Here is a 72,089-nt window from a genome sequence, read left to right on the forward strand (position 1 = left end):
CGACCTTGGGTCATCAGGCTTGCATGGTTAAGTGTAGTCGTTGTTACCTGCTGCGCCACCTCCCTGGGCTCTTATATTTCTTTTTAATCTACTTATTTATAATCAGTTCTGGTCAGCCACAAGACAAAGAAAAGGCAGCAAGATATTTTGCATCATCTAGTTTCTTTTGCTATTAAAGAAAAAGAACCTGGAACTAGGCAACAATGACAACAACAACAGCAACAACAACAACCTAACATGTTCCCTGAGCATAAAGGCATCTTATGAAAATCCAAATTTCTTTGATTCCTCTAAGACTCTATAGACATTCTTGCTACCACTTCTGCTTCTAAAGTTTAGGTCAAACAGTAAGTTTGAGTTATCTTTCTCTAAGCCATTCATTCTAGAAAAAAGTAAAAAAAAAAAAAAAAAAACAAAACAAAACAAAACAAAACAAAACAAAAAAAAACAAAAAAAAAAACCACTTGGAAATGACTGATAACAAAATTGTGCCTGTTTTCCCAAGGGCCTTAGTGGCTGGTTCGATCTCATGGCTGGTGGTTAGAGACCCCATCTACCCTGAGGGTCACTACCTTGGTTACTGACTCTGCTCAGGAACATGTGTGGGCTGCCTTTTCCTTCTCTGCCTTTCTATTTATAGCTTCCCTCATTCCAAGAAGAAAATCAGTTTCTTTGTCACACATGTGACACCCTGGGGACATGCTACAGCTGTAGTGAACTCTAAGGAATAAGGAGTCTGTCAAGGACTAAGATGGTTTGAGCTGAGAACTTTTGCTATTATTTTTATTATTTATGTTTATTATTATTATATTTTATTAAGAAATAATTATTTTTAAATGGATATGGGCAAGATTTCTTCTTCAAGGAATTACCATACTTTATTGTCTTTTATCCCAAAAGTCTTGTTCCCGAAGAACCTAAATGTTCTTCAAATAGCATACCTGTGCTTTCAGTTTTGAAGAACACTGTATTTAAAAGTGAAAGGATAAATAGTATTAAATATCATTCACTCAATCCTCTGCCACAGTTGGAGTTCTGTATCAACAGTGTCTCAGGGAGAGGCAGGTATTTTCATCAGCCTGCCTCACACATAACTTGTTTTCTCTTTTCCACACTTTGCCTACATGTCAGTGGGAGAAAGCAAAACTTAAGCTTATGTAAAAACTCAAAATGCAGTACCTCGGGAGTAAGTCTGAGAACAAGTAGGGTGAATGAGTTCTCTCTAAGGGAGAGAGAAATGGAAAATATAAATAGAGACAGGAAGCCGGGCATGGTAGCACACTCCTTTAATCCCAGCACTCGGGAGGCAGAGGCAGGCGGATTTCTGAGTTCGAGGCCAGCCTGGTCTACAAAGTGAGTTCCAGGACAGCCAGGGCTATACAGAGAAACCCTGTCTCGAAAAACCAAAACAGAGACAGGAAATCAAAAGTGAGAAGCCTTAAAGTAACTCTTCCAGGACATTTTAGTTTAGAATTAGGCATTATAGTTAGAAACTGGGTGACAGACAGCATAGAGTAAAACAGAAAGCAACAGAAGCACAAACCCACTATAACCCCAAAGACAAAAGCCAACACCTCACAGTCTCTTTGGCATTCCAGATACTTCTTTTCATGAGGTTATTTATTGAGCTCTACTTGGTCAAGGCCTGCAGGCAGCTATGAGGAGCACGCTGAAGGTCCACACACATGGGGCCCTGGATTGTGAGACTCTAGCCCTCACAGGACAGGAGCTTTGACTGAACCATGTCACTCTCAACTCATGTTGGAAAATTCTGTGTAATTTTCCCACATCTTCAAGGAATTTAATTATTTTGAAACTGGCACTGCACTTGTGCCTTATAGAAGCACCCCGACCATTGGCCTCCCAGGTCAGCTACTCCCATCCCACCCCTCCATCCTCTATGAAAGACTCAGGCTGTGTGAGCTAGTCTTGTCTTACAGCACACACACCTTGTACATTCTCCTTCCTGAAGACTGGCACCTATGCACCTTCTACATTCTCTTTTCTGGAAGCATCTCCTCCTTCCCTGCCACATCAGCTATTTCTTGGACAGTCCCTCTCTCTGGCTTCAGTTTCTCCTTTTCATTTGTTTCTCTTTATGGCTCAGAGGGTGTATTAGTCAGGGTTTTACTGCTGTGAACAGACACCATGTCCAAGGCAAGTCTTATTAAAAAAACAACATTTAATTGGTGCTAGCTTACAGGCTCAGAGGTTCAGTCCATTATCATCAAGGAGGGAGCATGGCAGTATCCAGGCAGGCATGATGCAGGCAGAGCTGGGATTTCTACATCTTCATCCAAAGGCTGCTAGTGGAAGACTGACATCCAGGCAGGCATGGTGCAGGCAGAGCTGAGAGTTCTACATCTTCATCCAAAGGCTGCTAGTGGAAGACTGACTTCCAGGCACCGTATTGAGCCCACACCCACAGTGACACACCTACTGCAACCAGGTCACACCTATTCCAACAAGGCCACACCTCCAAATGGTGCCACTCTCTGGTCCAAGAATATACAAACAATTACATTCCACTCCCTGCCCCCCATAGACTTGTTCAAACACATGAGTCTATGGGGGGCCATTCTTAAACATAGCATAATGCAAAATGAAGTTAGTCCAACTTTTGAAGTCCTCATAGTAGATAGTAGTCTCAACAATGTTAAAAGTCCAAAGTTCAAGGTCTTTTCTGAGATTCATTCATTCACTTAACTGTAATCTCCAAAGAAGGACAGGAAACCAGCTGGGCAAACTCCAAACTCTGCATCTCCATGGTTGATATCAAAGCGGTCTTCAGATCTCCACTCCTTTTTCATCTTTGTTGACAACAACAAACTGCTTTCTCCTGAGCTGGTTCCATTCCCTGTTGGCAGCTTTCCTCAGCATGTATCCCATGACTTTGGCATAAAGAACATCTTTGGGTCTCCAAGGCAACTTCAATGTTACAGCTTCTTGTTTCAGTGTCTGGGATTCTACTTGATCTTTTGGACTCCTCCTAAGGGCTGGCATCACTTCTCCAGCTCTGCCCTCTGCAGCACTCTAAGCTCAGGTTGATCCACTCCACTACAGCTGCTGTTCTTGGTGATCATCCCATGGTACTGACATCTCCAATACACTGGGGTGTTCCACTCTAACTAGACTTCACCCATAGCCTCTCATAGGCTCTCTTCATGGTGCCAAGCCTCAAATCCTTTGCATGACCCCTTCAGTCCTGGGCCATTAAGTACAGCTGAAGCTACACCTTCTCCAGTGGGCTCCATGACCTCTCACAGTGCCAAGCCTCAGCTGTTCTTCATTACACCTTCATGCCTTCAAAACCAGTACCATCTGGGTGACTCTTACACATTACCAAGTCCAGCAGCAGCAAGAGGTACAACCTTGGCTATCTCTGGAACACAGCTTCTTTGTACTCCCAGAAAATAATTCCCAGAAGATTTCACCTCAGTGATGCTGGTCTCTTCTTAATCATTGCTAATTTCTTAGCTCCAGCTAACCAGCATCAATTGTCCCAGTGATTCCTTGCATTCTTAACTCTAGAGCCAGAGCCACATGGCTGAAGCTGCCGAGTTCTGCTGCTTGCAGGACGTAGAACATGACACCCTTGTACTATTATATTATTACTGGCTTGATGTTTTCCAAATCCTTCACTGCCTAAGCTTGGCTATCCTGTATCTTTCTCTATAGATTGACCTTGAACGCAGAGATCAGCATGCCTGTCTCCGGGGATTAAAGGTATACCACCAAGCCACAATCTAAATTTAGCTGGGTAGGATCTTGCCCCAAGGTCCCACTCCCTTAATCTGTTATCTCCTAGAACACAGGATTTTGCTCCATTTCACTTCCTGGTATCCATTTAATACTCGAAATTGTATATTTTTCCTTTCTAAGCTTGCTTTGCTGTTCAAACTTCTCTTCATAAGACTTAACCAGAGAACAAAGTCTCTGCTGGGTTTTTTTTTTTTTTTTTTTTTTGAAACTTCCTTTGTCAATGCAATTAATCGGAGTCTCTTCACCTTAGCCTTGGGCAGACTTTTCAGACAAGGGCAAAAAGTAGCCACATTCTTCACCAAAACACCACAAAAACAGTCTTTATGCCACAATCTGAAATTCTCCTTTGAAATCTCTTGGGCAAGGTCAACAGGGTTCAAATTACTCCCAGCAACAAAGTCTTCCACATTCCTACTGGGATGACCCATTAAGCCCCATTTAAAGCATTCCACTGTGTTCCAAATCCAAAGTTCCAAAATCCACATTCTTTCAAATAAAAGCGTGGTTAGGCCTATCACAGCAATACCCCAGTCCCTGGTACCAACTTGTCTGTCAGGGTTTCTTTCCTTTTCTCTTCTCTTCTCTTCTCTTCTCTTCTCTTCTCTTCTCTTCTCTTCTCTCTTTCTTTCTTTCTTTCTTTCCCCTTCTCCCTCCCCCCCCCCCCCTTGTGACACGGTTTCTCTGTTCTCTGTATAGCCCTGGCTGTCCTGGAACTCACTTTGTAGACTAGGCTGGCCTCAAACTCAGAAATCCGCCTGCCTCTGCCTCCCAAGTGCTGGGATTAAAGGCGATTGCCACCACTGCCTGGCTTAGTCAGGGTTTCTATTCCTGCACAAAAATCATGACCAAGAAGCAAGTTGGGGAGGAAATGGTTTATTCAGCTCTCACTTCCATACTGCTGTTCATCACCAAGGAAGTTAGGACTGGAGCTGATGCAGAGGTCATGGATGGATGTTTCTTACTGGCTTGCTTCCTCTGGCTTGCTCAGCCTGCTCTCTTACAGAACCCAATACTACCAGCCCAGGGATGGCATCACCCACACTGGGCCCTCCCACCCTTGATCACTAATTGAGAAAATGCCCCACAGCTGGATCTTGTGGAGGCATATCCCCAACTGAAGCTTTCTTTGTGATAACTCCAACCTGTGTCAATTGACACAGAACCAGCCAGTACAGAGGGTCTTGCCTTAGTGGCGAGTCAGCAAATACTTGACTCCATAGCCTCCTCCCCACCATTCCAAAATTCAAATCTGGAATTCATACATCCAGGGAGGGAAAAGGTAAGGGGAGGAAAAGGTAGTTACTCTGTATCTCAGTTACTCTGCCTTCCTGAGGTCAAGCCAAAACATAAGGCAAGGCTGACACCTAGTGGCTACCAGGAACCCTTTCTCTATGATCCAATGCACTGCACTTCCTAACTAAAACTGTTTCCAGGGGCTAGAGAGATGGCTCAGTGCTTAAGATGGCTCTTATTCCAGAGAACTTGGGTTTGATTCCCAGGACCCACAAGGAGGCTCACAACCCTCTGCAAAGTCAGTTCCAGGCAATTCAGTACCCCCGAGTCTTCTCCAGGCACACACGTGATGCACAGACATACATACAGGCAGAGGAGACACCCACACACATGAAATAAACTGCTTCCAAACTCACTCCATACATCCCCTTTTCCCACTCCACTTTCCACTGGCACCAGTGTGCTAACATAACTGCATTCACCCCGAATTTTCTTTGCAGGTCTTCTCAAGCCCTTTACATATTGATGTAGATATCAATAGAGTGAAAATTAGCTCCCCAAGGTTTGGTCATGGAACGCTTTTACCACAAGTATCCTGAGATGTGAGTGCTTCAGGGTGAGAGACCTGTGACACAATTTACCATTTCATTATACACTGGGGAACAAGGGCTGAAAAGCCAAAGTTAAACCCATGGCTGAGCTATCAAACAAAATCATTTTCACACTTTTCTTAGGCTAGAAGATACTCAGAATGCAGGATTTGTCACAAAGATTATTTACTGTTCCAACAGTTTGTGCACAGTATACGCTTCCTGGTACGTTCCAACTCTTTTCCTATTCATGCCTCAATCTTTACTGTCTCCTAGGAAGGCAGTACACTGGCACTATACTCTCTCTCTGCTGTGACTACTCCCTCTCCCAGATTCCTTTCCAGTCCCTGTCCTTTCCCTATCTCATATCGGATTCCATTTCCCAGGCTGACACATGCACTCAGTCTTTCTGGAAGGAATTCAGGTCAAGCAAGGTAAATCCTTGTGGTCTTTTCCTTTTCACAACCCATCTGCTGAGACCTTCAACAGGTACCTAATTGGATCTTTAAATAGTCTGAGCTCACCAGACTATTATAATAGTCACCATTGTTGTAATCTCAGAAAAGACCAGTTTCTGACTGTGTATATGCCTAGACCCAGTAAACACATGTTGCTTGATATATTATTTTAGCAACAATGCCAAGTTCTACACTACCTGTCACACTGTGGGAGCAGGCCAGCTTCTTTGGGACTATTTGCTTAATGGTAGCTATGCCACATTGCATCGTCCTGTCCTTCCATGGTATAAGGTCCAGCCCAGCTCAGCACATACTGTGGCATCTGCTTTTTTGAAATCTGCAAGTATCATGATTCCAATTGCCTGTCTGGTGCACACAGTGGTTACCAAGTACTATGGCATCCTTGGTGCAGCCTGTACTCATGCTGTGCTCTGGAGCTGCTTCAGGGTGTGTGGCCTGACGTTGTGCATCATGCAGCTGTAGCCATGGGGGTTCTTGTCCTCTAGTTGTTCCGCACTCATTGCCAGCCAATCCTGGCAGCTGGACTCCAGGAGGAAAACATCTGTCTCCAACTCGCTCTGCAAGGTCACCTGAGTCTGCTTTAGCCCATTTTCCAGGAGTCAGAACTAGCTGCTAATGCTGAAATCACCTTGGTAGCAAGAACTCCATAGGGCCTTGTATATACTTTAAAGCCTCACATTAATAAAACAAAAAAAAAACAAACAACCCCTAAAATTGACCAACCAAAAGCCCCAGAGCAAGTCTTTGAACTTTAACTTCAGGTGAACAGTTTTGATAAAATTCTCAAAATGCCTTTAGCTGCACATGGATGGATACCTAGGACTGGCAGGGCTCAGCTGTGCGGTGCCTCATCGGCAAAGCATGCCCCAATTCAATAAAGATGGCCAAGTCCTATGAACCTAATTATTACTTTATCCAAAGTTATTAACATTAATTATTTTATTATTATGATCTTTCCTTGCAACTTCTAAAAGTTATCCTATAAAAGTGAACCACTAAATAAATAACCTCCAGCCCAACTCCCAATTCCAAACTGCGATCGACTGGACTGACAGACCAAAAAGAGGATGGACTGACAGACCAAAAAGAGCATGGTGTGTTCATGCACTGGTAGGATTAACATAGTAAAAATGGACATCCTACCAAAAGCAATCGCCATCAAGATTCTAACACAGTTTTTCACAGACATGGAAAGAGCAGTTCTGTTTCATATGGAAAAACAAGACAAGAGAAAACAAAAGCCCTAAGATAGTAAGAATAATACTTAATAATAAAAGAACTTCAGAGGGAATCACCATCCCTGACTTCAAGTTGTACTACAGAGCAATAGTGATAAAAACCACATGGTATTGGTATACAGCCAGACAGATCCATCAAAGGAACAGAATTGAAGACCCAGAAATAAGCCCACACACTTATGGATACTTGATCTTTGACAAAGAAGCAAAAAACATAAAATGGAAAATAATAAATGGTGTTGGTCTAACTGGCCATCTGTATGTAGAAAAATGAGAATAGACCCACATTTGTTGCCACAGACTGGACTCAGTCAATCCTTCAACCCGCAGGGAAACAGGATTTCGGTACTCAAGTGGACAAGGCGTCAGTGGGATCACAAAAAGACACAGACACCAGAGAGTGCTGTATCTGAATGTAATTTCTCAAAACGAGCATCAGACTTATATATTATAGAAGAAAACAAAGAAGTTAGGTGACACATCAGCCAAGGTACATTGAAGTTATCTGACACAAAACAAAAAATGCATACAAAAAGACTGGCAGGAACCAGGCAATATTTACAACTGAGATAAGATCAGCTATCTAAAGTCAGCTATTGACAGGAGCCAAGTGAGGATTTCACACCCTAGTCACAATGTATGCTATTCCTCTGAGCCTTGTGAAAGCTTCCACCAGGGGGTTCTGCTCTTCCTGATCTTTTCATGAATAATGCAATACTGTAGTTCCATCTTAAACCACAACCCTCCTTCTTCTTAGACCATTATAAATTCTTGCATATGGGAGTAACTTGGCTGCTCTTTTAAGTGTCTGTAGGGAATCTCCATTTGTCAGAAGAACTCACCAACATTCTTCTAATATACAATGTAGTCTGTCATGTAATGAGGATTGTAATGAGGATTCTAAGTTTACTATTTTGAACTAGCCCTGAGATTACTAGCTCCTATCAGGCAAACTGTGAGATGCCTGATTACTGTCAACACTGGGGCATTTCGTCTGAATGAGTAAAATTCTTATGAAATTCCAAGCCCAGGGTCAGCTCCAGGACACTGTTGAAGGCCAGGAAGCAAAGGTTCAACCTGATTTAGATATTTGACAACTTATTTCTCGGAGGCACCAATAATAAAACAATACTGAAAGAAAGCACAGAGATCCATTCACTGCAAAGACAGGTCTGGAACATTCATGCTACAAGATGCCAAGGTTCGGGGAGACTAAATTTCCATGAAACTCTTTGCCTCAGGGCTGCGTACAAGCTTTTGGGCCTGCCATGCAGTCTTCACTGGAGTGGGTGTGGCAATTTGTCACTGTCACAAAGGTCAAGTCCAAGTGGGTCAAGGACCTCAACTTAAAAACAGATACACTGAATTGAATAGAAGAGAAAGTGGAAAAGAATCTCAAACTCATTGGCACAGGGGAAATTTTCCTAAATAGAACTTCAATGGCTCATGCTCTAAAATAAACAGTTGGAACCTCATGAAACCAAAAAGCTTCTGTGAGGCAAAAGACTTAGTCAATAGGTCAAATCGGCAACCTACAAAATGGAAAAGATCTTCACTAACCCCACATCCAGTATCTATCTATCTATCTATCTATCTATCTACCTCCAATATAAATAAAGAACTCAAAAAACTAACCTTCTAAAACCAATCAAAAAATGGGATACAGAGCTAAACAGAGAATTCACAAAGAGGAATCTCGAATGGCTGAGAAGCACTTAAAGAAATGTTCAGCTGGGCATGGTGGCGCACACCTTTGATCCACACTTGGGAGGCAGAGGCAGGTGGATTTCTGAGTTCGAGGCCAGTCTGGTCTACAGAGTGAGATCCAGGACAGTCACAGATACACAGAGAAACCCTGTCTCGAAAAAAACAAAACAAAACAAACAAACAAAAAACCAAAAAACAAACAAAATGTTCAAAGTCCTTAGTCATCAGGGAAATGCAAATCAAAATAACCCTGAGATTCCACCTCATACCAGTCAGAATGGCTAAGATCAAAAACTCAGGTGACAGCAGATGCTGGAGAGGATGTGGAGAAAAAGGAGCGCTACCCCATTATTGTTGGGATTGGAAACTGGTACAACCACTCTGGAACTCAATCTGGCAGTCCATCGGAAAATTAAAAATAAGAACCACCTGAAGACCCAGCTGGTTAAATAGAATACTCTGTTATCTATCCTAACTTAAGAAAGGCTTATAAATCCATATGTTATGTCCTAGTTAGCTTGTATATTATCTGAAAAGTACCCTCTTACTATATTCTCTCAATGCTAAATAGCCTGGGTTGGCTATGGGACTATAACTAGTCTTTCAAGACCAACCAATATTTGAAAATATAGGAAGCCCAAGTGCTGAGATTACAAATGAGCAGCTACATCCAGCAGGAGATTTCAAGTTTTTTGCTGTCTGGATGTTTTACCCTGATATCAATGACTTATTTGAACTTAATAAACTTGCTTTGCATAAATATCTCCTGAAAATTCATAGTAAAAAGTCCAGTATTGAGGGAGGAGCACTTGGGGACAGAGCCATGAGGCCTCAAGTTCCAGTTCAGCCTCTGCTTCATAGTGAATTCGATCCCAGCACTGGCTAAAATCTAAAACCCAAGCCAATTCAACAAAAGCCACTGGTTATAAACAAAATGACAAGTATTTTCTGGAGTAACAAGGTTAATTCCAACTTATCATTTAAAACAATGTGTTCATTTGGACAACATCAGTTCTACTGTGCTCTCCATACTGTACTTTGCACTAAATAAACTTCTGAGTTTTCCTAATACAAGTGACTTACCTGTAACCATTTTCTTTCTTTCTTTTTAAGCACACAATATATTGGTACCCAGGTCACTGGCTTCAAGTTCAACAACTTCTACCTACAGTAAAAGTTAAAATTAACACCAGGTATCAGCATATCTTTTATAATACGCGCAAATCACATAGTTTTCCCCATTCTCCCTCCTTTGATACATACACAAGCTGTTACAAAAATAATGCGAAAATGTTGAGACCAAGCTACTATACTTCAGAAATCTCATCAACCCAATATACAAAGTCAAGATAAAAAAGCAGGCTGTTAAGTTATTCCTGGTTCTGACCATATTATTTCTACAAATCTCATGTTCTCAAATTAGAGCTATAAGTTCCAGCCAATGTCTCTGTTGTGGGAAAAGCATAGTCCAGCACTGACTTGAAGGGAGGCAAACCTGTCCCTTCAATGTCAAGCTCAACGAGGGCGGCGGCCACCTCCTGCACCAGTCTGCAGCTTGAATAACTTAACCTTTAGTACAAACAGTCCTAGCTTGGCAGAACAGGATCAGTGGGAGAACACTGCTTCCTCCTCTTCCCACCTTGGTACAACTCTCCTTTCTTCTTGTCACCTAGAGCAGGCTGCCTGGAATGCCTTTTTTTTTTTTTTTTTTTTTTTTTTAAGATTTATTATTTAGCCACCATGTGGTTGCTGGGAATTGAACTCAGGACCTCTGGAAGGGAAGTCAGTGCTCTTAACCGCTCAGCCATCTCTCCAGCCCCTGCTCTTACTTTTGCTGGATCCCCTTTCTCTTTGCCTTTCTGGCTCATTTGCCTCTTCTCTCATTTGCTTGTTGATGCGCCCCCTCACATCCTGCTAAGGCTTCTTGCTGTTCTTGACTTTCAGTAGCCCCAACTGGTCATTTTCTCGGTTACAAAGTCCTCAAAGAGGGACTAAAACTTCCTCTTCTTCCCGGACTTTCAGGGCATCTTCTCCTTGGAGAGGTGCTCCTGGAAGCGTCCCACTGCGGCGGTGGAGTCACTGGCCACTTGCAGTGCGCAGATCAGCTCCTCCTTACTCAGGTGTCTCTTAGGGTGCAGGCCGACTGAGTTGGGCATCTGCATCTTGTGCACTCGGGCCAGGTTCCTCGGTCGTTTTAGCTCGTTCTTGGCCACTCGTTCCTTCTTGGCCTAAATCTGCTTGGCGAATCTGCTTCCATGGGGTCGGTGCCCCCAAGCACGTTTATCAGCCATTCCATGCTGTGGTTCCGGGCGAGCTTGCAGTCCCATCAGCACCGCCACTGGCCACTCACCTCGTCCCACATGAAGGTGGTCTTCTTGGGCGGATGCTCTTAGGATGCGCGACTGCTGCCAGGGGGTGAGCAGCTGTGGCCGGGACAACAGGTTCCCGTGGGGCAGGCGAGTGGAGGGCACCGGCAAGCGCGCTACCACCGCCTCCTCCAGCGCACTGTCGGCAGCAGCTCGGTGATGAGCAGCTGCGTGCTGTCCCGCGCCAGGGCCGGCAGCTCGGCCTGTCCGGGAGTGCGGTCCGGAGCTGGTAGGGTGCCAAGGTCGAATTCTTGCTCCAGCTCTTTGTGCACCGGGAGGCGCTGCAACTTCTCCGCCTCCACCTGGCCTGCAGCATCTCCGCGCTCTGGCCCTCCATGACTCCCGCTGCGGCTCGGTCCCCTCACTTCAGTGCAACATACTTCAGAACGTACTTTATTCTAGGGGCACCCAAAAAAAACCCCCAAAACCACAGACGGACCTCTGGACTCTTAATCCGGAAAGAAGAGTTTATTTCCGGGGTACGTGGAGCCGGTTAGCAATGTGCGGTAAGGGAAAGGCCAGCAGAGGGCGGCATTGGAGAGCTGATGGGCTTAGAGGCCGGCCCCGGATTCGCATCCGAATGTGGCCTTACGGGCGCTGAGGGTTGCCTGTATGAAGACTCAAAGGCTCAGGGACTGGCTAGGACTATGTTTCCCAGAGTGCAGCGGGGCGGGGAGTGGTTGCGGTAGGGGCTTCCCAAACTTCTGGGGCTGCTAGCTTTGTTGTTTACACAAGTAGTATGCAAACACACTGCGGGTAAATCAGTTACAAAAGTGCTTGGGGCGAGACAAATTATCTCCCCAGAGTTATAGCCAGGTCTTTGTGCCCCAGGAGTGAGCGATTCCACGGATACACTTAAAGATGGATTGTTTTGCGACTTAGGGCAGGCTTCTTGGCTGTGCTGGGTGGTTGCATGGCTTAGGTTCCAGTTACCGCTGTGCCACTATTTGATCCTGAGATATTTATTTAAGATTGAAAAATCGTGTAAGGTGGTGACTCTTATAGTACTTCCCATCCAGGACTGTTTTAAATTTGTGTGTTAAGGAAGGCTAAGATACCAGTGAAAACTAGCTATCCGTTTTTATTCATACTTGTGGTGGCTTGGGAATCTAAGGCCGCATTATACCCGTCTCAATTTACTGTTTTTACTGTCATTTACTTTGATAGGTGTTTTACCCTAGTTCTGTTAATACATTGGTAAATTATTAGTTACTTAATTAGTAACTGGTACAGAGAAAGTTCTCAGTAGATGAGATCTACTGTCATTTCCACTGATGAAAAGGCAGACCTAGGACGTGAATTGACTTAATAAGGTTAGACACCAAGGGAATATGAGTGCTATAGGCATTAGGACCCTGGTGTTACAATGGGCGCATTTTCAGTGTGATGTCATGCAAACATTTTTTGTTGTTGTTGTTTGAATCATATTAGTAGACTTTTATTTTACTGAAGTTTTCTAATCTAGATCACATGAGGTTGAAGCAGAACTCAAACTTTGAATGCATCTGATGAGGCCTTGAATTCTTGATCTTCTACCGCCCTCTCTCCCAAGGACTAGCGTTATAGACATGCAACACTGTACCCACAATTCTAAAGCCAAGTTTTCAGTTAGAATACAATGTAACAGTTTTTAGTATGGTGCTTTCATACATGTACTGGGTATGGCATATGCCTATAACCCCAGCACTCTAGAGATAGAGTCAGAGGGTCAGGTGTTCACGGCCAGCCTTAGTTGCATAGGGAGTCATTCAAATTATTTTTGTTTCTTACATCTCTCTAAATTTGCTCTATGGCTAAGGATGGTCTTGGAACTGATCCCCCTGCCTCTTCTTTCCAAATTCTGGGATTACAGGAAGGAGCCACTATATTTCTTTAACTGTATCCTCTTGATGCTAGACCAGATGTTTAAAACTACACAGCACAAAGCTTCCCCCAAAGTTGTTCCTCCTTCTGTCATCCTCTCATTGTCTTCCTCATGGCCTTGGCTGCCCGAGGAACCCTGCCATTGGGAATACCGCATCGACAATAGTCCCAGGTTATGTCATAATCATACTGTCTAGTAACCTGCTCTGATGATGGCAAGTTCATCTTTAACTTTTCCTATCTCCATATCTAACCAGTTTAAAAGCCTGTTGGCTCTCTGCTGGCAGGTCCAGGCGAGAGGAGAGAACCCACTTCATCCTCTCTGAGGCTGAGTGGGATGGTGAGTGTTGATGGCCCCAAACAAACACACCTGGGCCAGGAGTGTTGTCAAAGCAGAAACTCACTTTATTAAACTAGACACTTGCTTATATAGAGAAGGCAAGGAGGTGGGGGGTAGGGGTATGGGGTGAGATGACATATGTGGTGGAATGGGATGACGAGGGGTGCGGGGTTATCTCACGGGGCCTACATCAGCAGTAGCTAGGCAGAGGCAGTCTCAATCAGGTTGGTAGGTCGTGCTGAGTCATTCTCGAGTGGAGGAGAATGACGGGTCTCGAAAATTGAGCCCAAACCAAGGCCAAAAAGGGCCCAACAAAAGACTCGGTAGCTTGTCTCTGTATATTATGTCCTTCCCATTCCCACTGCCATGGCCTTACCTGATCCTAGTCTGGATCTCTTCTATCGCCTTCTCTAGATCATCCTTCTACTTTGCAAGCAACACCAGTTTCTAGCTGATTTTGACACACCCCTAGGCCTCTGTAGACATCATATGACCTTTGTGGCTATCAAAACCCAACAGCTTGCCTCAGAGAGCTGTCTTCCGGTTCCACAAGCTCCCTTGGTTCTATTGAGAACCTCAAAAGGCTTCCTGAAGCTTCCCCATGGAATTCCATGAGTGTGGCCAAAGCACATGCTTCTTTTGTACATGGCAGACTCATGACTAAGCTGGGTCCTGTTTGGTTATCACCTGGCTTCAAGTCACTGGTAGTTATAAGTCAGAGTAGCTCTCTTCACTTGTTCTACACACTTTTACTTTTCATTTTACCTGTCTCTAGATCTCTGAGGGGGAATGTAATGAAGAGTGACAGCTTTGTGACCTCTCTCATCAAATGAGTTTTTTTTAAAAAAGATTTATTTATTGTTATATGTAAGTAGACTGTAGCTGTCTTCAGATACATGGGAAGAGGGTGTCAGATCTCATTATGGATGGTTGTGATCCACCATGTGGTTGCTGGGATTTGAACTCGGGACCTTTGGAATAACAGTTAGTGCTCTTAACCTCTTGAGCCATCTCTCCAGCCCATCAAATGAGGTTTTCTGTTTCTTGTTCCCACTTCACCATGAAAAGGGGTAAGCCGTTCAAGGACATCAAGTTAGTACTTTTCACCATCTCAACACACGGTTACTTTGATTAGTACAGCGAGTTCTCAAAACAACTTTATCAGTCTTTAAAGTGGCATCAATGTGGTTTTACGTTTTTTCCCCTAAGAAATGAAACAAATTTATTTGTTATGTATATGGGTATACCTGTACTGTTGCACATATATGGAGATCAGAGGACAATTTTGGGGGGTTCTGGGAATTGAACTCAGGTTGGACCTCTCTTTCTCAATGCTGTTCAATTTCCTCCCTTTTTGATGGTGGGAATTATTAAGAATGGTCCTGGCAGTTTTTGAATCTGCAGTGAATTTTTTTTTTTTTTTTTTTTTTGTCCCCAAAATCTAGTATACCAGTTAAGTTGATAAAATTAGCTAAGGGCTCTTATACTACTTAAATTATTTGCACATGGTTCAATTTTGCTGATTCATAGTTTTATCTTGGAAGTACTTGAATGAAGAATTTTTAAAGTTAATTGCTGTGTGTATGTGGTGTGTGTGTTTGTGTGTGTGTATTTATGTGTAGGTCTATGATGGTTTAAGTAGGGCTGGCCCTCATAGACTCATGTGTTTGGATGTGGTATTATTAAGAGGTATGGCCTTGTTGGAGTAAGTGTGGTCTTGTTGGAGGAAGTGTGTCACTGTCAGGGGGAATTTGTGGTCTACAATACTCAAGCTATACTTAATGTAGCATACAGTTCTTCTGCTTCCTGATGATCGAGATGTATAACTCTTAGTTCCTTCAGCACCATATCTTCCTGCTCCGTGCTGTTTCCTGCCATGATGATAATGGACTGAACCTCTGAAACTGTAAGCCAGCCCTGGTTAAATGTTTTCTTTTATAGGAGTGGCCATGGTCATGGTGTCTCTTTACACCAATGGAAACCCTAACTAGGTCAAGGCCATAGGACAATCTTCCGAATGCTGTTGTTCCTCATGTTGTGACCTCCAACCATAAAATTATTTTTGTTGCCACTTCATAACTGTAATTTTGCTACTGCTATAAATCGTAATATAAAAATGTGTTTTGCCAGTGGTCTTTGGCAACTCTTGTGAAAGGGTTGTTCAACCCTCAGAAGGGCCATGAGCAATAGGTCGAGAGCCATGCTATAGGAAGACACGGTGTGTCTTATTCTATGATTCTCACCTTATTTCTGAGAGACAGTATCTCTCACAGAACCTGGATGTAGACTGCTGACCGGCAAACCCCAGGGATCCTCCTAATCGCTCTTCCCACAGCTTTGAGATTACAGGCATACACAGTACTCAGCCACAGCGACTTTCTAAGTCAGTTCTGTATATTCGGACTCAAGTGTTTGTGCCTGCACAGCAAATGCTCTTACCCACTAAGCATCTCTCCAGCTCTGCTCTTGAAAAATTTCTTAATCATAGACAAGATGTGCTTCAGCTTTAGTCAGAAATCTATACTAAAAATCCATTGTTTTAAAAAGAAACAATGAAGGCATAGCTACTAGATGTGTAGTTAGTGGAGAAGCAGGCAGCATAGCTACCAAACACTGTACCATTGTCTACATGGAACTTTGTGTTTTAACCTGAAAACTGAATCAACTTGTTTTGCTGCCTGGAAAGGCTTAATAGTCTTCGTTTCCTAACAATTTATCAGTGACGCTTTTGTTACTTGCCACAATCTTATCACCACCTTTAAGATAATATTTTTTATTCATAAAATACATATCCAAGAGGATGAGATTTGTTTTGGCTTTGAAATGTTACTTTGAGAAGGAGGTTAATTCATAAATGAGAGATTCATGTATAAAGGAGAGCTGTAGTTATGGAATTTTATAAGTATTTGTGTTCAGTATATCCAATTTGACAGAATATTTAGGTCTACTTATTAAATTATTATTTTAAAATTACATTTAAATTTATGAAAGCAAAATTTCAATGAGCAAGAAATCATAACTGGTTATGGTATTATATGCTTGTAATTGACATGCAGGAGGATTCTAAATTTGAGGCCAGTTGTCTTAAAATAAATACCTTTAAATTATGGGGGTGGGGGTAGAATCCCATTGTGTAGCCCTGGAACTCCTTAGACTGACCTGGAACTCCTTTACTGCTTAAGCCTGGCTCTCAGGAAACTTGCTCTGTAGACTTGGCTAACTTTGAACTCAGAGATTTTAGTGCCTTTGTCTCCTGAGTACTGGAATTGAAGGGGCATGCCACCATGCCTGGACCTAAATTTTTCTTTAATTCCTTTTCACCAGATGGGGACTTAGCTAGGTGGGGTCTATCACTGAGGTCAGCTCAATCTTTATTCCATTTCTTAATCTGTGTATCTCCTTGAATATAGGACTTAACTACATGTCACTTTTTGAGCCCCCTTTACTCCTCAATCTGTATATTTTGTATTTTCCCATGTCCAGCTTCCTATTTTATATCTCTTTAGCCTCAAGCACTCTTCTGAAGGGCAAAAAGCAGCTGAATTCTTCACCAAAATATCACAATATTCTTCTCCTGAATTCTTCACCAAATATCACAACTAACATACCAGCTCCTGAAACCTCTTGATCCAGGACCCCACAGTACAAGTCTTCCATATTTATCTTAGGATGGCCCATTAAGTTTCACTTCAAGTATTCCTCTGTTTTCCCAATTCAAAATCCCCCAATCCACATTTCTCCAAACAAAGCATGGTCAGGCCTATCACAGCTATACCATAGTCCTTGGTCTTATTTTGGGTTTTATTACTGGGAAGAAACAACATGGCAATGGGAACTCTTACAAAGGAATACCTTTAGTTGGCCTGACTTACAGTTGTAGAGATTTAGTTGATTGTTAGGGGACAAAGATGGCACAGTACATGTAAGCATGGTGCTTGAGAAGGAGTTGAGAGTTCTACATCTTGATCCTCAGGCAGCAGAAGGTGACTTTGCTACATTAGAAATAGCTTGAGCATGGGAGAACTCAAAGCCTACCCTCACAGTGACACACTTCCTCCAATAAGGCCACACCTCCTAATTGTGCTCCTCCCTATGGGCCGAGCATTCAAACACATGAATCTATGGGGGCCATACCTATTCAAACCACTACAGTACCTAATCCCTAAATTTTGATTGATGAAAATTATAACTATAACTTGGCACAGGTGTTTGTGGTCTTTTTCTGCTTAAACATTTGCTGAGATGAGTGTTCAAGTCTGTACTGGGTTGTCTTGAGTTCTTGGAACCTAACATTGAAAACAATAGAAACTAAAACTGTTTCAATTTACACTTTTCTTTCCTAAGTATTTTCACTTGCCAAAGGGAGACAGCAAGGAAAATAACCTCCTAGTGGCAAGTAGGTGTCACTGTATCCTTTAGCATCGGAGCATCTGCAGCCTCCCCAGCCCTGGGAGCCTCTGTTACAGCAGAAGATGCAATGGCTTGGGATGTATAAATAATATCCTGGTATTCCCTACACTAGACTTCCTTTGACTCTGTGTAGGGTATGTGAATTTACTGATGGGCAAGCTAAATCCTGCTTTCTTTCCTTTAGGATTTTATTGGGAGGAGAGTTTAAGTCTCAGGTTCTAGCTTATTCATTTTGGAAAATGAAAGATTTCGTTAGGTAAATATTACAACTCATCTCCAGGATCTTTTCCTCTTGTTACAATCCTGTGCTCTTTATATGCTCCAGTATTATTATTATTTTTTTTTATGAAGCACCTCTTCTCTGTATGCTCTCCTCCTGGGTCATGAATAGGCTTTTTTTTTTTTTTTTTTTTTTTTTTTTTTTTTTTTTTGGTGAGACGACCTGACCTGTAACTGTCATTTAGAAAGCTCATCTATTTTTGTAAGATAAGGTACATGTCTGATATGGAAAGGAAGGGCAGAGGAACTTCCATGGATATCTCAGACATTTTAAAAATGAGCGAGTTCTTTGCCTATATTACTGAAATGGCTGACCTGGGATGATGATGGCTCAGCTGCTGAAGGCACTGGCTATCAAACCTGCTGACCTGAGTTTGATTCCTGAAACCTATACAGAGGGAAGAGAGAACTGACAGCTACAAGTTGTTCTCTGACCATGTGATGGTTTGTATGTGCTTGGCCCAGGGAGTGGCAGTAGTAGGAGGTGTAGCATACTTGGAGTAGTGTGGGATGTAAAACCATGCCAGGAAGTTTGGCAAGGTAGAGCTGTTGAGACCGGGAGACTCGGTGGGCACACACGTGAGGCTTGGGTGACTCCCAGCTCCCTGACAGACTCCTGACTTGGAACATGTGCAATGCTTTTCACATAAAAGAAACGTGTTCTGTGGTCACATATGCTCAAAACAGAGTTCTCCATGCTAATGAGGTACCTAGAGGCCTAGAGGGCTTAGCTAATAGCTTTCCTTCCTAGATATTCCTCCCTGCAAAAGGTATTTAATCTCAGGCCTATCCTGAGAAGTGAGTATGGTTTTAGGCATCAATTTTCAACCATGAATAACCAAAAAACTGTTTAGAACCATGAACTGTCTATTTCATTAGAGATCTGCTGTGGAGTGGCAGGAGACATGGAGAAGGCATTCGACTGCTGAGCCACAGCTTAATTCTCCCATAGAAGACCTCTCTGTGCTTCCAGCCACTAAGCCTACCGAGCTAAGGACAATCCCTGCTGGGACAAGCTGGAGCTCCCCTCTTCCCTAGCTCCAAGCTAGACTTTGTCTCCAGCCTGTGGCCCCCCAAACTCCGTTCTCTGCTCTTCATGACTTCCAGCGGTGTCTGAGAACCTCATGGCTCTGGCCTTGTCACAAGCCCAGGGATGAAAGAACCAGCTCAGCTTTTCCACGTCTCAGACTGTGCTTTCCCACCCTCAGAGCCGTGTCTAGATACTTCCCTACAGCCCAGCACCCACCCTGGAGGCAGCAGCATGGGCTAAGTGCAGTCAAACTTCCTGAGTTCTGCCTCACAAAGAGGCCTTGCCAGGCAGCAGAGCAGATCGGAAGTCAACCTACAGAGTAGGTGTGTCACTGTGGGCATGGGCTTTAAAACTCTCATCCTTGTTGCTTGGAAGCCAGTATTGTGCTAGCAGTCTTCAGATGAAGATGTAGAACTCTCAGCTTCTCTTGCACCATATCTGCCTGGATGTTGTTGTCATGTTCCTGCCTTGATGATAATGAACTGAACTTCTGAACCTGTAAGCCAGCCCCAATTAAATGTTGTCCTTATAAGAGTTGCCTTGGGAAGGACACTGTCAATAGGACAAAATGGCAACCCACAGATTGGGAAAAGATCTTTACCAACCCTATATCCGATAGAGGGCTAATATTCAAAATATACAAAGAACTCAAGAAGTTAGACTCCCGAGAACCAAATAACCCTATTAAAAAATAGGGAACAGAGCTAAACTAAGAATTCTCATCTGAGGAATCTCAACTGGATGAGAAGCACTTAAAGAAATGTTCAACATCCTTAGTCATCATGGAAATGCAAATCAAAATGACCCCAAGAGTCCACCTCACACCAATCAGAATGGCTAAGATAACTCAGGTGACAGCAGATGCTGGCGAGGATGTGGAGAAAGAGGAACATTCTTCCATTGCTGGTGGGACTGAAAGCTGATATAACCACTCTGGAAATCAATCTGGTGGTTCCTCAGAAAATTGGAAATAATTCTTCCTGAAGACCCAGCTATATCACTACTACTGGGCATATACCCAAAAGATGCTCCAACATATAACAAGAAAATAAGCTACACTGTGTTCATAGCAGCCTTATTTATAATATCCAGAAGCTGGAAACAACACAGATGTCCCTCAACAGAGGAATGGATACAGAAAATGTGATACATTTACACAACAGAGTACTACTCAGCCATTAAAAACAATGACTTCATGAAATTAGCAGGCAAATGGATGGAATTAGAAAATATCATCCGGAGTGAGGTAACCCAGACACAAAAGAACACATATGAAATGTGTGTTCTCACTGATAAGTGGATATTAGCCCAAAAGCCCATAATACCAACAATACAACCTACAAACCTTATGGAGTTTAAGAAGAAGATCAAAGCGTGAATGCTTCAATCCTACGTAGAAGGGCGGAACAAAATAATCACAGGAGGTAGAGGGAGGGAGGGAGAGATGAGGGGAGGGGAAAGGGTGGGGCAGGATCAGGTATTGGAAGGGATAGGAGAGAAGTACAGAGGGTCAGGAAATTGAATAGGGTTAGGAATTGAATATGTAGCTGTTGGGGATGGAGAACTGGGGGTAGCCACTAGAAAGTCCCAGATGCCAGGGAAGCAAGAGGCTCCCAGGACACAACAGGGATGACTTTAGCTGAAATACTCAACAAAGGGGAGAGAGATCCTGTAGAGATCACCTCCAGTAGATAGGCACAGCCCCCAGTTGAGGGACGGGGTCACCCACTCATGTCAAAATTGCTAACCCAGAAATGTTCCTGTACAAAGGAAAGACAGGGACAAAAGTTGGAACAGAGATTGAAGGAAAGGCCATCTAGAGTTCTCCCCACCTAGGGATCCATCCCATCTGCAGACACCAAATCCTGACACTATTTCTGATGCCAAGAAGCACTTGCTGACAGGAGCCTGATATGGCTGTTCTCTGAGAGGTTCTACCAGCACCTGATCAATACAGATGCAGATACTCACAGGCAACCATTGGACTGAGGCAGGGGAACTCAAAGAAAGAGGGAGGAGAAGGACTGAATGAGCTGAAGTGGTTAGCAACCCCATAGGAAGAACAATAATATCAACCCACCCACCAGATGCCCCCTCCCCACCCCACCCCCAGAGCTCCCAGAGACTAAACCACCAACCAAAGTGTATACATGGAGGGACCCATGGCTCCTCTGCTACATATGCAGAGGATGGCCTTGTCTGACATCAGTGGTAGGGGAGGTCCTTGGTCTTGTAGAGGCTTGATACCCCAGCATGGGAAGATGCTAGAGTGGTGAGGAGGGAGTGGTTGAGTGGGTAGAGGAGCACCCTCATAGAGGCAAATGAGAGTGGAGAAAGGGGAGATGGGATGGGGGGTTTGTGGAGGGGTAACCAGGAAGAGGGGTATCATCTGAAATATAAATGAATAAAATGATTAATTAAATAAAAGAGTTGCCTTGGTCATGGTGTTTATTCACAGCAGTAAAACCCTGACTAAGACCACCTATGTGTACACAAACACACAAACGTCTAAAAAAGGGGGGGGGATCATTTCTTAAGCCCACTGCTGTGTAAAAATCCTGGTTCACGGCACTCTGATTAGAAAATTGGCTCCCTGTGCTAGCTCAGCAACTAAAAAAGCCACACACCTCCATCACGCTAACTGTTTTTATTGTGTTTGTAAAATTTGTTTACTTTTACATTTGCACCCATTTTTAAGTAAAATTTAAAATAGGGACGTTGTCATGATCACTCCAGTAGCTATAGGGCTTAGAACATTCTAGAACAGCACCGAAACTATTTGCTGACTAATACTCAAATGTCTATTAAGTAAATAAAGTACAGTCCTTCTTTTCAAGGAATGTATGGTCCAGTAAAGAAACCAAAGTAAGTACATCCAGACAGGAAAAGAGTGAGGAACCAGTCCACCATAAAGCAGTACAGTGATTATGAGCTTAGTCTCTGGTGTCACAGGTCTCTGCTTAAGTACTTCTTCTGTCCATGACAGTTTTGAGCTGTATTGTGTCTCTCTTCTTTTCCCCATCTCTGCTACCTCAGTTGTGTTTGTTTGTCTCGCCTAGACTCATCTCCCCTCGCCTCACTCCTCTTCCTCTTCCTCTTCCCTCCCTCTCCCCCTCTTCTTCTTCTTCTTCTTCTTCTTCTTCTTCTTCTTCTTCTTCTTCTTCTTCTTCTTCTTCTTCTTCTTCTTCTTCTTCTTCTTCTTCTTCTTCTTCTTTCTCCGTCTTCTTCTTCCTCCTTCCTCCTTCCTCCTCCCTTTCCCTTTCCCTCCTCCTCCTCCTTCTTCCTCTCTCTCTCTCTCTCTCTCTCTCTCTCTCTCTCTCTCTCTCTCTCTCTCTCAACTTTAGGTGTTGTTCCTTGGGAGCCTTCTATCTTGGCTTGGATCTTTCACTGAGAGTTGAGGCTCATCTATTCAGCTAGGCTGTCTGACCAGCAAGGCTCAGGGATAATCCTGTCTCCGTCTCCCCAGTGCTCTGATTACAAACTCAAGTTAACCTGTCTGGTCTTCAGTGAGTTGCTAGGAACTGAACTCAGGACCTCAAGCTTGAACAACAAACACCTCATTGACTGAGCCATCTCCCCATCCTCCTTATTTTGCCTTTTTTCTTAACTCAGATTTCGCATAATACTTGCTGTGGTATTTTATTTCAAGTATTTTTTTTTGTTCAGTTGTTTAGTTCATTTTGCCTTTGTTTTCCATCTTATTAACTACTTAATCTGCTTTTTATAAATTTCTTCCAGCTCTTAAGTTTATCTTTAAATAGAACTTTTACATGTTCAATCTAATGCCATCATTTTGTATGTATAGCAGAATCTTCTCTGCTACAGTGTTCATGCTTCCTATAAGTATACTTTGTGTTTTACACATCTCTGTAGTTTCCTGGACTTAATCTTCTTGTAAACTAAAATTTCTATGTCTTTGTGATTTAGGTCTGCTTATGGTGAGCAACTAGATTTTATCTCGGGTCATGTTACTCGATTACTGTAACATTTTGCTCTGAACATCACTCATGGCTTGGTGACAGAAGCCATTCATCTGAAGACATCTTTGCCAAAACTGAGGGCACTGTCCTGACATTTGTAATTAATTTCTGACAGCCTAAAGCTTTTTAGTGACACCACTGTCCAACAATGAAGGCTTCATGGGCTAAATGAACTGTTAATTAAAAGGGAAAAGTTTTCCCTGCCTGTAAATCAGCAATACAGATAGTTTTCATAGTGATCCATTAATACATTTCCTCATATTGTGATGGCTCCCAAACGAATTGTTCTGTTGCTACCTCATAACTAGTTTTGTTACTGTTATGACTCATAATGAAAATATCTGTTTTCCAGTGGTTTTAGGCAACCCCTGTGAAAGGGTTATTCAGTCCCCAGAGGGATTGTGAGAAGCACATGTTGAGAACCCCTGCTCTAAAGGATGGGAAACACCACTTCCCACAGTTAACACAATAAAATTAGTGTAGTGCCAGAGACTAGGGGTATTGCTGTGATAGGCCTGACCATGCTTTTGTTCGGAGGAATGTAGACTTTGAGCCTTTGGCTTAGGAAAGTAGTAGAATGCTGTTGGAGGAAGTGTGCCATTGTGGGTGGCTTTGGAGGCTTCAGAAGCCCAAGCCAGGTTCAGTGTTACTCTCTTTCTGCTCTTTGGTGATTCAGATGTGGATGCTTAGCTTCTCCATCCCCATGCCTGCCTTTGTGTTGCCATGGTTCCCACTATGATGATAACGGACAAAACCATTGAACCTGTAAGCCAGTCTCAGTTAAATGCTTTCCTTCCTTCCTTCCTTTCTTCCTTCCTTCCTTCCTTCCTTCCTTCCTTCCTTCCTAAGATTTATTATTATTATTATTATTATTATTATTATTTGTTTTGTTTTGTTTTGTTTTTGTTTTCGAGACAGGGTTTCTGCATAGCCTTGGCTCTCCTGGAACTCACTCTGTAGACCAGGCTGACCTTGAACTCTGAAATTCGCCTGCCTCTGCCTCCCAAGTGCTGGGATTAAAGGCATGTGCCACCATGCCCGGCCCTAAGATTTATTTTTTTTATTTTATGTATGTGAATATACTGTAGCTGTACAGATGGTTGTGAACCTTCATATTGTTGTTGGGAATTGAATTTTTAGGGCCTCTGCTCACTCTGGTCAACCCTGCTCGCTCCAGTCGGTCCTGCTTGCTCACTCCCTGCTTACTTCGGCCCAAAGATTTATTTTTTATTATATGTAAGTACACTGTAGCTGTCTTCTGACACACCAGAAGAGGGCGTCAGATCTCATTATGGGTGGTTATGAGCCACAATGTGGTTGCTGGGATTTTAACTCAGGACCTTCAGAAGAGCAGTCAGTGCTCTTACCCCCTGAGCCACCTTGCCAGCCCAAATGCTTTTTTTTTTTTTTTAAGAGTTGCTGTGGTTGGAGTCGATGTGTGCAGAAATCCTGCTAGTCTGGTCCTTGTTTCCATCCTGGTACCAGCTCCCTTCAGCCTTGCAGACGGTGGTGCGAGAGGCCAGCCGCCAGAGGAGACAGCTTGCTTCACTTCATCAGGTTTGTTCTTTGTACCGCTCCAGGCTAAAATAAGTAGGAAAGAAAAATCGACCAGATCCCTACCTGGAAGCAGCAAAGAAGAGAAGTAGACACAAGATGAAACCCTGTCAAAAACTAGAAGGAAACCTAGAAAGGGAGGATGAGCCAAAGCCCGAGGAGGGGCAGGAACCTGAGGAGGAGGAGAAATCCGAAGAAACTTTTCGGGAGAGGCTGATTCAGTCTCTTCAGGATTTTCAGGAGGATATACACAACAGGCACCTGAGCAGAGATGATACGTTTACAGTCGTGGAGGAGCTAGATGAGATCAGGAAAGTGAGAAACAGACTAATAGTGATGCGTTGGAAGGCTAATCGAAGCCATCCTTACCCCTGTTTAATGTAGCTTGGCTTGCTTTCCCTTTTATCTGATGCTACCATTGCAATCTAGCTTTCTTTTCATTAGCATTTTCCTGATAAGACCTTCGCCCATCTTCCTACTTTGAATCTGTTGCAGTTAGTGGCTTTAGCTGTATCTCTTGTTGTCTGTATCTTACTGTTGATTATATTTGAACCAATCTATAAGTCTCTGACTTTAAGCTTTGCTGATTTGTAAAAAAGAATAATAATAACAAAATGAGTTTCTGATGGGATACAAAATGAGAAAAGGTTACAAAATAATATGGGAATATGATATTTTGAAAGACAGGAGTACCTTTGTATGTTACATATATGCACATGTAAACTTGTGAAGGATGAATGATTTTTCTTTTGCTTATTTGTATTTGCCATATTCCTAAAATGAGCTCGCATTATTCTTGCTAAAAATAATAAAGGTTTTATAACTAAAAAAAAAAAAAAGTTGCTGTGGTCATGGTGTTTCTTCTCATTAGTAAGAGAGCCTAACTAAGACAACCAACAAAGGTAAAACTCCTACAAGAGTCACTTTTTATCAATTTTCAGAAAGAAAAATGTGTTTCTTTCTGTCTTTCTCGCCTTCCCCTACTCCCACCCCCAAAGGTCTTGCTGTGTCTTCCAGAACACCTGCATAGGACTTTGCAGGCTCCATAGATAAAAGAGCTGCTTGGGTAGCACTTCCTAGTCGCTGAAGTAGCTAGGTTTTGAAAAGCTTGCTGACATTCTCTGTCTTTACCTGGATAGTGTTGGGGAAATCTGGCTAAAGTGATGTAGGGATAGAGGCCAGTGCTTAGGGGAACTGATGGTACTTTTTCATTCATTCATTCATTCACTCATCCATCCATCAGATACCAAGGATTGAACACAAATATCTAAGATTCTGAAGACATCTGTAACTGGGGGTGGAGAAGGCAGAATAAAAATAGATCAAGAATATATCTTTAATTTTTTATTTTATTTTTAGTTATGTGTGTGTGTGTGTGTGTGTGTGTGTGTGTGTGTGTGCCCATGTGAGTGCAGGTACCCTCAGAAGTCATCAAATCCCCTGGAGCCGGGCTTACAGGCTATTGTGAGTTTCCTGATGTGGGTCCTGGGAACACACTAGGATCCTTTGCCTAAGTAGCAAGTGCTCTTCACCACTAAGCTATTTCTCCAGCCTCCGAGTAAAGAATAGTTGAAATACAAAATAGTTTCTCAAAGATCAGAAATGTAAAAATGCATCATATATTTGGGCCACAGAACAGTTTGGAGCTCTGGGCTCATTTGGAGGAACAGTGGGAAATGGAACTACACAAGCAAGTTGGACCAGCCTGCAAAGGGATTTCATGGCATCTTTTCCAAAAATTTTCAGCCGTGTGGCAGAAGTTGTGCTGAGTTGTAAGGATACAAGTTGTAAAGGACAGCAGCATTCCTGCCTTCCAGAAACTGTAGGCATAGAGCGCTGCCACACATGGCTGCACGTTTTCTTGTGTGACCTAAAGAGGATGTGTGTTGAAGTGCTTGTTGCTAGAGACAGTGGGAGAAAGGAAAGCAGGAGGAGACTGACATTCATATTCTTACTCTCCTTTGGCATGCCAGGCCCAGGCAGGTGAGATTACTTCTGTGTCATAATTGACTTGTTGGAAATGTTCCCATGGAGGGATAATTTTCTAACCTTATATGAAAACAGAGTTTCTCTGAGGCTGTTTAGTAAATTGCTTTATGAGTTTTGTGAAAATAAAACATCAGTGCATCCTTCAATTAAAAATTATATTACATGAAATGTTTAGGGGTTATTAATTTTTGTTGCCACCATTGTCTTTAAATAGCCTAGAAATAAGGTTAATGGCAATGGCTGTTTTAACAAAGGGCATCTTCCCTTATTTCTCTAGTTTCAGCACCTTGTTAAAAGCCATTTCTTATACTATGCAACAAAGGATTTATTCCCTTGACAATATATTTAATAACAGACAATTTAGCTGACAGCATCAATACATTCTGCATCTAGATTTCTCTAGGTTTTCTAAGCAAATAAATGTTGCAAACATTTTGTTACATTATATTTTTCTCAGTTTATGGCCCCCAGGTTAGCCATATATGTAAACTATACACTGCAGCTATTTCTGTGAGTCTCTGTGACAGCAACTCATGATTTTTGCTGCCTTGAAAATGGACAGGGAATCACATATCCCCAACCCCTTCTAGTTTGTATCAATCATGACTCAACACATACTTGGTGAATTTCTAATGCAATTGAACACCAGGTACCAGAGAGACAAGATGACCACAGGACAGAGGCTCTTAGTCTGATTGGAAAAACAAAATGTAACCAACCATGGAAAGGTAGCTATCTCAAAAAGGTGGGGTAGAACCTTCCAGGCATTGTAACGGTGTTTGATTCATGTATTTAATCCATTCCAATTATACTCCATATTGATCCCCCTTCCTGTCATTGACCAAGTAAGGCCCATACCCATGTGTAAAAAGAAAAATGTAAAAACCAACAATATGCCTTCCTGCTTTGGAAGTGAAAGAATGGCCTTTCAGAGAGAAATAGAATCTTCATTACCATTTTAAGAAAGTGAGGAGTGGGTGCTGGAGAGATGGCTCAGCTATTAAGAGCATTTTCTTCCTCTTCAGTTTCAGTACTGACATAGCAATTCACAACCAACTGTAACTACAGTTTTAGAAGGCCCAAGGCCCCTTCCTGAACTTAGTGGGCAGCAGGCATGCATGTGGTCCACAGACATTCATGCAGACAAAACACTCACACACATAAAATAGAACACAAAGTCTAAAATAGATTCTAAAAAAATAAAACAGGGAGAAAAATATTTATCAAATTCTTTCTGATAGGCTGGGTAGTAGCCAGCAGTAAGTACAACAAAACAAGAACAGAACAATGCCTTCCTTATTTTTGTATTAGTCAAACTTCTATCACTGGAACCACATACTAGAGACTCTGGAATGTATAAAGAGTAGAGGTTTATTTAGCTTCCAGTTTTGGAAATTCAAGACCATAGTGCTGTAAATATTCAGTTCCAGTAAATATTTCACCCTACAGCTGATCATATCATGATCGGTGGTGGCATCATGGCAGCTCATGTAAGAGGGGATAGCCTATGGTAAGACAGGAAGCCAAAGAGAAGGACAGCAACCACTTTCTTCCTTTCTTCCTTCCTTCCTTCCTTCCTTCCTTCCTTCCTTCCTTCCTTCCTTCCTTCCTTCCTTCCTTCCTTCCTTCCTTCTCCTCCTCCTCCTCCTCCTCCTTCGTCTTCCTCTTCCTTCTTCCTTCTTCCTTCTTCCTTCTTCCTTCTTCCTTCTTCCCTTTTACATTTTTTAGTGGATATTTTCTTTATTTACATTTCAAATGTTATCTTATCCCCTTTCCCCAGTTTCCCCCACACTTTTTTGGAAAACCCCTATCGCATCCTCCCTCTCCCTGCTTCTATGAGGGTATTCCTCCATCCACCTACCCACTCCCACTTCCCCATCATCGATTCCCCTACACTGGCATCTATTGAGCCTTCATAGGACCAAGGGCCCCTCCTCCCCTTGATGCCTGACAAAGCCATTCTCTGCTACATATGCAGCTGGAGCCATGTATACTCCTTGATTGAGGGCTTAGTACCTGGGAGATCTGCAGTATCTGGTTGGTTGATATTGTTGTTCTTCCTATGGGGTTGCAAACCCCTTCAACTCCTTCAGTCCTTTCTCTAACTCCTCTATTGGGGATCCTGTGCTCAGTCTAATGATTGGCTGTGAGCATCCACCTCTGTATTTGTAAGGCTCTGGCACAGCCTCTCAGGAGATAGCTATATCAGGCCCCTTTCAGCATTCACTTCTTGGCATCTGTCTTAGTCAGGGTTTCTATTCCTGCACAAACATCATGACCAAGAAGCAAGTTGGGGAGGAAAGGATTTATTTGGCTTACACTTCCATGCTGCTGTTCATCACCAAAGAAGTCAGGACTGGAACTCAAACAGGTCAGGGAGCAGGAGCTGATGCAGAGGCCATGGAGGGATGTTCTTTACTGGCTTGCCTCCCCTGGCTTGCTCAGCCTACTCTCTTATAGAACCCAAGACTACCAGCCCAGGGATGGTCCCACCCACAGGGGCCTTTCCCCCTTGATCACTAATTGAGAAATGCCTTACAGTTGGATCTCATGGAGGCATTTCCTCAACTGAAGCTCCTTTCTCTGTGATAACTCAGCTGTGTCAAGTTGACACAAAAATAGCCAGTACAGCATCCATAATAGTGTCTAAGTTTGGTAACTGTATATGGGATGAATCTCCATGTGGAACAGTTTCTGGATGGTTATTCCTTCAGTTTCTGCTCTACACTTTATCTCCCTATTTGCTCCTGTGAGTATTTTGTTTTCCTTCTAAGAAGCACTGAAGCACCCACCCTTTGGCCTTCCTTCTTGAGCTTCATGTGGTCTGTGAATTGTATCTTGGGTATTTGGAGCTTTTGGTCTAATATCCTCTTATCAGTGAGTGCATACCATGTGTGTTCTTTTGCAATTTGGTTACCTTACTCAGGATGATATTTTTTAGTTCCAACCATTTGCTTAAGTATTTAATGAATTCACCATTTCTAATAGCTGAGTAATATTCCAATGTGTAAATGTACCACATTTTCTGTATCCATTCTGCTATTGAAGGACATCTGAGTTTTTTCCAGCTTCTGGCTATTACAAATAAGGCTGCTATGAACATAGTGGAGCATGTGTCCTTATTATATGTTGGAGTTTCTTCTGGATGTATGCCCAGGAGTTAGCTCAGGTAGTACTATGTCCAATTTTCTGAGGAAACGCCAGACTGATTTCCAGAGTGGTTGTAACAGCTTGCAATCCCACCAACAATGGAGGAGTGTTCCTCTTTCTCCACAACCTCGCCAGCATCTGCTGTCACCTGAGTTTTTGATCTTAGCCATTCTGACTGGTGTGAGGTGGAATCTCAGGGTTGTTTTGATTTGCATTTCCCTGATGTCTAAAGATGTTGAACATTTCTTTAGCTGCTTCTCAGCCATTTGGTATTCCTCAACTGAAGTTTTTTGATTAGCTTTGTACCCCATTTTTAATAGGGTTATTTGATTCTCAGGAGTCTAACTTCTTGAGTTCTTTGTATATACTGGATATTAGCCTTCTATTGAATGTAGGGTTGGTAATGATCTTTTCTCAATCTGTTGGTTGCTGTTTTGTCCTATTGACAGTGTCCTTTGCCTTACAGAAGCTTTGCAATTTTATGAGGTCCCATTTGTTGATTCTTGGCCTCAGAGAATAAGGTATTGATGTTCTGTACAAGAAATTTCTCCCTGTGCCCACATGTTTGAGGCTCTTCCCCACTTTCTCCTCTATAAGTTTCAGTATATCTGATTTTATGTGGAGGTCCTTGATCCACTTGGACTTGAGCTTTGTGCAAAGAGATAAGAATGGGATGATTTGCACTCTTCTACATCCTGACCGCCTGTTGAACCAGAACCATTTGTTAAAAATGCTGTCTTTTTTTCCACTGGATGGCTTCAGCTGCTTTATCAAATATTAAGTGACTATTTGTGTGGGTTTATTTCTGGGTCTTCAATTCTATTCCATTTATCTACCTACCTGTCTCTGTACCAATATCATGCAGTTCTTATCACTATTGCTCTGTAGTACAGCTTGAGGTCAGGGATGGTGATTCCCCCAGAAGTTCTTTTATGGTTGAGAATAGTTTTTGATTTTCTGGGATTTTTTTGTTTTTTGTTTTTTTTTTTGTTTGTTTGTTTTGTTTTGTTATTCCAAATGAATTTGCAAATTGCTCTTTCTAACTCTATGAATAATAGAGTTGGAATTTTGATGGGGATTGCATTGAATCTGTAGATTGCTTTCCACAAGATGGCCATTTTTACTATATTAATCCTGCCAATCCATGAGCATGGGAGATCTTTTCATATTCTGAGACCTTCGATTTCTTTTTTTCAGAGACTTTAAGTTCTTGTACAGATCTTTCACTTGCTTGGTTATAGCCACACCAAAATATGTAATATTATTTGTGAACTATTTTGAAGGTTATCATTTCCCTAATTTCTTTCTCAGCCAGTTTATCCTCTGTTTGAGTTAATTTTATGTTCACCCACTTTGCTGAAGTTGTTTATCAGCTTTAGGAGTTTCTGGTGGAATTTTTGAGGTCACTTAACTATACTATCATATCATCTGCAACAGTGATATTTTGACTTCTTCCTTTCCAATTTATATCCCTTTGACCTCCTTATGTTGTGTACTTGCTCTAGCTAGAACTTCAAGTACTATCATGAATATATCAGGAGAGAGTGGGCAGCCTTGTCTAGTCCCTGATTTTAGTGGAATTACTTCAAGTGTCTGCCCACTTAGTTTAATTTTGGCTACTTGTTTGCTGTATATTGCTTTTACTATGTTTAGGCCTTGAATTCTTGATCTTTCCAAGACTTTTAACATGAAGGGATGCTGAATTTTGTCAAATGCTTTTTCAGCATCTAATGGAATAATCATGTGTTTTTTTTTTCTTTTAGTTTGTTTATATAGTAGATTATGTTGATGAATTCCAATATATTGAACCATCCCTACATCCCTGGGGTGAAGCCTACTTGATCATGGTGAATGATCATTTTGATGTGTTCTTGCATTTGTTTGGCAAGAATTTTATTGAGTATTTTTACATCAATGTTCATAAGAGAGATTGGTCTGAAGTTCTCTTTCTTTGGTCTTTGTGTAGTTTAGGTATAAGCATAATTGTGGGGTTCACAGAATGAATTGGGTAGTGTTCCTTCTGTTTCTATTTTGTGGAATAGTTTGAAGAGCATTGGTATTAGGTCCTAGGCTCCTTTTTTTTTTTTTTTTTTTTGGTTGGGAGACTATTAATGACTGCTTCTATTTCTTTAGGGGTTATGGTACTGTTTATATGATTTATCTGATCCTGTTTTAACTTTGGCACCTGTTATATGTCTAGAAAATTGTCCATTTCAATTTTGTCGAGTATAGGCTTTTGTAGTAGGATTTGATGATTTTTGAATGCCCACAGTTTCTGTTGTTGTGTTTCCCTTTTCATTTCTGATTTTATTAATTCGAATACTGTCTCTGTGCCCTCTGGTGAGTCTGGTTAAGGGCTTATAGTTTGTTGATTTTCTCAAAGAACCAGGTCCTGGTTTTGTTGATTCTTTGTATAGTTCTTTTCATTTCTATTTGGTTGATTTTAGCCCTGAGTTTGATAATTTCCTGCCTTCTACTCCTCTTGGGTGTATTTGCTTCTTTTTCTTGGAGAGCTTTCAGGTGTGCTCTCAAGCTGCTCATGTAAGTTCTCTCCAGTTTCTTTTTGGAAGCACTTATAGCTATACGTTTTCCTCTTACCAGTGCTTTCATTGTGTCCCATAAGTTTTGGTATGATATGTCTTCGTTTTCATTAAATTCTAAAAAGTCTTTAATTTCTTTCTTTATTTCATCCTTGACCAAGGTATCATTGAGTAGAGCATTGTTCAGCTTCCATTTATATGCATGGTTCCATTGTTTTTGTTGGAATTTAAGACCATCCTTACTCTGTTGTGATCTGTGAGGGTGCATGGGATTATTTCCATCTTCCTGTATCTGTTGAGGCCTGTTTTGTGCCAATTACATGGTCAGTTTTGGAGAAGGTACCATGAGGTGCTGAGAAGGTTTATTCTTTTGCTTTAGGATGAAATATTCTATAAATATCTGTTAAACACATTTGCTTCATAACTTATGTTAGTCTCACTGTGTCTCTGTTTAGTTTCTGTTTCCATGATCTGTCTATTGATGAGAGTGGGGTGTTGAAGTTTCTCACTATTATTGTGTGGGGTGCAATGTGTGCTTTGAGCTTTAGTAGAATTTCTTTCATGAATGTGGGTGCCCTTGCATTTTGAGCATAGATGTTCACAATTGAGAGTTCATCTTGGTAGAATTTTTCCTTTGACCAGTATGAAGTGTCCTTCCTTATCCATTTTGATAACTTTTGGTTGAAAGTGAATTTTATTTGATATTAGAATGGCTACTCCAGCTTTTTTCTTGGGACCATTTGCTTGGAAAATTGTTTTCCAACCTTTTACCCTGAGGTAGTGCCTCTCTTTGTCACTGAGGTGCATTTCCTGTATGCAGCAAAATGTTCGGTCCTGTTTACATATCTAGTCTGTTAGTATATGTTTTTGTTTTTTAAATTGGGGAATTGAGTCTATTAATGTTAAGAGATATTAAGGAAAAGTGATTGTTGCTTCCTGTTATTTTTGTTGTTAGAGTTGGAATTATGTTTGTGTGGCTACCTTCTTTGGGTTTGTTGAAAAATTACTTTCTTGCTTTTTCTAGGGTGTAGTTTCCCTCCTTGTGTTGGTGTTTTCCATCTATTATCATTAGTAAAGCTGGATTTGTGGAAAGATATTTTATAAATTTGGTTTTGCCATGGAATATCTGTTTTCTCTGTCTATGGTAATTGAGTGTTTTGCTTGGCATAGTACCCTGTGTTGGCTTCTATGTTCTCTTAGGGTCTGTATGACATTTGCCCAGGATCTTCTAGCTTTCATAGACTCTGGTGAGAAGTCTCATGTAATTCTGATAGTTCTGCCTTTATATGTTACTTGACCTTTCCCCCTCACTGCTTTTAATATTCTTTCTTTGTTTTGTGCATTTGGTGTTTTGATTATTATGTGACAGGAGGAATTTCTTTTCTGGTCCAATCTATTTCGAGTTCTGTAGGTGTCTTGTATGTTCATGGGCATCTCTTTCTTTCAGTTAGGGAAATTTTCTTCTATAATTTTGTTGAAGATATTTACTAGCCCTTTAAGTTGCGAATCTTTGCTCTCTTCTATAAATATTATCCTTAGGTTTGGAGTTTTCATTGTGTCCTGGATTTCCTGGATGTTTTGGGTTAGGAGCTATTTGCCTTTTGCCTTTTCTTTGACTGTTGTGGCAATGTTTTCTATGGAATCTTCTGCCCCTGAGATTCTCTCTTCTATCTCTTGTATTCTGTTGGTGATGCTTGCATCTATGACTCCTGATCTCTTTCCTAGGTTTTCTACTAGGTTTTCTAACTCCAGAGTTGTCTCCCTTTGTAATTTTTTTTTTCGAGACAGGGTTTCTCTGTATAGCTCTGGCTGTCCTGGAACTCATTCTGTAGACCAGGCTGGCCTTGAACTCAGAAATCCACCTGCCTCTACCTTCTAAGTGCTGGGATTAAAGGCATGCACCACCTCTGCCCAGCCCTTTGTGATTTCTTTATTGCTTCTATTTCCATTTTTAGATCCTGGATGGTTTTTTTTCATTTCCTTTGCCTGTTTTATTGTTTTATTATTCTTACGTGATTTTTGTGTTTTCTCTTTAAGGGCTTTTACCTGTATATCTGTGTTCTCCTTTATTTCTCTAAGGGAGTTATTTATGTTCTTCTTAAAGTCCTCTATTATCATCATGAGAAGTGGTTTTAGATTCAAATCTTGCTTTTCCACTGTGATGGTGTATGCGATACTTGCTATGGTGGGAATATTTGGTTCTGATGATGCCAAGTAATCTTGGTTTCTGTTGCTTATGTTCTTGTGCTTGCCTCCTGCCATGTGACTATCTCTAGTGCTACCTTCCCTGACTATATCTGACTGGAACCTGTCCTTCCTGTCATCCTGGTTGTGTCAGAACTCCACAGAATCCAGCTGTCTCTGTGATGCTGTAATTCTGGGATCCTGTGATCCTGAGATCCTGAATGTGTCAGAGTTCCTGGGAGTCAAACTGCCTCCAGGACCCTGAGATCCTGGTGTGACCAAGCTCCTGGGATCCTGGGATCCTGAGATCCTGAGCATGTTAGAGTGCCCGTGAGTGGAGCTTCTTCTGGGTGTTGTGGCTTCGGACTTAGTGCCCAAGGTAAACTGGCCCAGACTGGGAGCTCACAGCAACCTTCTTGAGAGAATTATCTTGATAGGGAAAACTACACTAATAACTCAAAGAGCAGCACAGTCTATGACCCCATAGTCCTCCACTAGGCTCCAAATCTTGACAGTCATGCTGGCTCAGGAAGGTGGTGATAGGAGCCAAGCTTCCAAAGTACCAAAACCCAGGGCACATGGAACCACCTCCAACCACCACAACTTGCTGCCTTTATGTTTAGTTTCCATTAAAACAAAAACAAAAACAAAAAGCTTGAGTGCAAGTGTTTAATTGGCCAGTCTAAGTTGTCACCTCAGATGGTAAAGCTGCTACCCTTTGGTGTGCAGACAGAGGCTCCAGCCTCACTTGGAAACCAGGTCTTTATTACATTCTCTAACTGAGGTCTGGGCCTTGTTCTCCCAGTGGCACAGCAGACACAGACTAGAGCAGGAGGGCCTGGGGGGGGTCCTCAGAGTATTCTCTGAACTCTGCCCATTGCCTTCACTTCTCTTGGGTCCTCTAGTCTTTGGGACCTTCTCAGGCAAGTCTCAGACCATTTTGGAGACACACTGGGCTGATTGCCTCAGGCTGCCCCCAGCCCTGGCACAGTGGTCCTCTCGATCTTACTGTGCTCCTGGACTCATTCCCCATGTCCTTGTGCTGAATTTAGGCACAGCATATAAATCAAGCATATTAATGTTTTGTATGACCAAATTATAAAATGTAATAGATTATTATTTTAGAATGTCAGACAAATGAAGAGTGACCATTATAATTTAAACTGCAGAGCTGAAGTCAGAAATACTTAGGATTTTGGTGGTGGTAGTAGTAGGGTAAGCCCTAGAAATACAACTTTGGGTTTTATTATTTTAAAATGCTAAAAATACTTTCCTAAGATTCTCCAATAAATATCAAATTCTCCCAGGCATATCTTGACTATGTCTCCCTTTTCCCCTCTCACCCTGTTCCCTTCTCCCATCTCTTTATCTAACCCCTTTCATTGCAAGAGATTGAAAATGAGGTTTCAATGTATCAGAGCCCTGAGAACTGTCTCTGTTGAGAATCCAAGATCTAGTATGGATGTACATGAACCTAGCCAGACTAGCAGTTAGCCACCAATGACAGTATATGTGATACCACCCAACCTCTACCCAGCATGCCTGACCCTGCTGTTGAAGAGCACTAGCCTCCAGGGGCATCTCAACATATTCTGGCTCTTTGTAGTCTTTGGGTTTATAGTTTCCTAATCTGAAGACATTAGAAATATTATTTAGTAATTACAGATTAACTTGAGCCTTAAATATCTTCCTTAGTAATGTGTTAATAATATATTTCTATAGTCTTCTGTAATCAGCAGTTTTTGGAAAGGAAACCTTTCAAGTGTCTGCTCTCTCTCTCTCTCTCTCTCTCTCTCTCTCTCTCTCTGTGTGTGTGTGTGTGTGTGTGTGCGTGTGCGTGTGTGTGTGTGTGTGTGTCTGTTTGAGTAGTCAAAATAGTGTGTCAAATGAACAAGAATAGTAAAAGAAACAATAATTAAGGTTAGAAAGAACTGGGAAGGTGTTGTGGGGATCTAGCTTTTTAAATGTTGATGCTGAAAGCACAAATAGGGTTGAGAAACAGCAAGGTATCCTGGAGAATTATGGGTACTCAAACCAAAGATGTTACAATTTGGAGCAAGGCAGAACAATCTTAAAGGTAAATGATGAAGGCTGCTTTGAAAATGATGCCAGAAATGATTCAGAAGCTTGCCAGGAAAGTGTCATTTTTGAATGTTTATAAATCCCATTCACATGCATTAGTGTGATGTGATTCTTTGATGACTTATCATTTATGACTTATATAAATTGTCATGGTATAAACTGAGGAACTCTGTGTCCAGAGTTTAATATACATGGTATGTGGGTTTCAGGTTTGAGCATAGATGAGAATCACTTCCTGTACTTTTTAAATTTTTACTTTTTATTGATTCTTTGTAAATTTCACATAATGCACCCCAATCCCAATCCCCATACCTTCCTACCCACCCTCCACCTTTGCAACATGCTTTCCAAAATAAAAAAAAAAAACAAAAAACAAAACAAAAAAAAAAACCAAAACTCAATCTTGTATCTCAGTTCCCTCAGAGACCAGTCTTCACAGGAGAGCACGCAGGCTGCAGAAGCAACATAGCTTCTGGCACAGGGCCTTCATCTTCAGCCAGGAGGCAGAACAGAGCTCCAGACCTCTGTGCACCTTCCCTGCAAGAGGAGAGCTTGCCTGCAGAGAGTACTCTGACCACTGAGACTCATGAGAGAGTTGGACTTCAAGGGCTTCTGACAGAGTCTAACAGAATCACAGGAGGAGCAAGCTCCAGCCAGAGACAGCTATAACAACTAACGCCAGAGATTACCAGATGGTGAAAGGCAAAGGTAAGAATCTTATTAACAGAAACCAAGACCACTCAGCATCATCAGAACACAGCACTCCTACCTCAGCCAGTCCTGGATACCCCAACACACCCGAAAAGCAAGATTCAGATTTAAAACCATATCTCATGATGCTGGTAGAGGATTTTAAGAAGGAAATTAATAACTCACTTAAAGAAATACAGGAGAACACGGCTAAATAGGTAGAAGGCCTAAAAGAGGAAACACAAAAATCCCTTAAAGAATTACAGGAAAACACAACCAAACAGGTGATGGAATTGAACAAAACCATCCAAGATCTAAAAATAGAAGTAGAAACAAAGAAAACCCAAAGGGAGAGAACTCTGGAGATAGAAACTGTAGGAAAGAAATCAGGAACCATAGATGCAAGCATCAGCAACACAGTACAAGAGATGGAAGAGAGAATCTCAGGTGCAGAAGATTCCATAGAGAACATGAACACAACAATCAAAGAAAATGCAAAATGCAAAAAGATCCTAACTCAAAACATCCAGGAAATCCAGGGCACAATGAGAAGACCAAACCTACGGATAATAGGAGTAGATAAGAATGAAGATTTTCAACTTAAAGGGCCAGCAAATATCTTCAACAAAATTATAGAAGAAAACTTCCCTAACCAAAAGAAAGAGAGGCCCATGAAAATACAGGAAGCCTACAGAACTCCAAATAGATTGGACCAGAAAAGAAATTCCTCCCGACACATAATAATGAGAACAACAACAAATGCACTAAATAAAGATAGAATATTAAAAGCAGCAAGGGAAAAAGGTCAAGTACCATATAAGAGCAGACCTATTAGAATTACACCAGACTTCTCACCAGAGACTATGAAAGGCAGAAGATCCTTGGCAGATGTCATACAGACCCTAAGAGAACACAAATGCCAGCCCAGGCTACTATACCCAGCAAAACTCTCAATTACCATAGATGGAGAAACCAAAGTATTCCACGACAAAACCAAATTTACACACTCTCTTTTCAGGAATTCAGACCTTCAAAGGATAATAAAGGGAAAACACAAACACAAGGACAGAAACTACACTCTAGAAGAAGCAAGAAAGTAATCCTTTAACCTAAAAGAAGACAGCTGCAAGAACAGAATCCCAACTTTAACAACAAAAATAACAGGAAGCAACAATTACTTTTCCTTAATATCTCTTAATATCAATGGACTCAATTCCCCAATTTAAAAAACAAAAACATAGACTAACAGACTGGCTACACAAACAGGACCCAACATTTTGCTGCTTACAGGAAACCTACCTCAGGGAAAAAGACAGACACTACCTCAGAGTGAAAGGTTGGAAAACAATTCTCCAAGCAAATGGTCTGAAGAAACAAGCTGGAGTAGCCATTCTAATATCTAAAAAAAAAAAAAAAAAAATCTACTTCCAACCCAAAGTTATCAAAAAAGACAAGGAGGGGCACTTCATACTCATCAAAGGTAAAATCTTCCAAGATGAACTCTCAGTCCTGAATATCTATGCTCCAAATGCAAAGGCAACCACATTCATTAAAGAAACCTTAGTAAAGCTCAAAGCACACATTGCACCTCACACAATAATAGTGGGAGACTTCAACACCCCACTCTCATCAATGGACAGATCCTGGAAACAACAACTAAACAGAGACACAGTTTGGAGCTGAGACGGAAGGAAGGACCATCCAGAGACTGCCCCACCCGGGGATCCATCCCATAATCAGCCACCAAACCCAGACACTATTGCATATGCCAGAAAGGTTTTGCTGACAGGACCCTGATATAGTTCTCTCGTGAGGCTATGGCAGTGCCTGGCAAATATAGAAGTGGATGCTCAACAGTCATCTATTGGATGGAACACAGGGCCCCCCAGTGGAGGAGGTAGAGAAAGTACCCAAGGAACTGAAGGGGTCTGCAACCCTATATGAGGAACAACAATATGAACTAACCAGTACCCCAGAGCTTGTGTCTCTAGCTGCATATATAGCAGAAGATGGCTTAGTCGGCCATCATTGGGAAGAGAGGCCCCTTAGGTCTTGCAAACTTGATATGCCCCAATACAGGGGAATGCCAGGGCCAGGAAGCAGGAGTAGGTGGGTTGAGGAGTAGGGCGGGAGGAGGGTATAGGGGACTTTTGGGATAGCATTTAAAATGTAAATGAAAATATCTAATAAAAATTGTTAAAAAAAAGAAAAATCACAGGATACCTTGTGAAAGGAAAAAAATGTCATTGTAGAAGCTGTAGTGTGTCACAGTGTGTCCCACAGCACACCCTTTGCCCACGTATTAAAGTAAATTTCCAACTCCAATAAGCCCGTGCAAAAAATACACAACTATAAAAGCTGTATGCCAGGCTGGTGAGATGGTTCAGTGGGTAAGAGCACCCGACAGCTCTTAGCTCTTCCGAAGGTCCAGAGTTCAAATCCCAGCAACCACATGGTGGCTCACAACCATCCGTAATGATCTGACACCCTCTTCTGGAGTGTCTGAAGACAACGACAGTGTACTTACATATAATAAATAAATAAATAAATAAATAAATAAATAAATAAATAAATAAATCTAAAAAAAAAAAAAACTATATGCCTAGATTGGGCAGATCTACCACTACACTAATCTGTTCTCCAGCTACGAGATCCCTTGTTACTTGCAGCTTCTCCAGGCCACATGGTTCTGCTCCATCTTCCTTCCACCTCTCTCCTCCATCCTTCTTCATCCACTCTCTTAAAACCTCTAGCCACACCTTTCCCTTCTTTTGCCCACTCACAGGCTTTAGCCTTTATTTAACCAGTTAAAATGGGTAGAAAGTACACATGAAATCACCTGAGTACCTGATCCACTTCTTGTCAGGCAGACTCTCTTGAAGAAGCAGAATTAATGTCAGAATACAAACAGAACTGGGGCAACCCATCCTTTGCTCGTAAATGTTAATTGCAATGAGTCATTGGTCTGATTGGAGGTCTCAGTCTTCTGCTACACAATCAATGCTGGATCCTCACTGGGACTTCTCTTGCCTCTCCTATTGTGTCATGGAAATCTTGCAGCTTTGGATCTGTTGGATGGACCCCTTCAAGGGTTCCAGCAGTTTCTACATTAGGTAGATGTTGGAGCTGGTTAACACAAAGTCCTTGGCTGTAGCTGAGCTGGACAGCCTGACAACTTTCCGGTACTGCCCCTGCTAGCTAATGCTGTGGCTGGCAAGGGGCAAAGCCAGCTCTTATGCCATGTCAGGGTAGGCTCCTCAGCACCCAAGCTAGCAAGGTCATCTCTATTGTTTTTCCCAGGCAATGTGCAGGAACCACTCCTCCAAGTGTTGCTGCTGGTAACAACAAAAGTTCATGATCACACACACACACACACACACACACACACTGAGAGCTGGGCATGGTTGTACATGCCTATAATCCCAGTACTGGGAAGCCAAGACAGGGACAGGAGCATCACTGTGATTGTGCTTGATCCCTAATGAGTTCAAGGTCAGTCTTTGGTATATAACAAAATTCTACCTCAAATTGTACAAAATACACATTCTTTGACCATTCATACATTCATATTGAGTACTGAGTGTATCTATTACAGGTCTAGGGGGAAAGGTATCCTAGCAGTTGAGAGTTATAAACACCACAAAGTCACATAGCACAACAAAACTTACATAAGAGATTTATACAGTAAGACATAAGTGATGGCTGTCTCTGCTGCAGCAAGGAACTAAGGAGAAGGCAGGGTTTTTTATCTGTGGAGTTTGGGGTGGGATGGCAAAATGGGATTAGTGAGAATTTTTGGTCTGATCTTGGGGCAAGCTCAGGAATTGGTGGAGTTCAGTGGCTTCATCTTGAGACTTTTTTTTCCAGCTATTACATATTATAAATAGTAAATAGTTATAAACTTATTGATTGTGTGTATGTTCAATGGTTCCTGGAAAATGTGTCAATTAATGGATTTTAGAATTTAGGATCAAATTCAGGGTCTCCTGCATCCTAGGTGGGTGTTCTATAATTGACTATGCCCAAACCAATAAAAATATTTTGAGTGCTGGAAAGATGACTCAGAAGACCCAGGCTTGATTCCCAGCACCTACATGGTGGCTCACAATCTTCTGTAACTCAAAGTCCAGGAGATCTAGTGCCATCGTCTGGAATCTACAGGCACCAGGCATGCAGGCAGTGCAAAGACATAAATATAGGCAAAACAATCAATCATATATGTAAATTAGTAAGATAATTTAAATGTTTAAAAAAATCTCAAGTAAGGAGAAATTCTATAAAGTTATGAATCATGCCTTTCTTGTTCATTGTTGTATTTATTTCAAATAGGATGGTGCTTAGTACACAGTACAAACTTTTTCTACGAATATGTTTCTATGTGTGAATATGTATGTATATATTCTCTCTCTCTCTCTCTCTCCCTCTCCCTCTCTCTGTCTCTGTCTCTCTCTCTCTCTCTCTCCCCCCCCCTTTCTACCTACCTATATACCTACCTACCTACTGCCTATCTAATACCTCCTGAGTCCTTTTCATGTTGCTTGGGTTTAGAGCTGACCACTTGGGATTGGATAACCTATCGGAGCTCATCCTTGAGGAAAAAGAGATTCTCTATTCCCTCAAAAGCCATTGATTATCTATAGCTAAGGGCAGAGCCTTGTGAAATCTCCCCCCCCCCATTTGTGGTGGCATGTTGACCAGTGTGGTCATTATGCAGGTCTTATTTAGGTAACCATACTGTTGAGAAATTAGATCTCTGGGGTCCACAATCTCACCAGCCATGGATAGCAGGTCTAGACTTATAACACCCAACATGAATTCCATCCTACTAAGTGAGGCTTAAGTCCAATTAGACTGCTATTGGATACCACGAAGATAGAAGTGGCACTATTACACCATTGGGGTTAAGTTGATGGCAGTCTCTCATAGTATTAAGGTGCTATGCAAGCTTCCATTGGGGGAAAAAAAATCCATCATCTAACTTACCTGTAAAACATCCTATAAACCACGACTATAGCTCTCCTGGCACACTTGGATTTTTTTTTTTTTTTTTTTTTATGTGAGTGATAGGGATTGAACTCAAGTCCTCATTGCCTGGCAAGCACTTTACTGACTACTCTGTCTCCTAAGCCAGCCAATAGGTTTTAAATGAATAATGATGGCATAATTCTTTCTAATGACACCTGACAAAACCAGACATTAATACCTATGTATAATGAATGGAAAAACCAAGGCATTTAAGAAAAGTCAGAAATCAGTGGTCACGACCGGAATAGAACCAAGGTCTCCTGATCATCTACAGAATGATGCTTTGTGTCCTCGCTAACACTAGTGCATAAATTTAGAACCGAGGTTGCACCTTTCTGCGAAAGATGTGAACTTTAATTAGGTGCAGTCACAGATGGTATAGAAAAGGCTTAAGACTATTAAATTTCCTAAAAATGATAATGAATCAGATTCTAAAATAAGCTTGTCAAATGCTATTCTTAAATTAAAAAGATAGTAGCATTGGACAAGTTGCTTTTCTGCTGTGAGAGTGAGGCCTCGCCAGGCAATGTCTGACTTCACATGATATTATTTCTCTGATGGCTCACTATAACTCCATCTTGGGAATTGGGAACTATATCTAATTCTCAATTCTCAATGAATTATTTTGGCTTGTTGTAGATTTTTGAACAAGCTGATTTGTAAACATCTAATCCTACGATATATAAAGGAATAATCAAAATACTTTATTTCATTAGAAATACTGGTTAAAATTTTCATGAGTGAGAGATTGATGCCATTAATTATTTAAAAGGTTCTTTTTTATACCTATGGGTCTTAAAGACAAACTTTTCTAAAAATTTCATGTTTTTCAGCTTCAATCAAGCCTTTAATATTTGAAATATTTAAAATCATTTCCTAATATACCAAAACCTAAATGGATTACAATAGAGAGACCCAGGAAAGCATAGGCTAAATTTGTGCCTAGTCACAGGTGGTCAAGTCTTGGATTCTTTGTTGGTCCATTGATGGCACAAAGGAAAGATGTCTTTAATACATAAAGAAATAGACATGAAGAGTCTGACATTTTATGGAGATTGAACTAAGCAGAAATTCTCTATAAGAACTTCTCAAAAATCAAGGCAGGCTCTTCCCAGTTCTGCCAGCACTCATCCCAAAGCTATAAAGAATTGGAGGTAGTTGGGCAGAGGATAAGACTAAGGTCAGATGGACTTATAGTGCTTGCTGATTCTGTCTTTCCAGATGAGAAGTATAAGTTTGTCAGTGTGAATATAGGAATTGTTAAGAAGTTTTCAGGCATAACATAGCACACGAATGAAGATAATCTATCAGTTTTGTTGTTAGTGAGTTTTCCCATTGAATTATTTTTTAGTGTCAGAAGTAGAAAGGCAAAATGGTCAAGTCAAAGCCATGATATTTCTTCTACTAGAAATCTTATGTGATTTTCATGAAACAAATTAATGTGCATGTGTCAGGGGAGAAAGGAGGACACAAACGAAGTCAAAGACATGAGACTTGGAGTGAGTCTACTGTGCTGTCTTGGTGATGGAATCAGCCATTACGTGCTGCTTTCACTATCTGCGTTTCAGACAATGTCTGGAACTGGGTGATGTCAGTGCACACTCTTAATCCCAGCACTTGGGAGGCAGAGGCAGGCCGATTTCTGAGTTCGAGGCCAGCCTGGTCTACAGAGTGAGTTACAGGATAGCCAGGGCTACACAGAGAAACCCTGTCTCAGACTGGGGAGTTAGGAAGGGATAGCTGGAACTGGTCCTACCTCACGCTATCCTTTCTCCATACCCAACCACATTTGATGAAAGAGCAAAGGATTTTCCATGTTAATCAGTTCCTTTGTGGATCCTGACAGACTGCTGTCAAAGCCTATGAGAAGAAAGCATAGCAGTTTCCTCATTGAACCTGGAGGTTTATTGTTATAGAATACATTTAGAGATGGAGTCAGGATAGGGAGATAGAGGAAGGAAGTGAGTGAAAAATATAGAAGGATGAATCTACTGCAACACATTCTCCCTGTCAACTAGGACAAACATCAGGAAGCAAACATATTTGGTGGTCTTACCTTCTAATAATATAAACAACATATTGGTCTGTATACTGTGATAAGCCCCTTTAAAGTTTGCATCTCATTAAAATTTTATAAGATTCCATGAAGTAGATTTTCTTAGTAAAGGGTTTCTATTGCTGCAATGAAACACCATGACCAAAAAACAAGTTAAGGAGGGAAGGGTTTATTCTGTTTACACTTCCATATCACTGTTCAGCATCAAAAAAAATCAACATAGAAACTCAAACAGGGCAGGGACCTGGAGGAGGAGCTGATGCAGAAGATATGCAGGGGGTGCTGCTTACTGGCTTGCTCTACATGGCTTGGTCAATATGCTTTCTTATAGAACCAGGGCCACCTGTCAAAGGTGACACCACCCACAATGGGCTAAACCTTCTTCCATCAATCACTAATTAAGAAAAAGCTCCACAGGCTTGCCTATATCCTAGTCTTACTGTGACACTTTCTCACTTGAGACTTCCTCTGCTGTGAAGTCACTGGCTGTGTCAAATAGCCGTAAAACTACCCAGGACATCTGCAACCCTATAGGTGAAACAACATTATGAACTAACCAGTACCCCAGAGCTCTTGACTATAGCTGCATATGTATCAAAAGATGGCCTAGTCAGCCATCACTGGAAAGAGAGGCCCATTGGACTTGCAAACTTTATATGCCCCAGTACAGGGGAACTCCAGGGCCAAAAAGTGGGAGTGGGTGGGTAGGGGGGTGGGGGGAAGGGTATGGGGGACTTTTGAGATAGCATTGGAAATGTAAATGAGGAAAATACCAAATAAATAGATATATAAATAAATAAATATTTTAAAAAAAAAACTACCCAGGACACATGTCTTATCCTCTACCTCTACCTCTACTTTTCAAATAAGAAAATCCAAGTTCAACTCATGGTGCAGGCCTTGAATAGCAGAACTTGGGAGACAGAGGAAGGCAGATTTCTGTGTGTTTGAGACCAACCTTGTTTACATAGTGAGTGCTAGGAAAGCCTAAATAAGAAAGAGTTGAGGAAGGGCAAGATCAACACGGAGTAAGTAATTTTTCTAAGATGTTGCATTAAGAACGAGGAGAAAACAAATATTAATCCTAGATGTGGTATCGTAGTTGCTGCTCAATTTTGAAGAGACACCAGGACCAAGGAAATTCTTACATCAGAAAGCATTTAAAAGCTTTGCTTACAGTTTCAAAGGATTAGTTCATGATCATCATGGCAGGAAGCAGGCATAGTACTGGAACAGTGCAGACAGGAGACAGAGAGACAGAGACATAGAGAAACACACACACACACACACAAACACACAAGACAGACAACACACAGAGACAAAGACATTGGATCTGGCATAGGCCTTTGAAACCTCAAAATTCATTCCCAGTTGCACAATTCTTCCAAAAGATCACACCTACTTCGACAAGACCACACTCCCTAACGCTTCTGATACTTTTCAAATAGTTCCATTTCCTGATGTCTAAGCATCCAAGGATATGACCCTATGGGGCTATTCTCATTCAAACCACCATATGTGGCTTGAGTCCTAAACCATGATGTCATCCTACTCTGCCAGGATGAAGAGATATACCCCTTTCCCAATGCCAGGCTTGGTTGAGGAAAGTCCCCTCTTCTGGATGGCTTTTCCAAGACAAATGGCCATTGTCATGACTTGGATATAAGATAGTCCAAAATCTCATGTATTGAAGGTTGATTCATATATGATGATATAGATAACAGGTTATTGAATCATAATAATGCTGTTCTTATGTGTAGTTTAATACATTGATGAGTTTCCAGAAGAATGGTCTCTTAGTCTTAATGGCAGAAGGATGGCATTTGGGGCCGTGTCTTTGAAGGTCTTTTCTATGCCCCAACCCCATCCTGACACACACTCTTGCTCTCAGCCTTTTTGTTGGCATAAGACAAGCAGTTTTCCTCTACCATATCTTCCCACCATGATGTTTCTGAATCATCACAGGAATAAAAGCAGAGGGTTGGGTAGCCATGACTGAAACCCTTGAACCCCCTGAAACCCTTGAATAAAGGAGGCCAAAATAGGCCTCCTTTATTTAGTATGTGTAGTTTGTCATAATATAAAAGGGTGACTAGTATAGCCAGCTAGGGTCTCAAGCCATTCTTAGGCCTTCAGAGGAGTTTGGCAGAAGAGATAGTTAGTAGTGGATTCTGAATTTATATGTCATGCCATGGGCACTGGTTTATAAGATTAGGATGCCTTGCCCAGAGTAGTTTGTGCCACTGTTATAAAATCACCTGTTTCCCCCCCCCCCATACCAACAGATAGTCTTATGCAGTTGTCATCAAGTTGTTACTTTAATATCACAGCCAATCATATATAATGGCACAGCCAAACACACCTGACATGCTCATTAAAACAAATATCACATTTGCATAATCACTGTCAATAGAAAGATCCATCTACAAGGGATATAGAAAGCTAATGAAGTTTATTCAGGCAACAGTGCCCTTCTTACTGTGCATCTACCTGTCCCAGGGATCTTCGTGGGGACTCTCTGATCTCAATCTGATCTCCTTGCCTAACTTCCTGTAAGAAGCAGCTTTTATGTTAGAATAGTCCACAGGAAGATTATAGGGCAAGATGAAAGGAGTAATCAGGAAAAACTGACGCTGGGTGTGTATGAGAGTGCCATTACTGAAACAAAAGAGCACTTAAGAGACAGTGTTACTAACTATGGAGACCAGCGGTCATTATCCAGGACGGACTGTTATGCTATATGACAGCTGCAATCATGTGTTTGGAGAAGGGGTAATTTATTTAATGCTGCTTTTGAGGGCAGAATAGAGCCCACAATTCAGGCATCATCACAGTAGAACAAGTAGAATGTACAGGGCCTACAGTCTGATGGATAGGGACAGGTAGATCAGGAGGGGCTAGGAAATGTTCCTTGGTTCTCAAACTGTTCTTGATATATCATATTGGATCATCCCCATCTGCTGAGAGATGGATGTTGTCATCCTCCTATTTGTAGATGAGGACATTAAGGCTTGTCTGACCAACCTACATAGTAAACACAATGAGGAAGTACCAAAATGGAGTCTTGAATTCAAGACTCAATTCTTTTTTTTTTTCTCTCATTTTTTAAAATTAGGTATTTTCTACATTTACATTTCAAGTCTCCCATACCCCCCACCCACTCCCACTTCTTGGCCCTGGCATCCCCTGTACTGAGGCATATAAAGTTTGCATGACCAATGGGCCTCTCTTTTCACTGATGGCCAACTAGGCCATCTTCTGATACATATGCAGCTAAAGTCAAGAGCTCTGGGGTACTGGGGTACTGTTGTTCCACCTATAGGGTTGCAGATCCCTTTAGCTCCTTGGGTACTTTCTCTAGCTCCTCCATTAGGGGTCCTGTGATCCATCCAATAGCTGACTGTGAGCATCCACTTCTGTGTTTGCTAGGCCCCAGCATAGTCTCACAAGAGACAGCTAAATCAGGGTCCTTTCAGCAAAATCTTGCTAGTGTATGCAATGGTGTTATCGTTTGGAGGCTGATTATGGGATGGATCCCCGGATATGGCAGTCTCTAGATGGTCCATCCTTTCGTCTCAGCTCCAAACTTTGTCTCTGTAACTCCTTCCATGGTATTTTGTTACCAATTCTAAGAAGGGGCAAAGTGTCCACACTTTGGTCTTCGTTCTTCTTGAGTTTCATGTGTTTCACAAATTGTATCTTATATCTTGGGTATTCTAAGTATCTGAGCTAATATCCACTTATCAGTGAGTACATATCATGTGAGTTCTTTTGTGATTGGGTTACCTCACTCAAGACTCAATTCTTAAACGCAAACAGGCTGACATTCGAGCAGTTTATAGAACATTGTTCTGTTATGTGGGAACAGCGAGACTTCACCAGCTAAGTTGGTAGAATTTGTTGATAGGACTTGAGTATCTAGTAGGACCCATGGTAGCAAATAAGTATCCCAAGACTTCTGTTGCCAGAAAAACTCCAGGAATAAGTCAGGGAGAATGGGAACTACGCTAATTTTATGAGTACCATGATAGGCACTTTTAAACTATCTAGTGAAGGTAAGGTTTTTCATCTTAACAGTTTGGCCTACACTGGGGCAAAGCTGTAAGTGCTGTGGATAGAGGAATGGCCTACAGAGCCAAGAGCTTAAACAGATCATCCAGAGTCAAGGAGAGCAGTGTGGTGGAAGCTACACATCTCAGTAGTGCTGTTCATCAGTAAAACCAACTTCTTTGTAAAACAGGCCAAGTGCAGGGCTACAGAAGAGGGCAGCCTGTGTTGGCAGGGTAACAGAGTACATGGCCTCAGAGGTCCAGTGTGAGTTGCACTGTCTTTAACTTAACCCCAGGGAGCTGCATGGAATTTCTTGCTTTCTGTGTGGCTTTATTTATCACTTACCAGATGCTGTATCATACCTCCTGACACTCCTACTGTACACGGATAATCTCTGGGCTTCTCAGAGACTTGCTTCTTCTTCTCCCAAACAGTTCAGCTTGAGAAATAATAGCTCTTAATTAGTCAAGGCTTCTGATCTCTTAGGTTTGTGTAAGGGAAAATGTCCTAAATGGAAAGAGTCTCTCTCAATGGTTATTCCCATCCTGCTTACTGGTGAATATCTGTCACCAATTACAGTCAGCTTGTTACTTAAGTGAATGACTATGCTAGTGAATGAATGAGTGAATGAATGAATGTTAATCAGAATTACTCAGGAAAAGTTGTGAAGGGAGGGTGGCATCATTTCCAAGGTAATGTCATCACATTCAAGCATCTTCTTAAATGGAGCTCCCTCACCTCCAGCAGCCACAGTCCTTGACCATTTGATCTATGTTATGAAGTGAAGGAGAGAAAGCATAATGCCACATCAATGAAAGACTCCCAGTCTCTCCATTGTTTGAATAAACCTACTGGCATTTTCTTAGTGAACTTAGCATAGTCCCTGGAACATAAACTGTGTCCTATAAATACAACTAAGTAGTAAACATTCCTGTAGTAAGGCAGTTGCATGTAGTTCGTGTTTTGTTTCATTTTGATGGCACAATATATAAAAAGTCCAAAGTATAAAGTCTTTACTGAGGGTTATTGCCTCAGGGGAGTGGTATTAAAATCTAGTACAGCTTATATAAAACCTATAGCTTTTTTTCTACAACTTTTCATTAGGAGATTGGATAGCCAGATGCTATGATTGGAGAAAAGACCAGGGCATTATCAAAGAATGTACTTCCTGGTGCCTTGGTCTTACACACAGCCTCCAGACCTGTGAGAAATAGAACTTACCTCTTTATAAAGTGCCCAGCCCTGTCACTTTATATTCTGTAGTAGTAGCACAAGTAGCCTAAACCCTCATCTGGCATGACACTTACACCCATCCTAGTCTTTGTATCGCTCTTGTTGTCAGTGCAGTTGTCTTTTTTGGTCTCCAAGCTTTTGCTCTAATTTATTGTCTGATGACCTTTTCAAATTATACTACTGAGAATCTCACTCACTGACTTAGGTCTTTCAGAGAGCTATCTCCAACTAGTCTTAGAATGTGTCTGAGAGGAATATGCAAACCACGATTTGACTGGTCTTACTCTGCGTCTCTTTCATTGACTTGCGCCACATGTCTTCCTGCAGCTCAGCCACATGTCTTCCTGCAGCTCAGTCCTTTTATAAAGCAACAGGGTGGGGATGTGGCATGTTGAAGGTCCTGTCTCTCAGTGCTGTACATTTTCTACCATGCAGCCCTTTCTGCCTTACTTTCTGGTATCTTATTCTGGCATGGCCAAAGAGGCACTTATAAAGGAAGGAAACAAATGGTATGTGACTGCTCACTCAACTCTAAAAAAAATCTACTTATTTTAAAAGTTCTTTCAAAAACTCTAGGATATAGTCAGAGTCTGATAAAGCCAACAATAATGTCTTTCTTTAGATAAAAAGTCTTTTTACCATTCTTGGTGCATGAAATCATATTTGAGAAATGCTTGTGTATCATATTTGCCTAATGATAAGACGGTGCTGTATGGTAAAGATGGTCAATTGTCAAATGAACTCGTTTGCTAAAAAGTCTTCTGACTTTCTGAAATGCTTTGAACCCTGACGAGGTTGACGAGCAGAGTTAGAGCTGTGAGTCATTAGACCCTCCTGTTGGACTCTGGCATCCTTAGGGTAGCAGCCTAAATGTAGTGAATTCTGAATTGTTACTGTTCCTTTGTTAAGCTGCCTCTGAGAGAACTTTGTCATTATTATGATGGCTGGTCAGAATGACAGTGTCCATTGTGAAAGGTTTGGGGCCGATTATGGGAAAGTGCTTGTCTCATGCATGAATTTATTCACTGCCAAGAACACCCAAGGTACTGCTTTCACTCAGGTGGGCAAGTCAGAATAGACTGAGAATGACTGCGAAAAGGGAGATGAGGAAGCAGCCACTGACAGAAAGGTAATGGATGCCGCTTTGTGAAGAGATTGCTTGCAGTCCCTGAGCCTGAGATTATGCATGGAACAGAAAAGCATTTTCACCTTCTTTGTCCTTTAGGATTTTCTAAAGTTTTAGAATCTTAGAAACAATCATTAGAAATGACCCATCCAAAGTATTTTTCAAGTTCCCCAAAGATTACCATGGCAACTAAATTACTTCATGACTAAATGAAATGTGTTTAGAGATTTTTTTTTTCCCCATCAATTGCAAGTTGCTGTTTATTAAAGAGGAAATGTCAGAGGTTGGGACTATCATGCTCTTTGAAAAGGGAGTATGAGCAGTTTCTGGAGTGGGTGGATGCTCTGAACAATATGAAGGAAGTTTGTCAAAAGCGTTCATGCAAGTCATTCAAGGGGACACTGATGCTCTCTGTGAAAGGAACACAAAAGAGCAGTCTTACTACAGGCTTGGTCGGCGATAGCGTCTTTGTTTATTAGAAAAAATTGAGTGCACTTATACTGTATCCTTGAATTTGATGTTTCACCAGGTAATTTTTTATTCAGGATCTGAAAGGGGAAGTAGCAGTAAGCTCTGCTTTTTTTTTTTTCTTTTAAATGGTGTTATATAATTACACCCTGATGTTTCACTTGGAGTTTGTTGTTGTTGTTTAGTGAAGATTGGTTTCCTTTGACATTTTATTTGTGTATTCTTAGAAAACCTGTTTTCTTGTAATGTATTAAGGATCCCTGGGGATCAGCAGAGCATAACACTATATGAATGAACTTTATGAAGTTTTGCTTTCTTCTTCTAGATGAACTGTTTATAGCAAGTACAAGTGTGTACAGTCTATCTTGAGCCATTTATTTACACAGCTGGGTAAATTTTCCATTGGTACCATATAAAGTTCCCACCCCTCAGTATGTAGGCAGTGCATATTGACCCTCCCATATTCTCCAGCTTCAGCTTGGATACTTTTATACCAACACCAACACTTTCCCCAAAGGCAGCCTATTGCATTAGACAGCAAAAATGGGCTTCCTTTTCATTAAACTAAAACTGTTATCAACATGAAGCTCTGAGCTGTTGGACCTTACAGAAGTGCTGGTCAGGGACTTGTCCCTTTCTCATAAAGAAGGCATCCACTGTGAGCTTGTCAGTAAGGACACATAAACAAAAGTGACTTGTGTGAACACTCCTGTTGAACCATAAATAGTATTTGCTATTTGTATTATTAGAATAAAAATAGAAATGCGTGCGCATTTATAGATGAGGATTTTTGAAGTTCTCATCAATCTATACTTCTCCTTAAACATTGTGTCTGTGCTCATCTGATGGAGCCATTATAACTTGGGAGGCCTTGTTAGTGCTTTGCCTACAAGGTGGTACTACTGGCAAAACTCCAGAAACTCCTGAACTGTGCACATCCTCTTAACATTCACTTCTGAAGTGTTTCTTTAATGTATTATAAGAAATCTGAGAGTGATTAGCTCACTGCTATATTCTTTTAAATGTTATATTTTCCCACAAAAATCCTAAAAGTATAAAGTTACTCAAGTCAGGACACCAAGTATGTAGTAGCCATTGGAGTGAAAAGAGACCCTACAAGTATGTTAGCATTATGTAGTTCCCCAAATATAGTGATAGCCACACTCACCTCACAGTGGCAATGTGACTATATTCAGTATAGTGGTGACCACACTCACCTAACAATGGCAGTGTGCATATACTCAGACTTTTTTTTTAAGCAGTAGGTAGTTTTCCATGAACAAGAAGAAAGGAAAGTATATGCGCTGAGAGTGGGTTATAGAATTAAGAATAATAAGCATATTTCTCATGGTCCAAAGAGCAAAGAACTGTCCTCTAGATGGTGATATGCAGATTAGCCTGGAGCCCAGGTCTTTCTTCCCTTTAGAATTTGGGCCAAAGCATGTACAATGTGGCTTGAACTTAACAGTTGCAGAAATGTTCAGTGTAAGAAGCAGAGGTGATTACTTAAGATGCATCTTTAGAGCAATGTATACAATCTAGCATCAACTGTTCTATCTGTAAAAGGAGCAGAATTAAAAATGAAGCATATGGTGTCTGACAACTTGGTTCCAATCCTACTGTCAGAGGCTAGGGTCACAGGCAGAGTTATTACATAGTTTTGAGACGGATCTTGTAATGTAGCAGAAGTTGGCTTCTGCTTGTTACCCTCTTGCCTCAGCTTCTTGACCCCTAGGGTTACAGGCATCAGGACAGAACTGGATATGCAGAAAATTTATAAGGCATCAGCTTTTTGGACAGCAGAGGCAGGAAGGAGGCTTGGAAAAGGCAAGACAAGGGAACTGAAGTATAGAACCAGAGGTCCATGAAAGCCATGGCATATTCCTCGGGGACCCTGGAATATATACAACACATTGCATTTGTCCCTCAGAGAGACCTAAAATCTAAACCCTTACAGCTTTGCACTCATCATCCACTTGTCCAACAGTCCTGGGAAAGGTGTGCTGTCTGCAAAGTCTCTCTGCAGCCAACCGTGACCAAAGCAGCATTTACAGGAGCTGGCATGAGGCCATCCTCAAAGGGGACCTGCAAGGCACACTTTCATATTCACCACACCCAGGTCCCCTTCAGCATCTAGAGAACCTTCAATGCCTGTTTGTTACTTCACCTCCATGGAGGCTCAATTTTCTCATTAGTAAACCAGTCTTTTTCCAAACTGTGTGTGTGTGTGTGTGTGAAAGTTTCGCAAAGTATAGTAAAGGCTTTTGTGCCTGGCATAGAGAAAGCATACTGTAAATGTTAATTGTTCCCTTTAGGTAAGCCCCAATAACTTCAGTAGTTCATTTAGTGAAAAAGGAGGCTAACATCTTCAGACTTAATAGGATAGTTCTCACTCTAGGCAGAAGGTCATGGCAGCCCTTTTCAAAAGACATCATAATTGAGGTATTCATGTTCTCCCCTTGTCACTTAGTATTATGTGATCTATACTTCTCAAAAAATGTGCTAATGACCTCTGAGTAATAGGATAATAGCAGCCTCTAATAAGCTGAACTCACGGGGTGCTATTATGAAGTGATTTGTAAATGACATGATTATGTTCTTACTGTTTGTGCACCCCTCATCAGATAAAATTTAAGAATGATAATTAAGGGACTTGGTCTTTAACCATCTAGTGATTCATAAATGTTCATCTCTGCTGTTCAGTGGAATTTTAGGACTCACTAGAGTATTCAGTTTCAATAGTTTTGAATTTTTCAAGTTTTCTTTGAAAACCATTGAATATATCAAATAAAAGCCCTTTAAATTCCATTCATGACTGAATTTGAAAAGGATTATGCTCTCATCCAAGAAGTGGCAAATTACCAATGCTGACACCACTTCTGCTGAATTATCAACTAGGGAGGAATACTGAAAAGAATACGTGTGGGGTAGGGGGTTGAGAGGATGGGAGAAGGAGAACCTGCTAGAAATGAGACTGAGTCCTTGTATTTGTTCCCAGGAAAGAAAGACAATAATTAGTTAGTACCTGCTGTGCCCGAGGGAGAACGCTGCTCCTGAGATCAATTATCTTTGCTCTGAAGAGCTTATGGCCTATTGGAGTGTGGATAGGAAGAGGTGGAGTGTAGGGGGACACAGATGTGCACCAGAACTACATTACAGGTAATAGAGACATGCAATGCCTCCAACACAGAAGTCCTGCACTTATGAGCAATGCGAGGCACAGAAGAAGCCGATGGCCACTGGTTGTAGGGCTACTAAGAACTCTACAAGAGTGGATTGCAGATGCACTTAGTGAGGGGAATGGGGCTATCCTCGGAAACTCAGGTGTCTTATGTGATGCTGACTTATGGCTAAATGCTTGGGACTCCTGGGAGGAAATGCTAATCAGGAATCCAGATTTGTGAGAGACTTCATGGACCAGAACAGGAGTGATAACTATGGGTATATTGATAAAGGGGAAACCCAGTACATATTTATGAAGTAGAATAACGTGAGATCCAATGAATAAGACAAGCTGTGGGAATTAATGGGGGCAGGGGAAGGAGGGGGAGGAAGGATAGCCCACATCTGGCCAGAGTTCCTCCTATGCTCTGGGCAGGCAGATGTGGGAGGGCTGCCAGACGCTTTCCACTTGGCCCCGGGTGGGCATCTAAGCCACTGACCCCACTCAACAGGGGGTGGACAAAGGGTAGCCCCCAACCTGAGGCCCCAGGGAGACACCCTGTAGCCCTGGGGTTACCTGAGAGAGGGCTGAGGCAGAGAGGTTCCCATGTAGGCAAGAGTAAGCACAGCAGGCCTTGATAAACAGAGACTGTCTATGGTTTTAGAGCTTTATTATAGAAAGGCAGGGGGAAAGAGAGAAGGTAGAAAGAGAAATAGACTGGCCATGGTCAAGAGGAGAGAAAGGAAAAAGGAGAGAGAAGAAAGGCTAGAGTAAGAGGGAGAGAGAGTAAGAGAGTGAGAGGAGAGAGGAGAGGAGAGTGAGAGGAGAGAAGAGCATAAGAGAGTGAGGTGGGGCTAAGCAGCCCCTCTATGGTAGGCTGTTATCTTTACTGTTGCTAGGTAACTGGGAGGAGTCTAGCCTGAAGGCCAGAAGCTTGGGACATTGCCTATGTGACTACTAACCATCCTTCTCTGTGGGGGCCTTGGGTGGTGGTAGCGTCGACAGGAGAAAGAGTTCCATGTAGGTGAATTATCACCACTGGGTCACAGGGTTCAAACCTCAACTCGACTTGAGACCAGGCTGTCTGTGCATAGCCCAATGCCCAACAACAAGCCTCAAGGAAAAATATTCATAGCTCTCTTATTTATTGCATTAGATTATTTTATTCATTTTACATCCCAATTACTGCCTCTAAGTCCCCCTCCCCAAATATATGACACAGTTCCTCTTCCCATCCCCCATCCTTTCTCCTCCGAGAAGGTAGAGGCACCCCCTGGGTATCACCCTCACCTCGCACATTACATTGGATTTTATTCTGCTACAAGAGCTAAAATATAAAATTATGTGTTTAAAACTTCACTTGCTAGAGTATCTATGTCTGATTTGCTTAGTTTTTCTGTAAGAGAAGTGTCTCAAAAATATGATGCCAACTAGTCTTAAAAACTGTAAATACCACATGCTTCCATTAAAGCTTCCATGAAAGAAAACTGTATAGTAAAGAGTGAAGGGCTGTTCTGTGCCAGATCCAACCCAGCCCGTTCTCCAGAATTAAAAATGAGCAGCCTGATATATATTATTTTTTGTCTTTTACAAGCAAATATAGTCATGTATCTGTATATTTTATATAATGAGACCATCCCATATACATTGTCTTGTATCCTGCAGGGGTATTTTTGTTTTGTTTTGTTTTTGTGTTTTGTTTTGGTTTGTTTTGTTTTTAGACAGGGTCTCTCTATTATGTAGTCCTGGTTGTCCTGGGACTTTGTAGCATTCAAAGCTGGGACTAGAGGTGTATGTGTCACACGTCAAGCAGCCTAGCAGTGTTTTCAGACCCCTTTCCTCGATGGCATGTTCCCCATGCTCTTTACGTACTGAAGAGTATCTTCCACTGTGTAGATGAACTGTAACTTATGTAGACGTTTCTCTATTGATGAATGTTTACTTGGGCATTTTTCCGGCTACAATTTTAAAATTACAAAGTGTATGTGCACAATTGTACCTGTAGATCTATTTCAACACTGTGTAGTAAGTGTCCTAGAAAGGAAATTGCTAGGTCAAAAGGGATCCACATTTTAAGTTTTGGTACGTTAACCAATTATATCTGAAGATTAGATACCAATTAACATCCTCTTACAGTTTCTTTTAAATTGAATTGTCAGTTTCTTCCTGTCTATTACTCTCTAGGGTTTCCTGTCTTGGACTGTTTGAGAAAGCCACATTAAAGACCCTCTACTGACTCACTTTCTTAACAAAGCAAGTTCCTCTGAGGGCAAAAGCTTAGGCCATTGTTGGCTTGCCTTCCTCTGACAGTCTTTGGCATCTGCTGACGTGGCACTGCCTGTGGCCGGTACACCGATGTGACAGATTATCTGCACAAGATGGGCAGAGGAGAGAAAGAGGGCAGAACTGGCAGTTCTCTTGTGAATATTTAAAGTCCACTTACATTGGTTTCTTTTTATCTCCTCTTCCTGTTGATGACAGCAGTGAAGCAGCTTGTCTTACTTTCCAGGCAAACTTCCTAAAGTAAAATGGCCAGGAGAACAAACAGGCCTCACAGGTTGTTACTCACAGGGTCGAGTAGGAGCCAAGTACACCTTTTGAGGAGAGAGAACATATTTGAGGGAGGGAAAAACCCATCCTTCTGGTTCCCTAGCCACAGGATGCAGCACTGCGTGTTATATACTGGGACCCACTATCGCCTCTGTTTCAGTACAAAGGGATGTGCTTTGGAATCCTGCCTTAGTCATTGTTACCTTGGATACACTCTCTTTGTCTTTAATATCCCCATCGGGATAATAATACTCTTTCCTGGGTTGTTTTTAGGATAAGCAATAAAGCTTTCTGTGCTGGTCTTTGGTATATAAGTGCCAGCCCTTCCTTTGGACTATTGTGTAATTGTTTTGTCTGGGAACAATGGTTAGTGTTAAAGGCCCAGTTGACAGACTCTAGAATAACCTGGAAGATTGGGGATTATCTGGATAATATTAACTGAGTTGGACAAACCTGCTTACTGTGGGTAGCAACATTTCTTGGTTGGACTGTATAAATAGAGAAGGAATTGAATATTGGTGTGCATTCATTTCTCTTGGTTTTCTGAATGTGATTGTGATCTGACCAGCTGCTTCTAGCTCCACCCTTGGGACATCCCCACCATGATGGGCTGTACTGTGGAACTATGAGCCAGAATAAGCCCTTCTAAACTTACTGTTTTCAGAATATCTTTTTACAACATCTGGAAAGTAAGTACTACAGTAATTAGATACTGTAGATAAAGAACTAATTGTCCCTCATAGAATAGGAGAAGAGCTCTTGTAGACACTGCAATGGAGCTCTGTAAGTGTGAACTGGTTTAGGCATAAAAGGCACACTTGTAGCTAAAATACGGGGATGGGGGGTGCAGAGCCTACCTGGCATGACCACACTGCCATTCTAGGCGTTAGGAGGTTGAAGCTGCAATTCAGGACTCTTTATATAAGACCAAGAACACATCAAGAACTCATTTTGAAGCTTGGGTTGTAGTGAATATAGAGACAATGCAGGGTCAGGGCTCTACAAAGACCTCCGAATACCTTTTCCATACATTCATGCCTCATCTACCTTAGCTCCACAGAGCTTGAACAAGTTAATTTTCCTTACATGTTTTTATTTCTAGAAATAATATAACAGTAAGAGAAAGTTTCTCTTCTGTGTACGTTGCTGTGAGGACTAGTGGTACATTTTCTATCTCATAGGCATCACCATTTCCTTCCTCACTCCTGCATTCATGTGCTTCCCTTGGGGGCAGCTCCATGGGCCGTGAATTTCACTTGTTTTCCCATTGCTCTGTCACTTATAGCACTACACCAGGCTCTTCCACTTGCTGAGTGTTTGTTGACAGACTAAAGGAAAGATGCACAGAACTGTGTCTGAAACATGACAAGCTTTCCAGAGGTGTGACCTACTACAAAATAACTATGAGAAAACAATGCTCATTATTTGTGGACACATATTGCTTTATTTACGGTTCTCTAATGAGTGTAACGGATACAGTCACCATAGCTGAATATCAAAAGGGTAATTATCCTTCCTCCTGGTGGGGAACTGAAGAAGCCTTGAGTGAAGGTGTAAAGAGTAGATGAAGTACTGAGTGTATATTGTTGACATGAACTCAGCCATGTCAAAAACCCTAACGTCAGACCAATGGGAAATTGGCACAGCCTTTCCTCTGGATGGCTGCAAATATTAGCAGCATGCACAGAATACCCAGCAGCATAGTGTCCTCTTCGTGGGTATTTACAGTCTGGTATGCTTGTGTGCAGAGGCCTCCTAATGAGGCCGATGCCCCCATGCTGTGCATAAAAATATGCCAAGGTTTGGGTTAGTGAGTAGTCCATGCCACCCCGTGAGAGTGCATAAGCCCACCTGATGCCAGCATTTCTATATGTCTCTTGTTGCCCCAGTTAGGTTTCTAGGACCATGTCCATCATGGCACCTCCTCAGTTTAGTGATTGGTCATTTTGAATACTAAAAAGCCATGTGAAGATCAGTTTTTTCAAATATGTGAAACTTTAAAGAGAATTGATACAATAAAAATCATTAGCTACTGTAGATAAAGAACTAATTGTCCCTCATAGAATAGGAGAAGAGCTCTTGTAGACACTGCAATGGAGCTCTGTAAGTGTGAACTGGTTTAGGCGTAAATGGCACACTTGAAGCTACAATATATTTTTCATTTTGTAGTGCTGGGATCAGCACCTGCTAGGCAAGTGCTCTGCCAAAGAGTTGCATTACCAGCCACCAGGAAAGTGTTTGTGAAGAAAGTACTTGTGCTGGGTATGGGGTCATTGATATGCCTGCAATCCTAGGACCTGAGATGCTGAGGCAGGAGGATTATGAGTCTGAGGCCAGCCTGAGATACACTGCAAAAGTTGAAAAAAAAGTAAAAAGGAGGTCTTTGTTACACTCCAGTATGTTAAGAAATGGTTCCACTCATGGGTAGAAGGTAAGGAAAAATATAAAGAAAGAGTTTTGACTGTGGCCTGGGTGGTAGGAATTCAGTTCATATAATCACGAAGTATCTGGTCAGTTTATAATTAGTTCTTAACTCTGCTGGGCATGAATGTGATGCCAAAGGTGAGGAAGAAGGCTTATTCACTTGTAATGAACAGCTTTTCAAGATGGTGTCGGGAGAGGTCGCTCTCTCTGGAGGCTTGAGCTGACCTACCAACTTTCATGTAGGAACCATCAAGGACAAATACAAAGTATACACAGCAAACACAAAGTTATCTCAGCATTAACAAGTTAAGCCAGCTGTCACAGTTTGTTCTCATTGAGATTCATGTTTAAATTTGATCCCATTATAAGACGCTCCTAAATGGAGTCAAGTGGGACCTTTAAGAGGTTTGTGAGTAGACAAACCATTCATGTGCCTAGTAACTGAATGAACAAATAGGTTATTTTAAAAGTGGAGTGACTATAATCCAGTTTAATTAGGTCTCCATGGCACTTTGTCTAATGCTCTCTGCTACTTCAGAATGCCACCAATAGCAAGAATATAAACAGATATAGCCCTTCAATTTTGAACTGGAACCTTGAGCTACAATAAAACTTTTATTTAAAACGTACACAGCCTATGGTATTTCCTTTTGTGTTATCAACAACAGAAAATAAAGTAAGATACCAGTCAAAATATCCTGTAAGAAGATATTTATGTTGTGTTCACATTATACAATACCATTCCACAATTAAAGATGATATCTGCAAATATTTTGATTGATATAGAAAGATATCCACAGCATATATACTAGCAAGAAAAAGAATAATGGTTCTTGTTGTTGTTTTGGTGTGTGTATGTGGCATTTTGAAAAGGGATATTTATAAGTAATTAATAAACTTACATATGACTTTTGGCATATACCAATCTAGAACGACATAAACACAAACATTAACAGTGTAAAAAGGATTACTCTTGGTTTTAGAGGTTATTACATTGTATGAAATTGCTAAAACAATTGTTTCTAAAACAATTTCTAAATTATAAATTTGCATTTATAATGCAAATACATCATTGCTTCATAATTTGTCTTTGAGGGATATACTGAAATGCATATGATTTGTTTCCCCAGAGACAGTGACCTGAAGGACTGGAAAGCCACTGGTAGTATGAAGAACAAGTGCTCACTATACACTTCCTGTGTTGTTGTGCACTAAAATGTGTGAACTTAATACTATGCATCAAAAAGTAGACCTGTGTAGTGGAGTTACAAAATGATCCAAGTAGTTGTGGTTATGGTGGAAGCACAATAACTGGACTGGGAAGAACACAAAGATGTCAGGAAGTAGCATCAGGCAAACCCAAAGGAGCCGATGCCGATGTCTCCAGTCAAGTCTGACCAGAACTGAGCTAGTCACTTTTTCCCTGAATAATCACCCAGAACATGAATGTGTCGAAGAAGTGTGGAAGGTACAGAGGTCTTTGTGTTCCAGATAAGCACTAGGGGAACTAAGAATGTTGAACATGCAGGGTTGTTTCCTCAAAGGGAGAGCTATACAACCTGTTTTCTGCACAGAAGTCTGGGAGCCACCTGGTTAATAGCATGATAACCTCTGCATTACCTGCATGCCTGAGCCCACACTGCATCCAACCCCAGATCCTTATCATGAGCTTGCTTTACCTCAATCTACAGAACTCATCTTTATGGAAGATGTCACATGTACTTTACAAAGTGTTTCAATGGAGTCAAGTCTTTTTTTTTTTTAAATTTTGGACTTTTTTTTATTGGATATTTTATGTATTTACATTTCAAATGTTATTCCCGTTCCCATTTTCCCCTCTGCAAACCTGCTATCACATCCCCCTTATCCTGCTTTTATGAGGGTGCTACCCTACCCACCCATCCACTCCAACTTCACTACTCTAGTATTCCTCTACACTGGGGCAAGGACCTCCCCTCCCATTGATGACAGATCAAGCCTCTTCAGCTTCTTTAGTCCTTACCCTAACTCCTCCATTGGGGTCCCTGTGCTCACTCAGTCCAATGGTTGGTTGCAAGCATCCACATTTGCATTGGTCAGAATCTGGCAGAGCCTCTTAGGAGACAGCCATATCAGGCTCCTGTCAGCAAGCACTTCTTGGCATCATCAATAGTGTCTAGGTTTGGTGTCTGCATGTGGGATGGATCCCCAGGTGGGGCAATTTCTGGATGGCCTTTCCTTCAGTCTGTGTTCCACTCATTGTCTCTGCATTTCCTTTAGACAGGAGCAATTCTGAGTTAAAATTTTGGAGATGGGTGGATGGCCCCATCCCTCAACTGGGGGCCATGCCTAACCTCTCGATATGGTATCCACAGGTTCTCCCTCCCCTTTGTAGGGAATTTCAGCTAATGTCATCCCCATGGGGTCCTGGGAGGCTTTTGCTTTCCTGGCACCTGGGACTTACTGGTTGCTACCCACAGTTCCCCATCCCCTATTGCTATATACCTCTGTTCAATTCATCTCCTCTCATTCCTGATTGTGCCCTGCTGTTTCCCCTCCACCTCCTCTCTTCCTCCCAAGTCCCTCCCACTCTCTACTTCTCTTAATTATATTTTCTCCCTTCTAAGTAGGACTGAAGCATCCACTATTTGGTCTTCCTTCCTCTTGAGTTCTATGTGGTTGTATTTCAATCATCTTGAATCTGTTGAGGTCTGTTTTGTGACCGATTATGTGGTCAGTTTTGGAGACGGTACCATGAGGTGCTGAGAAGGTATGGTTTTTTGTTTTAGAATGAAATATTCTATAGATATCTGTTAAATCTATTTGATTCATAACTTCTGTTGGTTTCACTGTGTCTCTGTTTAGTTTCTGTTTCCATGATCTGTCTATTGATGAGAGTGGGGTGTTGAAGTCTCTCACAATTATTATGTGAGTTACAATGTGTGCTTTGAGCTTTAATAAAGTTTCTTTTATGAATGTGGGTGCCCTTGCATTTGGGGCACAGATGCTCCAAATTGATAGTTCATCTAGGTATATTTTTCCTTTGACAAGTATTAAGTGTCTTTCCTCATCACACTTGATAACTTTTGGTTGAAAGTTGATTTTATTTGATATTACAATGGGTGTTCCAGCTTGTTTGTTGGGACTATTTGCTTGGAAAATTGTTTTCAAACCTTTTACTCTGAAGTAGTGTCTGTTTTGTCACTGAGGTATGTTTTCCGTATGCAGCAAAATGCTGGATCCTGTTTATGTATCCAGTCTGTTAGTCTATGTCTTTTTATTGGGGGAACTGAGTACATTGATGTTAAGAGATATTTAGAAAAAGTGATTGTTGCTTCCTGTTATTTTTGTTGTTAGAGGTGGAATTATGATTATGTGGCTGTCTTCTTTTGGGTTTGTTGAAAGAAGATTACTTTCTTCTTTTTTCTAGAGTGTAGTTTCCCTCCTTGTATTGGAGTTTTCTATTAGCCTTTGTAGGGCTGGATTTGTGGAAAGATACTGTTTGAATTTGGTTTTGTCATGGAATATTTTGTTTTCTCCATCTATGTTGATTGAGAATTTTTGCTGGGTATAGAAGCCCGGGCTTGCGTTTGTGTTCTCTTAGAGTCTGCATGACCTCTGACCAGGCTCTTTGGATTTCATAGTCTCTGTTGAGATGTTTGGTGTAATTCTGATAGGTCTCCCTTTAAATGTTACTTGGCCTTTTTCCCTTGCATTATTAAATATTCTTTCTTTGTTCTGTGCATTTAGTGTTTTGATTGTTATGTGACAAGAGGATTTTCTTTTCTTGTCCCATTTGTTGGTGTTCTATAGGCTTCTTGTACCTTTATGCCCATCTCTTTCTTTTGATTGGGGAAGTTTTCTCCTATGATTTGACATATTCAAGTCCTTTGAGCTGGGAATTTTCATTCTCCTCTATTCTGATTATTTTTAGATTTGGTCTTTTCATTGTGTCCTGAATTTCCTGGATTCTTTGGGTTAGAATTTTTTTATGTTTTGAATTTTCTTTGATAGTTGTGTCAATCTTCTATGTCTTGTATTCTGTTAGTGATACTTATATCTGTAATTCCTGACCTCTTTCCTAGGTTTTCCATTTCCAAATTTGTCTTTTTTTGTGTGTGTGCTTTTCTTTATTATTTCTAATTCAAATTTTAAGTCTTAGACTACTTTATTCAATTCTGTCACCTGTTTATGCTTTCCTGTATTTTGTTAAGGGATTTGTTTCTTCTTTTAGGGCTTCTAGCTGTTTACCTGTGTTTTTTTTGTATTTCTTTCAGTAAGTTCTTTATATCCTTCTTAAAGGACTCTATTATCTTCATGAGATAGGATTTTAGATCAGCTTCCTGATTTTCAGTTGTGTTGGTGTATTCAGGGCTTGCTGTGGTGGGAGAACTGGGTTCTGATGATGTCCACGTATACTGGCTTTTGTTGCTTATGGTCTTGTTCTTGCCTCTGGACCTCTGGTTATCCCTGATGTTTGCTGGTCTGGGTGACTCTATCTGGAGTCTGCCTCTTTTGCCCCTGGGTTGCTTCAGGTCTCCCAGTAGGCTTGTGGCCCTGGCTGTAGCAGACCACTTGTGGGACCTACCAAGTGGGGGCTCTTAAGAGGGCCAGAAAAGCTGCTGATCTGTTGTCCTGGCAGCAGGAGATCTCCTGCTCCTGGGAGGCCTTTAGACTGTTGATTCTTCTGAAGAGCAATTAAACGGTTGTTCTGTGTGAAGATGTTCTCCAGGGGAGCCTATGAACTGTGGTTTCTGTTTCTCTGTGTGCAGCAGAACTCCCGGGAGGCTTTCAGTCTGTTGGGTCAGTTGCTCTGCATGCCACAGAGCCCCTTGGACATCTTCAGACTGTGGTGTCTGTTACCCAGTTGCCCTGTGTACAGAGGAGCTCCTGGGATGCCTCAAGGCTGTGGTATCAGTTGTTAACTGCTCTGAGTGCAGCAGATCTTCTGGGATGGCTCAGGATATGGTGTCTTCACAGACCAGCTAGCAGTCTGCCCCAGAAGAAAGGACTGGGCAGAAGGGGAGTGGCATTCGGGAGAGGGGTGGTTTGTTGAGTTATGGGTCCCAAGTCCACTGGGCTCCCAGGGGCAGCCTTGGGACTTTGGGGAGGGGAGGTTCTTAGCAGTTGCTCTGAGTGCAGTGGATCCTCTAGGATGGTTGAGGATATGGTGTCCTGTTTTCCTTTAATTCTTTAAGGGATTTTTATGTTTCCCCTTTAAGGGTTTCTACCTATTTACCTGTGTTCTCCTGTATTTCTTTAGGCAAGTTATTTATGTCCTTCTTAAAGCCCTCTATGATCATCATGAGATGTGACTTTAAATCAGAGTCTTGCTTTTCTGATTCGTTGGAATATCCAGGGCTTGCTGTGGTGGGAGAAATGGATTCTGATGTTGCCAAATAGCCTTGGCTTCTGTTGCTTATGCTCTTGTCCTTGATTCTTGCCATCTGGTTATTTCTGGTGTTAGCTGGTCTTGCTGTCACTGACTGTGGCTTGTCCCTCCTGTAAGCCTGTGTGTCAGCACACCTGAGAGATCAGTTCTCTCAATGAGGAATTTAGGTAAGTAGAGCTGTGGCACAGGGTCAGCTCCAGGTGCAGATGGAAACTGGAAGGATCCCGTCCCAGGCTGCTCCTCAGTTTCTGTGTCCTTAGGGCTCTGACGCTTCCTCAGAACAGAAGTGGTGGTCTTACCTGTGCTCATAGGTATCTCAACACTCCTGGAACACTAGCTCTTTCCTGGCCGAATTTGGGTATGGAGAGCTGTGGCACAGGGTCAGTTCCAGGGCACAGATGGAAACCAGAAAGATGAGAGTCATGTCTTAAACTTTATTGTGCACACAGAATTGAGATAACATCAGAAAAATTTTCATCAAATTGTGCTGTACCTAAAATAAACTATTCAGTTAAGAGCCCCACTACTAACATTTTAATGGAAGTTTTCAATGTTTATTAAAGTGTAAACTCAAAATTTCCAGGGAAGGTTGTTTTTTTTTTTGTTTGTTTGTTTGTTTTTGTTTTTTTTTTTTTTGAGAGAGAGAGAGCGTTGGATAGATAACAATGACAAAAATGTATAAGCTTTGTTACATTGCTTTTTGAAAGAAAGAAAGAAAGAAAGAAAGAAAGAAAGAAAGAAAGAAAGAAAGAAAGAAAGAAAGAAAGGAAGGAAGGAAGAAAGGAAGAGAGGAAGAGAGGAAGAAAGCAAGAGTGAGTCATGGTCACTGAGCAGGCTCCTGTGATCATGTTTACATAACTGAACCATCCTGATCTGTTGTCACAGTATCTGTGGTCTAAAGTCACATGTACTTCTTGACACCAAGTTTCTCTGTACCCAGATTAGCAGGTAGCCTCAATTTTACAACCCAGGAGTTCCATTAAGTGTTGGATTCTTTTGTTGCCCTGTGTATTCTATTGTTTCTCTCAGCTGCCTAGTTCCCATCTGTCCCTAAGCCTCCAGTCCTAGCAGCCTCCTTGCTAGGACTTGGAACTTGCTCATTATCCAATGTTTTCCACTTTAGTAGGTAGCATTTGTAAATGTCAGAAAGCCAGTTGTCAACCTCAAGGCATCTTTTTCTTCCTTCCACATTCAATCCATTAACAGAATCTGTGGGCTTATTTGTAAAATGTAACCTTGGTTCATCTCATTTGTTCCTATCTCCACTGTTTCTGTCTTAGAGGAAGACACTCATTATATATTTGTATATGGGAATATCCTTAGCTCAACTTTCTCCAGTCAACTTTCCACATAACGGCCAAAGCAGTGTTCAAAAAAAGGAAAAGAAGAGAAATCCTGTCTTTTCCCTGCATAAAGTCCATGGCCTTATTAGGGCTGATGAGTGCCCTTAGGTTGGTGCCATCCACACCTCTGAGTTTCTTCATCTACTTTATCCCTTTAGTCATTCTGCGACCTTCCCTCCCCCAGATTCCGTGAACAACCCTGTTTTCTTTTTCTTCTTTTGCAGATGAAACTTGACCAGGGCAGAGTCTACAACTATTTTCTTGCCGCTCAATCTTTGGTGTCTGTCCAATTCCTGGAGCATAACAGAGTCGCAATTTTAGTAATGATGACGAAAACAAAAAATTTAAACCTGAAAGTTTATGACCAAGTGTGGTAAACAGTAGCTTGAATGGAGATATATGGGAGTCCATAGGGACATGGGATAGTGGGGTTGTGACTGTCTCAGGAAGCTCACTGGGAAATGGCTTTTAGAGCCATGTATCAAGGAGACATAAACTCTCAGCTGGAGTATGGGAACAGTGTCCCAAATGATTGACCAGACTTCTAGTAGAGCTGATGGAACACATATGTCACTGAGTTTTACAAAATAGGGCTGGAGAAGTAATTGTTGATTTGATTGTGACAAGCCTGTGATGCCAGTTGAAGATGTTAGACAGCTTCCATCTAACAAAGAAACACGTTCCTAGCCCCCCAACTAGGAGCAAGAAGAACACCTTCACTGAAAGAAGCATTGGTCCAGGATCTCTAGTGGTCAACAATGGAAACTAATGGAAAAATAAGGATTGTCCTACAACAACCATGGATGGGAACTGAAGGACACTGGGAAGAACTAAGAATGAGGTGAACCAAATGCATATCTGAGGTTTTTTTTCTTTGTTTTGTTTTATTTTGTTTGTTTGTTTGTTTTTTTGATTGAGGATATGGTATCATCATTAGCAGATCAAATCATGAACAAAAGATATTTTGAGAGCAATGATGGGTTTGGCTTATAACTTGTGAAACTGAAACTATCAAAAAAGAACGTCCAGTTTGTGGTAAAATTGGAGACCAGGAATAGGATTAGAAGTACTTCTGACACCTTCTTCTGTTTGTCCTCTCTACAGTACCTAGTGCCAGGCATTGTATCAGGCACTGAGAAAGGACATAATAGAAAGCCTAAACCTGCGCCTGTGAATTCCCCTTTGCTCTCCGTAACCTTTGACCCACAAAGGCTTTCATTTGTTGATATATAACTTCAAAGGATCAATGACTGCAATATAATTATTTTAATATACATCCAGTTTTAAAATTTTTACCTTCATATGATAGACCCAAATGAGGAGTTTTATCATACAGATATAGTTAATTGCAATTTATAAATTATAGTTGAAGGAAATACCAGTGATCATCAAAACAAATTTGAAGATCTTTGTGCCTTTTGCTTTTGACCCACAGCAGGGCAATTTGTCTGTATATTTGACAGATGAAATGACACTGAAAGAAGATTCAGAACACTAATTCCAATGTGGCAGGATGTGGGAGCTTTATGCTTCTCACTGGATTGTTTAGAGTTTATAAATTCTGAAGATAGTTTTAGCTAGGATGTAAATATGGATCTGTTTTAAAAACAGAAACAATGGTGCCTACATTCAGCCTATAATGAAGCAGAGATGACCATTTGCTGAAATTCTTGGTATTACCTTTATGTTGGAAGACAATGGAATACTGAGTGCATGCTGAGGACTGTAAAACCATGTAGAGGCATGAATACAAGGTGAGCAGGGAGAAGAACCTTGGTAAAAGTAGTCATTATTATAAAGGGTATACCCTTTCATTCGGTATCCTATTTTGTTGGCACTATGACACGTACCTCAAAACAATAATCATCTTTCCATTCTACAGAAGGACACCGGAGCACAGGGAGCTAGACTGTTATGTGATGGAAAGCGAGCAAAGCTGGGGACTGGCCATAGCCAATCTAAGGATTCTTGACACTTTCTAAGTTGTGCAGAGACAGTGTATGCTCTGGTGTCCAGCCCTCCCATGTCTTGGTGTAAGCCTGCAGCCTTATCAGTGCCTCTCCTGCTCTTACCCAAAGCTGACTTATCCTCAAATCCATCTTTGTGAAACTCGGTCAGATTCCATCAGCTAGAACTTGCCAGCTCCTTCTCTTTACCTCTCTAAGGAGGCTCTCTTTCTCTATGTCACACTTTTTCCTTGTCTTGTCATAACACTTGCATTTTGTCTCTACTGGTAGACAGCTAACCTGGGTAAACCCTGGATCTAAATCACTTTTATTCCCCCACAGCACGAGGTACACTAAGTGTATATGTGTTGGATGGATGAGCAGATGCATCTTCCCCAGCTCCCCTTCTCTGAGACAGGTGAGAAACTGAATCCTGCCTGCCTCCTTAATTTAGGGCAAGACTGATGCCTCTTGGGTATCTTAAGTGAGAAATCCAGATGAAAACAGGGGGCAAGACATGTTCTATTTTATGAAGATGGAGATGAGAAGATGTAGACACAGTGAATGGGGACCGGGGGCTTAGGACTGAAATGCAGTAGCTATGGTTACACAAGTGTCTTAGTGAAAATGTTCATGTAAATTGAAATGATCAGCTCTCTTGTGTTATGCAGCATGAAGAGAACAAGAGTCTCAAGGCAAGTGTTACAGGGATGTCATCAAAGGCCACAAATAAAGTGAGACTGTGGCCTTTTCCTCATTTTCCCTTTGGGCACAAACCATAGAGGGCTCATGTCCTAAGCTATCTATCCCCTGGTCACACAGTTTTGTTTGCTGCCAGACTGCACGCTGTTCTTGGAGCAATGACAACTACTTCAGCAGCTTCAAGATTTCCTCCCCAGGACTGCACTAAAGAAGCGTGGCATAACAGTGAAAGAGTGCTTACGATTAAAGACCAGGAGCTTAAGAAAAGTTGTCATGTGCCTGGATGTAATCATTCCTGACCCAAGGGTACCAAGCACTTGCTCGTTTGTCAGGAGAGCAAGTCACATTAAGGACTGTCTTATTTTGAAGCTTGGAGCCAGGTGATATGGGTGTAAAGTCTGAGAATCTCAGGGCCATGCTCTTAAGGAGGAGTCTGGATATGTGCTACAGAAAACAGGTCTCTTGTGTTCACTTTCACTGATAGCTTTGCAAGGCACCACAACCCCTTTATTGCAGTGAATGAAAAGAGGGGGAAAATGCAAAATTTAGAGTGATGTGCATTAACATGATTTTGAGCCAGAAAAACAAAAACCTAATTGACTTTAGAATTTGAAAGTCTACTTCAATAGGACGGCCCATCCAAGAAAGGCACTTGATGCTGCTTTATGGCTTGAGTTTGATCTTCAGGACAAAGAATTTCTGAAATGTATTTTCTAACCTCTACTTGTATGATTTAACATGTAGACATACACCATAAATAGATAAAAGCAATTAAAACTTTAAAAAGCAGTTGCTTGAAGGATGTTGTTTTTGCTTTTCTCTCCTTCAAAGCATTTTTGCAAATAGCACTACAGAAAAATTATTGTCAATGTCAACTGAATACCATTTAAAATAGCAACAATGTTGTACCTGTTTTTGCTTTAAAAAAAAAAAAAACAAGATCATAGAAGCTACAGTAATATAGAAACTAAATATACATACACTGCAGTCCTGGTTAGATCATCTGGAATGGTTAACTAAAATTATAATTTCAAAAATGTTTTAAAACTATGAAATAGCATATAATTAGTAGTTATTAGAAAAATAAAATTACTGGAACATTAATTTATATTTAAAGAGGGTTGCTTCAAATAGATCTTTTTTCATTTTTTCTTTCCTTTTCTTTTTTTGCAGAGGAGGTGGTTGAGACAGGCTTTCTCTATATGCCCCTGACTGTCCTAACACTCATTCTGTATACTAGGCTGGCCTCACACTTAACACAATCAACTAATAATCATTCATTCATGAAACTGTCAAATAATAATAATAATAACAATTCCGAAAGAAACAAGTGCCATGCTTATGTGACTACTTCTAACTCTTTTCAGGAATAAAGGGTGACTGGCTACACACTAACATTGCAATATATTGAAATGTATAGGTAGATACGTAGTCTTTAAAAGCATCTCACAAGGAAGACATCCCAGTGAAACATGACTGAGTGTAGACCAGATGGTAGCTAAAGAAGACAGGTAATATGATGTAGCAGAAGCATAACATATTTTGCTTGAATAAATAATAACAGAAAAAAAAACATTAAGTAGAGTAAAAGAAATTTACAAAACATGCTTTACCAAAAACAATGAATATACAGTGGCTAACACCGAATATCCTAGTAAAGTTAGGGGCAGGGTTCAGTAGCTAAAGAGCAAGGAAAGAAGTCGTCACCAAGAAGAAAATATGTTTGGCCTTAAGCTCATTCACTGCAACATTAAATACCAGAAAAGTGAAGTGATTTTTACAGAGTACAAAGATGAGAATTGTATACCCAACCAGCCAGTTTTCCTGAGAGAGGAAGTGTATATGCATGCCAGCATATTCTGTTTTAGCTTCTTCACAAATCCTACCTGGGGAGCCTTGGTGGCTATGGATATGGACAGTTAACTAATTGTTTTTTCTTAAAATATTAGGAATGGGAAAGACATGCTATGAACTAACTGAATGAGGAGCACAAGTATATTTAAAATGGCTACCAAGGCATTCAAAGGTACCTCCAACCTCTTTGGAAATGCAATGAGAGTAACCATTTTCTGAAGCAAATTAAAATTTAAGCAGTACTTACGCTGCCTCCAGTAGAAGGGAGTTGAGAACCACCAGAGCCTTCACTTCTGTCTAGGATAGCAGGTTCACAAACACTGTTCAGATGTGGGTAGATTAAAAAAAGAAAGAATACAGGATAGTCATATTACTCTGGTGCCTTTGATAACCCACTGTCAACCAACGTAATCCTGCTTCTAAGTTTTATAAACTAGTTTCACTTTTAACTTATTTTGAAAATAAAACAACCCCACAGGTTGAGCACCCCTAATTTTGTAATGGGAAATCTGAACTGCTCTGATCTGAACCTTAAATACAGACAAGATGCCAGGGCATGAAACTCCACTCCTGGTCACATGACAAGTTACTGTGAAAACAGCCAAATCACTAAAAACATTACACGAACTACCTTCAGGCTATTTTAAAAAGAGGTATATGAAACATAAGGTAAGTTTTATCTTTACACTTAGGATATGCTCAAGACACCTCAGAAAACGTATCTATGTATTTTTAAAAGCCCCAGATCTGGGACTGAGGACACGATTCAGGGGTAAAGCGCTTACTGTACAAGCACTTGATTCATTGTAAAAGCCAGGTCTGGTATGGCAGAGTATGGCATGTGTCTGTAGCCCCAACACTAGGGTAGGGAAGAGACCCTGCATCCAATGCAACCATTCAAGCCAAAAGGCTCCCGGTTCAGGGAGACTCCATTTAAAAAAAAATGGTGGAGAGCAATTAAGGAAGACACTTGATGTCAAATTCTGGCCTCCACAAACACACAAATGATAGTACATACCACAGACACCCCTACCACAGATACAGACACACAAATGAAGTCATTTCGATTCTCAAGCATTTCAGATACGTTATGTTCAACCTATACAGCAAAAATTCTTAGTGAGAAACTGAGAATAATGAAAGTTTTTTATTCACTAGTCATGTTGTGGTCACGGTGGTCCGTGCCTCTAATCTGAGCACACAAGTCTGAAGACCTTGAGATTATGGACAGCCCGAGCTATAGAGCAAGACCACTTCTAAAAAACCAAGTTCCTCAAAGAGTGGTTTTGATCCTATCTGTTTGTGTTACATA

At 41.4% G+C, this 72,089-nt stretch overlaps 1 protein-coding gene and 1 pseudogene across 1 annotated transcript; one reads left to right on the forward strand and one right to left on the reverse strand.

Annotated features, from left to right (window-relative positions):
* Positions 1-10,702: 10,702 nt before the first annotated feature.
* LOC110291044 (ribosome biogenesis regulatory protein homolog) lies at positions 10,703-11,951 on the reverse strand (annotated as a pseudogene).
* Positions 11,952-24,713: 12,762 nt separating this feature from the next.
* On the forward strand, positions 24,714-25,395 carry LOC110290613 (transcription elongation factor A protein-like 9). The gene has a single exon (XM_021157200.3). It carries the CDS (start codon positions 24,931-24,933, stop codon positions 25,213-25,215), a length of 285 nt encoding a protein of 94 aa, XP_021012859.1. The 5' UTR covers positions 24,714-24,930; the 3' UTR covers positions 25,216-25,395.
* Positions 25,396-72,089: the final 46,694 nt, after the last annotated feature.

This window comes from Mus caroli, unplaced genomic scaffold, assembly GCF_978045245.1.
Source record: "Mus caroli unplaced genomic scaffold, Mus_caroli_1 scaffold_3, whole genome shotgun sequence".
Classification (NCBI taxonomy): domain Eukaryota; kingdom Metazoa; phylum Chordata; class Mammalia; order Rodentia; family Muridae; genus Mus; species Mus caroli.

Bases quoted from the DNA above. Each gene is read 5' to 3' on its own strand.
- LOC110290613 (XM_021157200.3), top strand. From the start codon at position 24,931: ATGAAACCCTGTCAAAAACTAGAAGGAAACCTAGAAAGGGAGGATGAG.